Genomic DNA, 69677 nt, shown 5'->3' on the forward strand with positions numbered 1-69677 from the left:
GCTGCTCTCTAGGGGACCACATGTCGGGTACACCTAGATGGCACAACTGTGATTGCCCATTCTTTGCATTCACGGCTAAGGAGCGGTCTTTGGAGTGCTGGAGTTGTAACCCACACACCGCCTGGGTGCGGTGCTCTGTCCTATCTAGTGGCACCGAGACCACGTAGAGATTAATGAGTCAGCTACAGCCTTAGTGAAGATCCATGTGACCTTTAGCTCATGGAGTAGCGGCTCCTACACTAAGCTTCAGAGATCCCAGGTTCAATCCTAGTGGGGTCTGTCAGACCGATAGCTGGGGCATATAAGACAACTTGTCCCCCAAACGACTCCTTGTTCTGGGAAGTTGCATGGAAATGCAGATGTCACAATGTCTCGCAGACACAAGGTGGATGCTCCAGCAGTGGTGCGTGGTTGTGGAGTGATTCTCAAAGAGGGTGAGGCTGTTGGGTGGCTGGAGCCTGACAGGCATTAGGAACAGCCCTGGAGGACCAGGAAGACTGACAGTCTGTCTTATAACCGCTAACTCCATGGATTAGGAATGGGAAACCCGCAATACCCTCAGTTAGTATCAGAACCCTGAATTTAGCCCTATTGTCATGTCTGGGGGTACTTACAAATAAAAGGATGCCTGTTAATTATCCAACCAAGTAGCTGGAGCACAGAAGACGGAATAGGAGAGTGAGTTGCTGGTCATTTGATTTTTACAGGTTCTTTTATTTAACTGAAAAATTCCCAGGTTTTAGAAAAGCAATTATTTGTTTTTTACTGATTTCCCCCACACACACACACCCCTCAACTTTGGACCACACAAGGACATGAAAACACTCAGGATGTTAAATTAATCCAATCCATTACATTGGGTAGACCCCGTTTTGGTAGGGTTGCCAGGGCTGGCTTAGACTTGCTGAGGCCCAGGGCCGAAGCTGAAACCCGAATCCCACCACTTGGGGCCGAAGCCTGAGGGCTTCTGCTCTGGGTGGCGGGGCTTAGGTTACAGGCCCCCTGCCTGGATCTGAAGGTGGGCTTCACTTTTGCCCCTCCCCCCCACGGGGCGGTGGGGCTTGGGTTTTGGCCCCCCATCCTAGGCTGCGGGGCTTGGGTGGGCTCAGGCTTCCATCCCCTCTTCGGACCGCTGGGGTCATGTAGTAATTTTTGTCGTCAGACGGGGGTCGCGGAGCGATGAAGTTTGAAAATCCCTGGGCTAGACTAATTGATTATTAACTTAACTACATCTAAGTGTGACCGTTACTCTATTAAAGTAAGGCAGGGTAGTAGAAGATACACACATGCGAGCATAAAGAACAGGAGTACTTGTGGCACCTTAGAGACTAACAAATGTATTAGAGCATAAGCTTTCGTGGACTACAGCCCACTTCTTCCGATGCATATCTATTCAGTACTCTGACTTTTCTCTATTTGCGGGTTTTTTCTGTCCTCCCGTCCCTCCTATTAACCCCAGTATTTACCCAGAAAACGTTGACATTATTTTCTTGCACTGATTCTCACCCATTTTTAAAGATTTATAATAAGCCCAATAATTTCCTGGGAAACGTTCAACAAAATAACAACCGACAATGAAGGGCCTGGCTTATTGGTAATTTCCATTTGCCAGTTCCTTGCCTTCCCCAACAGTACTGGAGTCATGAACAGGCAGCGTTCTGACACCACCTGCTGGTAGCCAGGCAGCAATGATCCCATAAGCCTCCACCAGATCACCCTCCCTCAGTTAGAACAACTTCGGAGCTCCAGAAGAAGGCTAGCAAGAGAAATTTTATTAAGCAGCTCATGACACAGAGTGGAGGAGAGCAGGATAAAGAATGGGAGACTAGGACCAACAGATTTGTCAGTAAGTAACATTCCCTTGTCCCTCTCTTTTCCCATCCTACAACCTCAGCTTCTTGGATAGACTGCTGATGTAGCTAGCAGTATCTGCTGATGGGCAATGCTATGTTACTGGCCACTAGCGGGGTTCTACAGTTAGGGTGACCAAATGTCCCGATTTTATAGGGACAGTCCCAATTTTTGGGTCTTTTTCTTAGATAGGCTCCTATTACCCCCCACCCCCTGTCCTGATTTTTCACACTTGCTGTCTGGTCACCCTATCTACAGCCAAAGGGGCAACCTGAGAAGCAGAAAGGCCCTAGCAGACAATGTCATATGACTTGCGTGGTTTAATTACGTATCTTTAATTACGCCTGTGGCGCTCCCCGCAGAAAAAAAAAAATTTGGGGACTGGACTCGATGACCTCTCGAGGTCCCTTCCAGTCCTAGAATCTAGAATCTATGAATCTTGTCATATTTGGTGCTTTTCTTAAAGCCTCAGCTCCCGGAGTCCTGGGATGAGGTGAGACGCTCAGGCATTTTCTTTTTTAAAGAAGAAGACAATAGGCCTTGTTTTCAAGCTTTTCTTGGATGCTGCATCAACGACAGCACTGGCAGACAAATTCAAAGAACCCCATATTGAAATCTCATGATTTTTCAGCCAATCCCGTGATTTTGGGGGGGAGGGGGCAACTCACAATTTCTGAACGTTTGGGGTTGACGATACTAGGAGGGGGGGTGACGACCATGTCACCACCACCTTACAGACCTTGGGCATGAAGAGGTGACTTCTGTAGCAAGCGACAAGATCAGAAGAAGGCAACTGGCCTGCTCTGCTCATGTGCTGTGCTAATGCAGACAAAGACTCAGCTAGCCAAGGTGACTTTAGCAGTAGCTTTGCCCTTGTGGGATCCCTCAAAAAAGACAGTTGCTTTGACTTCCTATGGTCTTGAGAAAGACAAAACTTGAGAACTTGCCTTGCTGCCATCTTGTCCTAGGAGGGATACCAGGTAACACTTTAGAGAGAGAGGAAGAACAATGGGTTAATTCAGATGGAATTTGGGATTCAAAGATTCAAGGGTGATGAGCACCAAGATATGTACCATAGATAGATGGTTGTGTTGGGGGGGGGGGATAAATAGATGGATAACAAAACTGAAGAGGAAGCTGCGGGGTGTGGGGGTTGGGAAACGGCACTCTGGCCCAACTAGGTGCTAATCAGCCTTTACCAACTCTCTGCTAAGTGTCATGGATGCAATGTTGTCAGCCCAAGTCTGCAGCCAGCTTGAGATAATAGCACTGAGAGGTGTGAACTGTCCCAGTCATCTCAGTGGGGTGTTAACTCCGAAATGACTCTGTTTTCCTATTAGCGTTATTAACCATTTAACGGCTGATAATTTTAGCAAAATTATCCAGCTAGGCCTTGGCTACACAGTCGCGCCGCCAGCGCTGTATGTTCTCCACCTCTCCGAGGGGAGTAGCTTGCAGTGCTGCGAGCGAGCGTGCAGCGCTGCAGGCTCTGATTACACTGGTGCTTTACAGCGCTGCACTCACTGCGCTCAGGGGGGGGGGGGGGCGTTTTCACACCCCTGAGTGCAGCAAGTTGCAGTGCTGTACAGCACCAATGTAGCCAAGGCCCTAATGTGCTTAGCCCATCATCCCAGATGGACTCTCATGCTTCCCCAGCTGTCAAAGACCCCAACATCCCCCATATCCAGCATCGAAAACCTCTAGCTTCGCCCCTTCCCCCTCCCTCCACAAGTACTTCTACCATGCATCTATGGCCTGTCAATACAAAAACCTCTGGCAGATCAAAAATGAAGATGTGCAGAGAGCATAAAATAAATTGAATTGAATAGCAAAGTACTCCCGCGGCTGCTGCCTCGATTGCATTATTCAGGTCCATGTTTAACTCCATAAAAGCCCCCATTTTTTTCATTGAATTAAGGCTGCCACAGGATTTCCTGTCTGTCTCATCAGGGGCGCTGCCGAATCCAGGGACGCTGCTGAAGAATTTAGGCACATCTTTCCCTGAAATGTGGCTGAGTGATTCATAGATGGTGACAACCACTATGATCATCTAGTCTGACCTGCTGCACAACAAGAAGGTAGCTAGGTTCCCTACGGTGCCATCATAGTTTTCTTAAGTTATTTCATCAGCTTGTAGGGCCTGATCCAAAGTGTCCCTGAGGATCAGACCCTTAGTGCTTAAGGTCTAGCGCTGGATCTTCATGGATGACCTAGGTGCCCTCACATGGGAACTACAGGGACTAGAAAACCATAGAGCCAGTTAGTCCATGTCTGTAAAATAAAAAGCACAGTCATAAATCCCCAAATCCCTTTTCGGGACAAATAAAGAAATCGGCTTTATTTCGAGCAGATCCGTAGTTCTCTGCTGCGCTGTCAGTTTCGCAATAGAGCAGCAAAACCCTGGAGGGCGTGTGTCATGGTCCCAGGCTTCAAACTCACAGGCCACGCAGCTTCTGTGATGGCCTCCACACACACACACACACACACACACACACAAAGGATCAGACAGACCAAACCGGGATTGGACACTGGATTGTTGAAATGCTGCAAGTAAGAGGTTCTCTCTCCTGAGGTGTGAATCCTGGCTTGGCAGAGCTGAGAGATGCGTCTAAGCAACCACACTTTTAGGTGCTTATTCATCTCCAACATATCCCACTAACCCTCTTCTTTACTTCTTCCCAAGCTGACATGGGTTACACAGATGGAAGCAGAATAACCCTGGCAGAGGCAGGCTTATTGTGAAGCAATTAATCCCTTTAAAAAAACCCTCTCTCAAGCATCAGATCACAGCATCCCTAGAAGTCAAAAGGTCTGTGCTGTGCAGACCCAGCAGTAATTGGTATAAGGCAGAGGCTTTCTTTCCAGCGGTGACAGAAGAAAGTGCGTCTCTAGCAGCCTTTTCATGCCTCTGCTATAGAGGGACGATGCAATTATCTCTGCAGACGCATTACGATACGGCAAAAAATAGAACCCGCAATGGAAACGGCTTGTCCCCGCTTGTATTCAGCGATCGATGGAAAATTCCCTGTTCGTTACGGGGTTTTAGTTAGTGAGTTTATTCATTGACTCTTGGAACATCTAGGTGTGCTAAGCACCGGACGCCTGCCCAAAGGGTGTTTTATTGACTCAGCGCCCCTGGCCTGGGGGAGTCCTCTCCCCACACATGGTAAAAGAAAGCGAGGGGTTTCTTCAGAAGCAGCTTGCGATTCTGCATTCAGGTAGCTCTTGTTATTATTATAATTTGTATTAAAGGGAGTATTATTAGCCCCCTTTGATCAATGAGGTACTGAGGCACAGAGAGAGAAAGTGACAGGGCCAAGGCCTTAAAGGGGATCAGTAGCAGAGCCGGGCATAGCACTCAGCTCTCCTTCGCTACATCCATCCTTCCTCTCATCAGCTGATTGGCTTGGTGCTCCAAACGCTGCTTGCAGTTTGCAATGAACTAGACCCAGGAGATCGGGAGCTGGGGTCGAAAGCTTTGAAAATCAGGGCCTAAAACAGGGGTCGGCAACCTGTCAGAAGTGGTGTGCCGAGTCTTCATTTATTCACCCTAATTTAAGGTTTCACATGCCGGTAATACATTTTAATGTATTTAGAAGGTCTCTTTCTATAAGTCTATAATATAGATCTAAACTATTGTTGTATGTCAAGTAAATAAGGTTTTTAAAATGTTTAAGAAGCTTCATTTAAAATTAAAGTAAAATGCAGAGCCCCCCAGACCGGTGGCCAGGACCCGGGCAGTGTGAGTGCCACTGAAAATCAGCTCGCATGCTGCCTTCGGCCTAAAAGTTCATCTGGACGCGGCGACAGATGAGGGGGCGTGGAGGGAAGGGGATTCAGACGTACTCACGTTGCTTTGGAAGCAGACCCCCAATTTCCCTGATCAACAGCCACCCGGCACGACCCGCTTTGAGGAGCGTTGGGCAGGGCAAGGGCCACCGGGCCTTTCCTGCCTCTGTTCATTTGACCTAGGCTCCTTTTGTGGGGTCGTTCTGCTTAGAAAAGAGCCTCAAGGCGGGCACCCCTGCTGGGGTTTCATTCCCATTTGAATGGGAGCGTTCCTTAGCTCCTGATGAATGGCAGCTCCCAGCGGGCGCCGGGCGCAACACAATGAGAGGGAGAGAGACCCGGTCTGAGAAGCACCTTGTGTCCAAGCCCCACCTTTGGGCTACACCCAGGTGGCAGATCTTGAACCCGGATCCCGGTAGTTCTCCCCTCTCGTCCCCCACAAGAAGGCAGCAGAAATAAAAATAAAGGAGCTGTAACATGCTGGAGGAGGAAGAAAGTAATTGGACGACAAGGCTGAGTGGGGGAACATCCTGACTTCCCCCCCAGCCAGGGGCTGTACCAGCGACTGGCAAAGAACAGCTGAAGGGAACCGGTGAAACCCGGCTACATTCCACTGGAGTCACCTCCCACTGGCTTTGGACCAGGCCCTTGATTTCCAACGATACAGCCGGTGTCTTTCTCTGGAACAGGGAAGTGCCACCCTGGGGGAGGTGCGGGCACCCTCTTGAGAGGCTCCACCTTGATCCAAGTGCCCTCGGAGATCAACAGGATGGGCACAGTACAGGCAGCGGCAGTGCAATCTTCCCCTTCCGGCCCATGGAGCCCCCCCACTCCTGGGGCAAGAGGGGGGATTGCTGCCATGGAGTGCCAGTAGCAATGTGGGGCACGGGCAGGTGGATGCAGCTGTAATACTGGGGCTTTGTGCTTGGCAGCAGAGGCATCTCCCAAGGGGAGGAGTAGAAGCCACATGAACTGAGTCATTTACATCTAAACCGGATCTAGAGGCTGGATAATATATAGCAGGGACCAATCCTGCCTGCAAGCTCTGTGGGGCAGGAATTGTCTTTTTGTTTGTACAGCGCCTGGCGCAATGGGGTCCCGCTCCAGGCCCGGAGTTGCCGGGGCTACCACAATACAAACTTTAACAAATGCACGTGACGTGACCAAGCTCCCATGTCCCTGCAGATGGCGCTGCGCTAACTCCTTCCACCTTAGATCCAAACACTCCGACGTTGTCCATGGGGGTGCGTGGCTGAGAATCTGAGCCCGGGTAGGGGTCTGAAATCCACAGCACCTCCCCGTTCTCTGTCCTTGGCTGAGCTCAAATCCTGGATCCAGCTGCAGATGTCACAGCTGAGTTCTCTCTCATGGTCTAGGCACCCCCAGTTCCAGTAAGAATCCAGAATCCAACCCTGGATTCCAGCTTGGGTGGGGGCTCCCTCTTAATTTCAGCGATGCCCAGGATCAAGGAGGCGAGGACAGGTGCTGGGCTCAATCTGCCGGAAGCCCATTTAGAAATCAGGAGCTGGGGAGTGTGTAGGGGGGCGGGAGGGGAGCGGAATTCTGGGGGGGTGTTACAAACAAAGTGTCTGCTTGGCTAGGCGCTCTGGAGGACCCAGCACATGAAACCCGTGTGTTGCGTGTACCCCTCGGTGCCTGATCTGCAGAGCATACGAGTCTCTTACAGCCCCCGCTGGGGCAGCTTGGCTCATTAGTTCAAGCCGTAGCTGCTCATGCCTTTAGTTCTGGAGGACCCCAGTTCAATCCCGGGTGGGGCAGCCTTGAGGGATGCGCCTCCCAACCCCCTGTTGGCAATGAGGCCAAGGAGAGAACGGGCCATAGGGACCAACCCCTCGGGACTTATGCTGCCATTAGGTAACTTCCGTGTCTGGACCGGCTGGAGAATCAGGGGATAGTATGTGAAAGTCGCCCCACTGGGGCACAGGAGCCAGGGGTGGACCCGGCATGGCCTGCTTTCACCTGAGCGGCTGTTTGCAACGAGCAGCCGCTGTCCTACACCAGAGCAGAGGCAGATGGCTCCGTTCATCTCTTCCCCCAGGGCGCATGCTGCGCCGGGGTCTGTCAAGCAGAGGCAAGATCACGCTCAGGCCGTTTGATCATTTCCACATTTAATTAGAAACGTATTCAAACCAGCGAACCCCTCGCTGCGTGTCAGATGCTTCCCCGAATGCCGGCGCGGTGGAGAGACAATCGCTGTCTAGCGTTTAAAAGGCTGCAGCCGTTCAGTGGAATTCTCACCTTGGGTCCCAGCTGACGGATGTTCGGCGCCGGGTAACCTGTAAAATCCCACTACAAAGTGACACGGACCCGTGGGCCTGAGAAGAGCAAGACCCACCTTGCTGGAGAAGGTACCTTTCCATTGTCCTCTCTTGTAATGCCGGCTGGGGTGGGACTGGAGGAGATGGGAGCTTCCAAAGAGCAGGGACCCCTGCTGGAAGATGACTCTGGCATCTCCTGCAGTGATGCGTCTTGGGATTAGCTGGCCTTGAAGGAGCTGTGAGCTTTGCATAGCAGGTGCTTTGTGAGTCTCCAAAGCTTAAGCTCTGGGGAAGGTCCCATCTTCCACCATCCAAAGGAAGCAGGCACCTGGCTACCCCAGACAGAGCGGAGGGGCAGTGCCGTGACCCGGGCTAGGTACTAGGAGCCTGGCTGAGGCTCTGAAGCGGGGCAGAAGCCAAGTGGACACCAAGTCACCTCCTGGGTAGCTGTGCAGGAGGAGAGATGCGTCCCAGCGGTCGGACGGCCACACCCTCGCTTGTGTCACTCTTTGTCCTCTCTCCCAAGGTCCAAACGTCTGTCCTCACGTCCTGATTCAATAAGCAGAGTGCTCTGACGTCGTTTCCCTAATGATGGGCCATCTCAGCCAGATAACGTAATTACAAGATTGTCCCGTCAGGGCTGCAAAGTGGAGTCTAAGCAGCTGTTACTGCAAGGGGTTGGCTTGGGAGGTTTTGGGAGATGGGGAAGAGGCTCCTATTCTCCTTGCAGATGGGAATGGGGCCTTGTGCTTCTGACCCCTCCCGACACACCCAATTCTACCTCCAAAGGGGGTTCCCTACCCCTCTGATGATCTCTAGCAGCGACTAACAGCTGAGTTGAATGCTATTTAGCACTCAGAAGGCCACACCAGCTTTAGCTAACTCCCCCCCACAGCACCCCCTGCGAGGTAGGTCGGTCAATATCATCCTCCCCATTTTACAGATGGAGAAACTGAGGCACAGAGCGGCAAAGCAACTTGCCCAAGGTCACCCAGCCAGTCAGCAGCAGAGGTGGAGGCAAAGAGCTCAGGTGTCCCGGCACCCAGCACCGCGCTTAGGCCACTAGACCACAGTCCGCGCCCAGGCGGGGTTACAAGCAGCTCTCCGAGCACGGCTCCCTGCTCACAATTCGTTTGCTTTAATTAACTACTAGTCTAAGAAGTCGGGGGTAGGTTTGATCTGCTGTAGGTGTGCTCCTGGTGGGACGTACGCGGCAAAGAGCTGAGCTCCCTTTGTGTCCTCCGGGCTCCTTGGTGGGGATGGTGGGGAGAGCCGTGCTAACGTCCCAGTTGGAGTTTTGTCGGCACGTGTAGGATAAATACATCGCCTCCATCCCAGGATAGGAGGAAGAGTGAAAAGGTCGGCGTGGGTTGTGGCAGCAGCCTGCAGCTAAGAGGGAAAGAGGGGATGTAGCAACAGTCTGTAGGAGAGAGAGAGAGAAAGAGAGAGACGGAAGATGGCACAGGGCTAGAGGAGAGAGAGGGGGAATGTGACAGCACTCCACTGGTGGAGGTGGGAGAGAGAACACGAATGGGCAGGGGTCCACCGAAGAGACACGGGCACAGGTGGCTGCCTGTAGGCGAGTGACAGCCATCCATAGGCAAGAGGGAAGGTGGCGCGAGTCCAGCGGAGGGGGAGAGAAGGGGGGAGCGTGGCCGCAAGTGGAAGGGAGAGGGAAAGAGGAAGCTGTTTGGGGAGGGGAGGGAAAACAGTCCCCTGGGGAAAGAGAAAGGGTGACTGTGGCACTGGGTGGAGGAGGAGGAGGAGCAGAGGGGAATGTGGGTGCTGCTTAGGGAAGGGGGGGCTTTCTGTCTGTGGCATCCACTTGTCTTTTTCACCTGGCTCCCCTCTCCTCCTTGGGCAGGCACTCTGGGCACAGAGCCAGGTCCCCGGTGGGCTTTGGGCCAGAGAGAAAGGAGATCGCTGTCAGGGATCACAGCGTCAGGGGCCCCACATGCTCAGGGGGCGTCTCACTCCCAGCGACCCCCGTTAGCCCAGCCCAAGAGGCAGTGGATACCGCTGGGTCACCCGCACAGAGGAGAGAGGGGGCGGGCCAATTCCCCACTGCCCCGCTGCTCTGACGGGGGCGAGGGCAGGAGGGAATCAGGCCCCCTGGTCTCCTGCCTGCCCCCTGTAGGCCCCTGCCGGGGGGGACGCACCCAGCCGTCACTGCTTCCTCTTCACCACCTGCCTCAGGTGCAGCTCGCTCTCCGCCGCCACAATGGGCTGCTCGTTCTGCAGGTGGTAGTTGATCAGGTGGCTGATGCTCTCGAACAGGACGTCCTTGGTCCTCACCTGGAGCAACAGAACGGGGAAGGGGGTGGGTGCCAGGCGGGGGCCGGGGAGTGGGCAGGTAGTGCTCCACCCAGAGAGGAGGCTGGTGGGGTGCCCGTCAAGGACATTCGGGCTGAGTTTGGGGAGCCCAGCCGGGTCCTTACCACGCCCTCGGGATCCACCAGCAGCAGGTGCTTGGGCTGCCCGCCGTCCATGCCCGTCAGGACGTACTGCCCGGGGTTGGTGATGCTGTCCCTCACCAGGAAGTCCCCGTCCATCTGCAGCAGCTTCTCGGCGTCTCGCCGGCTCATCTTCCCGTGGTACCAGGGCTCCCGCTTCAGCTGCTCTTCCGTGGGGGCGACGGGAGCCTTCCGGGTGGGCGGGCTGGGCCACTGGTCCTCAAGGGGAGGGCTGCCCCCGCCAGCCACCGTGGACTCGTGCAGCTTTAGGGCGTCTTCGAAAGGCCCTGCAAGAAGCCAAGAATATAAAGCAAGGAGGGGACAGGCCCTGGCAGCTACCCTAGCCAGGATACATCACAGGGCGCCCAGTCCCCAGACCCACTGCCAGCTGGATCTGGGAAGAATTCCCACATTGCTGGACCTGGACTGGCTCTGTTAAAGGCCTTGAGCCAAAGGCCAAAGGCAAGTCCCACTCTTCTGTTCTAGTGAGGTGCTTACTCCGTGCCCCTCACCGCAGCCTCTGAGCACCTTCCGGTGGTGCACTAGGCGACACGGGTAACGTCTGCCACATGTGCCATGGTCTCTCCTCCTTCTCCAAGGAGACCATGTGCAGTGGAGTGGTTTGATGGGCTTTCCTGGGACAGAGAAGGAGTCTCCCCTCCTTGCGTCTGAGGAACTGGGCTCTGTAGCACGGCTAAACCCCTGGAAATCACCACCTAGGCCCAACCAAAGCGACGAGGTGAAATGCCACAAGGGGACGAACCGCCCAGCGCAACGGGCCCCGATTCAGCAGGGGTCTGAAGCCCAGGCCTGACTGTGGGTACGTCTACACTGCAAAAAAATACCAACCCAACCCGCAGTCACGAGTCTCAACAGACTACGGCTCACGGGGCTCAAAATAGCCACGTAGACCTTCGGGCTGCGGCTGAAACCCGGAGCGGGGGGTGGGTCTCAGAGGCCGGGCTCGAGCCGTGGCTACATTGCTATTTCTAGCCCCGTCGGGCGAGCCCGAATCCGCTGACCCGGACTCAGAGTCTCACTGCCACGGTTTTGCAGTGTAGACGTACCCTGTAAGGACAGGAGGACTGCAGGGAGGGGCTGCCCCGGAGTGGAAGGACAGCCCAGGGGTTCCGTGTGAACCTAGCACTCTGGAGATCTAGGTCTGAGTCCCTGCTTTCCCTCCGGGGCCGGTGGTTCTCCAGCTCTAGACTTCAGTTCTCATTTGTAACAGGGGTTAATAGCCCTGCCCTGCCTCTGATGGGGGGTTAGGAGGCTAAAGCTGATGAGATGCTCAGACCCTCCAGAGATGAGGGCTCCGGGCAGGTCTAAAGTAGCCAGCCAGTCACCTGTTGGTTAGGCACGTGCATTACTGAAGTTGGATGCTAATGATACCCCCAAGCACCCTGTGAAAGGCAGAAGCCTGGCGCGGCTGAGTGTCTGTTCCTTTGCCCCTGTGTTTCCTGGGCATGCCAGCCGAGGGGGCGCTGGCTAAACAAATCCCCGGCCTCCCTCCCATGCTCGCCCACATCCAGCAGAGCACCAGGACATGGCGGAGGGCGAGTCGCTTTTTGCATCTCGCATTCAGCGCTGCCGCAGCCCCGGCAATTCAGTCCACGGCTGCTCAGCGGTGTCACCCTCAGAAAAGATTCGGAGCCCTTCCTCCTTCCCTGCCTGGTGCTTGGGGTGGGTGGGTTGGTTCGCGTCTTTCGGCTCCTGGCTGGAAACGGGAGCCGCTCACTGACAGGGTTGGAGCGACGAGCGCTGGCCAAGCCCCAGGGGCAGCGCAGGGTCTGTAGCTCCTTGGGACGATGGGACTTCTCAGTGGGATGCACTCAGGGCCGGCTCCCGTTTGGACCCCAAGTCTGCAGGCTGCTGCCTCTCCCCTCAGCATAAGGGCAGGCGGCCTGGCAGGGAAGGGGCAGGGGTCCTGGGCTCTATTTTCTCAATCAGCCTCCTCACCTGTGAAATGGGGTCACACAGGCGTCCCTGCTCCTTACAGGGCTTTTGAGGGGCAATTCGTTCCGGTCTGTTGAGGGATCTGAGCTCAGGAGAGAGCAGGGTACAGCAACAAATCCCTAGCTCTCTAGGCTGTCGCTCTGTTGCAGATTGAGGCCGCAAGGCTAAAACAGGAGTAGAACGGGGCTTCTGATTCAAAAACGAGGGCGCCTACCGCTGGAGTCCCATGAGCAGTACAGAGTCTAGGACTCATAGCTGAGCAATACCGACTACAGCCAGGAGAGGGCAGTGTTAAACACGTGCCAGATGGCGACAGCGCTATTGACAGGAGAGCCATTTGGTGAAGGCCTCAGGCATCTCTTTGACATCGCAAGGAGCTGCCTGGCCTAACTCTCTGACCCCACACCAGCTTGTGGGGCTGCATGACCCCGAGAAGCAGTCATCTCCCCCAGGCTGGATGGCCCCGGGGGTCTTTGCATGCTACCTTTTCACAAGGCAACCAGGCTGGCGCTGCAGCTCCCCTCACGCAGGGAGAGGAAAGTTCATCACAGAGCTGCGAGCGGAATCTCTCCGCTCCCCAGCAGGACACGTGTGACAAGGGCTCCAGCCCGGTGCCCGGACGGCAAGGGCTGAGCGCGAGGCTGCTGCATGGAGCACCTGACACCAGGGGACAAAACGCCCCTCCCGGTAAGGCCCATCCCCTCTCAAATGCAGAGGGGACACAGAGACCGCTGGTGTATGCTCCTAGCAGACAGGTCTGGCTGCAGGAGCATGCAAACTAAGCAAGCTCAGGTCTGGCCACCTTAATGGGAGACCTCCTGAGAACCTGATTCCTCTCCTGCCCCGGAGTGGGAGGAAAGCAGGGCCTGGGATCATGGCTTTCAGCAATCCTGATGGCTTCCTGCACCTTCCCCCCACCCTTCACGCTGAGCAAGGCTGCTGTCTTACTCATGTCAAAGAGATCCTTGGGGGGGCTCGCCTCGTGCTCCCAGCCGTCCAGGCACTGCGTGTTGACGTACATGTGCTCCTCGTAGTCGCGGCATCCGAGGGGCTGGCCGTCTGCCTGGAGGTAGCCATCGCAGGACTGGCCTGGAAGACACACCCGTGCCCTGCAGTGAGCGCCGGCAGGCTCTGCAAAGGAACCGCAGGAGCCGGGCCTGTCACCCCAGGATCCATGAACCGCCGGCTGAGGGAGGCTGCCTGAGGCCCCACCTCCTCTTCCTCGACTGCCTGCCCAAAGTCCCCCCTCACTGCGGCTTCCAGCCTCCACCCCAGGCTAGCCCCCCGGAGCGCCGGGAAGGTGGGCAGCACAGCCCCGAGGCCAGCACTGGAGGACTGGAGCTGCACACAGAGCAGAAAGTAGGAGGGGAGAGCTGGGCCTGGCTGTTTGGGGAGACCCAGCCTCCCTCAGCCCATGATACCCACCGCCCATGCTAGGATCGCTCCCTGTGATCTATCCTCTGGTGTCTTGTCCAGTTGTACCAATGGGGGCCCCCACCGCTTCCCTGGGGAGGTGATTTCCACCTCACACACTCTTCCCTGCTCGGAAGTTCTCCTTGCTCTGTGCAGCCTGAACTTCCCTCTGCTGAGTTTCACCCCATTGCTCCTCCCTTTAGGATTGTCCTCTCCTTGGCCACGCACTCCTACACCAATCTCACCTTCCCCTGGGTCCTTTCACCTCCCCGTATTTGGCCCTTTCACCCTGACCCGCTAGGGAAGGAGCAGGCGACCAAGCTTCCTACATCGTCTCTGGTGGGAGCAGCTGCTGAACCATCCAGGGGAGACTTGGGGACAAGCTCATGGGTGACCAGAAAGTCCATGTGGTGGTGGTGTGGAAGGATCAGCCTACGTGCCAGGCAGTGTGACTCATGCCAAAGGATCGGGTTTGCAAAAGGGGCGTCGCTCCAAGCAGCTGCTCCATGCATCGTTCTCAGCTAGTTTTCTCATAACCGGGCAGCTAGGGACAGGGATGCCCATCTCCGAGGGTCCCACCACAGACATTTGCGAGTCCTTGGGCCATGCATTCCCGTGCCCACAGGGACATGAGTCCATGGGTTAAATGACGCCTTCGAGCTGCAGCACGTACCGGGAGCGTCGCTGTCCCAGTGGGAGCCTGGGTGGCTGTTCTGGTCTCTTCTGGCAGGAAATCCAACCTGTGAAGCAGAAGAATCAGACCTCGGTCCATGCACCACACATGATGCAGGAGGTATGTTTCCCCTCCACACGTGGGCATGTGATATGGAGACCCAGGCAGTGGACAGGGAGATGCATTAGGTGGAGGTGTGAGGACAGCTGATACCCCACCTTTGCTCGCTGCCTCCTCAGGGCCTCCATCCCTGGCTGGCAAATGGAGAACGTTGCTAGGCCCAGAAACACAGCCTGGAGGTCACAGCTCATGGAAGCGTGCAGCAGGTCCCCCCATGGAGCCCCTGCAGTGGCCGTGCAGTCTACAAGCACGTGGGTCAGAGAGCCACTAATCCCTTTGTGCTAAACCCAGCTCTAGCCACGCTTCCACATTTCACCCCCGCACGCTTCAGCTCCCTCCTCTGTGTAACGGGGTGACCCAGCCTGTGAGAGATGGAGGGGTTTAGTGACTGCCAATGCAGGGGCCATGGGATTGGTGCGCCTCCGTCCCTCCTGTTGCACATCATTGTTTAGTCTCCTGACGGCTGTAGCACGTTCACCTGGGGGTTTGCAGCCTGTGATGTGCAGAGGATCGAATGGTCCCGTCTGGCCTTAAACGTAATGAACTGATGACTTAATGGCTGGATCTTTTGGTAAAATCCCACGCAGCCTTCAGAGGCTGGGACGGACTTTACTGCTGGACAACAGAACCCCCAAGCCCCAGAGGAGGCCGTAGACCTGTATGGGGCTCTCCCTGATGGACCAACCTCCATCCCTGACCCCAGAGGCTATTCCAAAGAAGCTCCAGGCCTGGCCCCGCACCAGGCACTCACTGCAGGAGTCCTCTATGCGGACAAGAACCAGTTTGGTTTCCAGCTGTCAGCATCAGGGGGAAAAGGCTCGATTCAACACAGGAGGTTGTGGGTGCAGCCTTGAGGTGGGGAGGTTGTAGGGCTGGGGGGGAATTGGGGAAGCTGTACCGCCAAGCATGCTGACTGCAGGATTCACCTGGCTGAAGTGACCGGCGCAGGAGGGCTGGGAGTGCACGTGGCCCAGCAACGTCCCGTGCCTGAGCCGAGAGTCGACGAGTCCCCCCAGGGGAGGCTCCTTCCCCGGGATGCTGTTGTAGTAGTCGTGGTCGGCCGTCTCCTCTTCGTCGCCCCACGCGGATTCCTCGGTCCCCATTACCCTGCGCGACAGAGGATACGGGAGTTAGGGAATGCGGTTAGACTCCAGAACCATGGCGACTCTACACTCAGAGCTCTGGCCTTGCACCCCAGGCCATTGGAGCACCCAGACCCAGAGTATCCCCAGACCTAGCACCCAGGGCATCTCATGATGGAGCACCCAGGGCATGGTAGCACCTAGCACTGAGAGCATAACTGCGACAGAACCCACAGCCAGGGCACCTCAGCCCCCAGAGCCACAGGCTTATGGAGCCTGCTGCAGGACCCTGTATCTGGTGATGCAGAGAATGGCAACACCCCAATGCACCGAGCAGAGGACGGTCCCGGTCTTCCACCAACAGGCCTTCTGAGGGCTTGAAGCATCTCAGGTCCTCCTCAGGTGGTGACTGCAAAGCAGTTCCGTGAAGGCTTGGCAGCGTGAACGCCACCTTGTCCCCGAGTCTGGAGAGCACCTGGTGGGGACAGTAGGAAGTGGCTGGGATGCCAGCGTAAGGGATGGATGAACACGGGGGTAGATGCCTACAAGGCCTCATTCACCTGGACCAGCTTTGGGAATTGCTGCCCAGGATAAGGTAAGAAGGTGCAGACCTGCATAAAAGCAGGCCCAGTCTGGCCAGGGTGACCCCCGCAGCACCAAAAGGCCCCGTGTCTCTCCCCGCCCCTACCTGTCCGGCGGCACCACCACCTTGGGGGGGCTGTGCAGATACTGCTTGAAGCGCAGCTCGAAGGCCTGTCCCACCGTGCTGATGATGCTCTGAGCCAGCCCGTCACAGCATTCCAGGATGTGGCAGGCTGCCCGGCAAGGAGAGAGACACAGACACATCAGGCTGGGCATCCGGCCTGTGCACAAGGCCCCCGGGGGACATATGGCAGCGCTTGCGAATGGGAGTCTAGCCCCCCAGGGGCCATGTCCCAGCCAGGAGCCAGCCTGGGGCAGTGGGAGATAGATGGCCTTTCAGGCTGGGGTTCAGAGTCACAGAACCAGGGTGGTCCAGAGCTGGGGTTCATTTTTTCTGCACATGGTGGAATCTGGTCTAGCGAATCCAGCTTGGACCCAGCTCAGCTTTTTACCCGCCGGGCGCCGCCACCACCCTCCTCATCCTCTTCAGTGGCAGGACGGAGCCAATCGGACAAGCCGACCCCAGCTTACGTATTATTAGCCCCCACACCCACGGATCCCTCCTGGAACATCCGTGAGCTGCTCTTCCCCGTCCCTTCCTGCCATGGGGGTAACAGGCCCCTTTAAGGTGAAATGGGGCCAGTCTTGCCTGGGCCATAATTAACTGCCCCCTAGCCTAAGGAGGTGGGACTAATGGGGTCAAGTGTTTGCATGGTGAACACCTGGGCCTCATCAGAAGGCTTGAGAGAGAAGGGGTGGCCCAGCCGGCAGGAGAACTTCATGGAGGAGCTCTCGGAAGCAGGGCTGTCCCTGGGAGAAGCTGTGGCAAATCCAGGGAAAAGAGCCTCCAGCGTGGAAAAATCCCTGCAAGGCCACGTGCTGGCATGAGGGGGCACTCCGGCGGTGAGTTCCCCTGTTACACTCTGCACAATAAATGCACAAGAGGTGGGTGGCTGGGGGAGAACCCTTCTCCATACTTTTGGCCAGTATGGGTCTCCTGTTTAGCCTTGATCCTTCCTTGCTTACCACCCCTCTTTGTTACCCCCCTGTGTCCCCTCACCTCTGCCCCGCTCACCTCTTTGGTTAATGGGATCCTTTGCCACATAGGCCACGTAGTCTGTCATGTCCTGGAGAGAAAGGGAGAGTCAGGGAAGGAAGGGGTTTGTGGCTATCGTTCCTGGGGCCTGGGATCTGGCCTGTGGGTTAAGGGTCGGAAGGGCTTGAGGCAGGGCTATGAACCTGGGTATGAAGGGGCATGAGCCCGAGTCCCCCGGCTGGCAGATCCCTTCCCCAGGTAACATGGGTGTAGGTCCCTGCTCTTAGACACTCCCTCCTCGGCTGGTGAGGGCCTGGGCGTGCTGCAGAGACAGCGAGGGTTCCCCGGTGCCGGGACTCACCCCATTGCCCCAGGGCAATCTGCCCTCTGTCGTGCCCAGCGGGCAGCCTGTGTTGTAACAAACCAGCTCCCTGGGGCTGACTGAGGGAGGACTGCCCTCTAGTGGCGGCAGCCCAAAGAAGAAATAAAGGACATACTACCCCTGGCAGCTGCAGGAGCTCACGTAGGGGGTGGCTGGGCTTTGGGGGTGAAAGAAGCAGGGGTCCAGGCCCCAATCCGTGTGTGTGTGGTGGGGCGGGGCGGGGCAGGGGGGGACGCAAATTGCCTGTTGCCTGCAGGGATGGACTCTCATTACAGGGTCAGGCTCTGTGAAGGGGGTTTGTTCTGGCAGACAAGTGCACTCGGGACATGGGGGCCAGGAAGCGGCTTGTGTCCCTCTGCAGCGCCCCCCTCTGGTCAGTCCAGGCATGGCAGGTCAGTGCTTTGTGGACGGGGTAGACGCTACTCTGTGGGGGAGCCTTGGACGAACCAACCGGCCAGAGAGGCGTTTCTCTGTCTGTCTCTGGCCTTTCCCTGCTTCTTTGTTCTCTCCTCAGAGCTTAGGAGCTGTTGCGAGACCCCGCTGGAGAGGGAAAGAGGCCAGGCAGGACCCCTGAGCTCTCGGGGTGGAAACAAGTTGAGGGGGAGGGGAGTTGCCTTCTCCCCCCCAGCCTAGGGTTACCACCTTTGAAATGCAAAAAAACTGGCAACCTCCCACCCACAAAGCAGGCCTGCCACAACCCCAACCACAAGGCAACTCTGCAGCACACGCCCTCCCCCCCCACACTTCAACAGCCACTTATAGTATCTAGAATGAAGACACCTATAGACAAGATTGATAAACATCACGGGTCTCCTTACTGCCACGTGGCTCAAACCCTCTCTCACACCCCCGTGCGGAGCGTGTGGCGTGTCGGTGGGCGGACGGCTGCTGTATTTGCAACAATTTTGCTCTGTTGTCGCTTAAACCATGGAAGTGGGAACACGGCTGCATCTTTTGCTGGACACGGACACTTTTAACATGAGCTGTCCCAGCGTTGTGCGAGAATACTGCATAGCTTCAGACCCATGGTTTAAAAAAAAAAAAAAAAAAACCACACGCACAAAAACCCTGGCAGTTTAAATTATTTTTCTGCCAAGCCATAAAAAAAAAAACCTCAACCAGGCCAGTCAAATACCAGCCAGGTAGGGACCTTCCCCCACCCTGCTGTCAGTGCCCAGGACTGAGGTTGCAGCAGGCAGAAGCTAGTCCACTGGCAGTGTGATTGTTGCTGCCCGTTGATCACCACCAGAGGCCAAAGAAACTGAGGCAGGGGGGAGAGAAGAGAGGGATGGAAAGGGGGTGATGTGGAGAGGGAGGAGGAGATGCAGAAGGGAGAGGGGCCATGGGGAGCTAGCGACTCCTCTATCTCCGCGCGCCGGGGGCGGCCCTTACCGTGTCTCCCCCCGAGGCGAAGGAGATGGACTGCATGTGGTGGTTGGCAATGATCTGCAGGGGACAGAGGCAGGCATTAAAGATCTTCGCAAGAGGTCGCTGGGAGGCTCTGGAATCGCTCAGCGCAGCGGCTCCATAAAACGAGGGGAGGGTGGGGATCAACCCGTCGCCAGCCCCCCGCCAAAAGTCAATGCTCTGGGAACAGTCCTGGCTTTCCTCTGCTGCTGGGGTGGAGCGGGAGCTAGGCCAGCTGTATCCACCCCACCTGGCCTAGGGTGTGTAGGCTGCGGCTCGTCGAATGGACACTCCAACCAACCTGTGGTTGGTTCAGAAATGCCAGTTTCCCCTCCCTGCTCGGATTGCACCCGGGAATTCCCCTGCTCCCAGATTGTTGCCACCCTGTGTAGCCTGACCAACTTGCCTGACTGTTTAAAGGGGACAAAACAACATGGGGGACTGCAAGAGCAAAGGATGGCCTAGTGGTTGGAGCACAGGACTGGCAGCTGGGCCCACCTGAGTTCTAATCCCTGCCCTGACACTAGTTTCCCCATCTTGTGTAACCCTGAGTTGTTCTATCCTTGTGCTCTGAGGATAAGCAAGGGTGCTGCTCTCCCACCCTCTAGAGCTAGATATGCTGATCCCCTAATTGGGTAGGGCCCCGATCCAGGGGCTGGGCTCACCCCTGAAAAGGGACAGGTGTTGGGGTGCCTCTCTGTCACCCAAGTGGATCCTTTGCATTCGGGGGAATGACGCTGGATTTACAGCAGTGAAGCTGAGAGCAGAATTTAGCCCCGGGCCCCAGAAGCAGTGGCACAATTTAGAGCAGTCTCAAGGCTGCTCTAACCTGTGCTAGGGGCCGCATGAGTCCCCACAACCACTGGATAGGGGAGGTGCAAGCGACCTCCCCTCTGTCCCTGCCCCAACTGGTCCCAGATCTCCATACCCCAGGGGAGTGATCGGAGCACTTGGGTGGGCACTAACCTGCCGGGTGGTGGGGATCATGAGGTTGAGCCCGTCGATGGAGATGTTGACAGTGATGCTCATCCCAGCGAAGCGCAGGTTGTTCTTGCCCAGGATGGAGAAGAGGGCTTTGTTGGGTGCCTGGGGAAGAAGAAAAGGATCCGGGGTAACGCTGGGTGCTGCGCTCAGCTAACCAGATGGGGCGATGGGGGGGGGGGACAGTGCAGGAAGCTTCTGCAACAGTCAGCGAAGTGTCCAGCTTCCTGTCTGCAGACAACCGCTCTGTGCAGGTCAACAGTGCTGGGAAGGGGATCCCAGGGGAGAGGGATCCGAGGATCCTGGGGGAGAGATCCCAGAACCTGAACCCGCCTTAATAACCCTTAGCCACGTCCGCTCAGGGTCTGCAAAGCTAAGTCAGCATCATCAGCCCTGTTTTACAGATGGGGAAATTAAGGCACGGTTACCCACCTTCTTCTTCCAGGCCCCTTTGACCCCAGGCACCGCCTCGTACAGTCTGTTGATGGCTTCCCTGCAAGCAAAGAATCAAGCCGGCTGCGGTTAATCCTCCAGCCCCAGTGGCGAGACCGGGTCAGTGGGACCTAACCCCACCCCCGCTGCTAAAATGCTGCCTCCTGCGTTGTCTGGGGGGGCCGCACCCTTGCAATGACAGTTGGGGCAGGGGCAGCTGGTCCGCGTCACTTGTGGCTGGGAAAGAGGTGGGAGGGCGGGATTGTTGTGGGGACCCTGCACTGACATCCAGCAGCCCTTTCTCTCTGGCTCTCTCCGTGCTAAGGGCTTTAATAATTAAACACCAAACCCTTGGTGCTCAGGCTCCACCCTCTGAGTGTCAATCGGCCAGTGCTCCCCTCCCCAAGAGACACCCCCACCAGTGTCCCAGGGCCAGTGACCGGCTCTAGGAGGAGGGGGTAGTGGGGGATCAAGGTGGTGTATTTGTGCCACTGGGGCCACCGTCGCAATGGGGCACTGCCTGGCCCAGCAACGCAAAGGCACAAAGCCACGTGAAAACCATCCGTCCGTGCCCCGGCTCTATGCACCCACCGGCAGCCGCTACGCTAGGCGGCCTGGTTGAGAAGCCTCAAGCTCAGCGGCGCGTTGCATGGCACTGAGTAGCCCCCTGGCCACGGCCCAGAGCTGGGGGCACTTCCCAAGGCGTCCTTTGTTAGCAAGCTGAGTGAGAGTCCCCCAGACCAGAGCCTTTCCTCCAGGATCCCAGACCATGGGGATGCTGCGCTCGGGCAACTTTTAAGGGGCCCAGTTCAGCCTCATTGTTTGGGCGCCTGCAGCGTTTGTCCCGCTTGCTGGCCCCCTGGCCCTGGTGTAGGGTAAATATGGCGCTCTGCCGACATGCAGAAGCTACGTGGAGCTGGAGGGGCCCTGAGTCCCAGCTAACAACTCAGCCGGCTCCCCAAGCCCATGGAATCAATGCGCCCGAGAGAGACGTCTCCCAAGGACCTCATCCCCATCCCCAGGACTCGGACGGGGACTGCACGACTCCGCCTCCACGCGTGTCCCCCTGCGCCTTCGCCCTCCTGCTCGCTTCTCCCTACGCGTGCTGCTGCTGCTCCCACGTCGCTGCGGGGACAGGCCCATCAATAAGCCATGGCTGGCAATCGGCTCTGGAAGCTCCTTCCCTCTCCCCGGCCTCCTATCGATCCGCATCAGCAGGCAGGAGACTCTGCAGTTCTACCCCCGCCACCCCCAGCTTCTCTTGCTACCTGTCTGGTTTGCAGCAGAACCTGCCTCCCACGTACCTGCCCCGCGTGCTCCGGGACGGCCGGGGGCTTTATTTGGAAGGCACATGGGGATTTCTCAGCTGGGGTGTTTGGGGCAGCTGAGGGGCGGGGAAGGGGAGCCAGCCCTGAAGACTGGAGGCCTGCCATCTCCCCCAGACCAGGACAACAGTCAGCTTCCATGCCCGCCCCGCCATGCTGTCTGGCACCCATAGCCCACCCCTGCCCTGTGTTTGCCCTGAGCCATTTGGTCCTTGACCTCTCTGCTGAGACTCCCCATCAGGGGACCCCACAGTGTGGAGGGGTCGTGCCCACCTGTCCGGATCTGTGAGCATCACAGAACACTAGTGAGCTGCCTGGTCTGAGGGAGGCTGTACATAGCCTGCTTCTAAACACGGACCAGCTGGAGGGCAGAGAGAGCCAGGTCAGACGGGGGGGGTCCCTTAGGGCCCGTGTTGTGTGCTAGGGCACGGCGTGGGTACCGAGCGTCAGACAGGCTGTCCTTTAGGGCCCATGTTGTGCATTATGGCACAGTGTGGGCACAAGGGGTTAGACAGGGGGTTCCTTAGGGCGCACACTGTGCTATGGAGTGGTGTGGGTGCCATGGGTCAGACAGGGGGTTCTCTTAGGGCCCGTGATCTGGGCTATGGGATGGTGTGTGTGCCATGGGTCAGACAGGGGGTTCTCTTAGGGCCCGTGATCTGGGCTATGGGATGGTGTGGGTGCCATGGGTCAGACAGGGGGTTCTCTTAGGGCCCGTGATCTGGGCTATGGGATGGTGTGGGTGCCATGGGTCAGACAGGGGGTTCTCTTAGGGCCCGTGATCTGGGCTATGGGATGGTGTGGGTGCCATGGGTCAGACAGGGCGTTCTCTTAGGGCCCGTGATCTGGGCTATGGGATGGTGTGGGTGCCAGCAGTCAGACAGGGGGTTCTCTTAGGGCCCGTGATCTGTGCTATGGGATGGTGTGTGTGCCATGGGTCAGACAGGGGGTTCCTTAGGGCCCGTGATCTGTGCTATGGGATGGTGTGAGTGCCAGCAGTCAGACAGGGGGTTCTCTTAGGGCCCGTGATCTGTGCTATGGGATGGTGTGGGTGCCATGGGTCAGACAGGGGGTTCTCTTAGGGCCCATGATCTGGGCTATGGGATGGTGTGGGTGCCAACAGTCAGACAGGGGGTTCCTTAGGGCCCACACTGAGCTATGGGGTGGTGTGGGTGTCATGGGTCAGACAGGGGTTTCTCTTAGGCCCGTGATCTGGGCTATGGGATGGTGTGGGTGCCATGGGTCAGACAGGGGGTTCTCTTAGGGCCCGTGATCTGGGCTATGGGATGGTGTGGGTGCCATGGATCAGACAGGGGGTTCTCTTAGGGCCCGTGACCTGGGCTATGGGATGGTGTGGGTGCCAGCAGTCAGACAGGCCGTTGGCTGGACTGCAAGCTCTGTGCTGAACCTGAGGTGGTAGGTGGAGATGAACCCGTCCCACAGGCTCTTTCAGCCTTGAATCTCTGGAAAGCTGGTGCGTTCATCTGGAAATCAGGGGGAACACCAGAAAGTCCAGGGCAGGGAGCCCGGAGGTGCTTACCTGGTAACCTGCGTCCGGGTGTTAAAGTCAAGAGATCGCATGGAGCGCAGCACTTCAATGCAGCCCATGTACTGGAAGAGAAAGGGGTTGAAATCAGCCAAGCTGCAGTGCCCTGCTCAGATCCCCAGGTTAGGGGGGAAATGGGAGCTAGCTCACCCCGAACAGCTTCCGGAATTCACCAGCCCCTCTCTCTTCTCGGAGCCCTGGGGGCCTGCGGCTCAGCACGGGTCACTAGCGGGAGGGTTGTTGGCATAGCGAGTTCAGAATGACCCTGCCGCGGTAGGGCATGGAGAGGTCAGTCTCTCTGCTTCCCCTCACCTAACTGCAGCAGGGGCAGCAGAGAGAAGCTCCCAGGCCCTGAGGTGAGGAATGGAGCAGGGGCACAGGAGTACTCCCTAAGGCTAAGGGGACGTCTACACTGCAGTGAAGGACCCGTGGCACCGGGTTGGGCAGTGTAGACGTACCCTTGGGTCGGGCAGACAATCGGGCTTGGGCTGGAGCCCGGGCTCTGGAATCCAGCGCGAGGTGCAGAGAGAGGGCATCTCCGAGGCTTTGTGTCTCTGAGCACATTTCATGTACGGACTCCCACCCTTTTGCCCAGCTGGGGGGCACGTCAGAACTCTCTGGGGAGGCCAGAAAAGCAGCCCCTGGGCGGACCATAGCCCGGTGCCCGCCGGTGGGCAGTGGGAGAGGCTGTTGCAGCTGGGGCCAGCCTGGAAGGAAGGAGGTGGGATGCTGAGTCTGGCTACTGCAAAGGTCCCTTTGTTTTGTGCTTTCCTGAACTTTGTCTATAGGACTCTGTTACCCTGAGCTGTCCAGTGACGTGGCTGGGAGGGGCAGGTCAGACCGGCAGTGCAGGGGTGTGGGGGGTAAACTGAACCAGAGCATGTGAGAGGCTAATCCTGCCCCACCTCAGCAGGCCGAGTTCATAACTCACTCTCCCAATCGACCGGGCCCCTCGAATGGTTTGAGGATGTCGGTGCCAGGGAGACAGGGGCCAGGCGGACACCTCTGTCGGGACAGAGCAGACAGCGTCCGGGCAAACTGCCCACGCACCACCCACTTGGAAGGCCTCAGCCCCGAGCTGGAAGGGAGCCTGCCTCTAAGAGCAAGCTCTGTCTCCGTTGCGGTCAGGCCTTAGCTACTCCGCTGAAGCGGCTAGCAAGGGGGCCAATTAGTGCCAGTTGCCATGGGGCTCTGTGCAGCATAGACCTGATAGACAGCGGACTGATACCCACGAAATTCCTCCCTAGCTGGGAACGTCGCTCTGCCCCCCTGCCAGCCCCCACCACTCTTCAATGGCGCATTAGCTGCCTTTCCAGCAGGCGCTGCCAGCGAGGTCAGTTTAATGGGGCTTGGCAGGGCTCCAGGAGAAAACGCTGGAGGCAAAATATATGGCGGCTGATTAGCGCCACGGCAAGCTTAGGGCCGGAAAGAAATTCACTCGGCTCATCCCGCCAGGTGCTTGCCTCCTGCAGCTTGTCCCTTGCTAGCGGTGACTAAAATGGACATCCTCTGCTGCGTGGGCGATGGAGGAGCTGAGTCGAAGAGGTTCTGAGCAACGCCAGCACTCCTTGGTCTCAGGACCTTTATCCTGGCCTCTCTCTGATGGGTAGACACCTGGACCAGAGCCTTAGCTGGCGTAAACTGGGAGAGCTGCCTTGACCTGTGCTGATTTGCCCCTTAGAGCGGGTGTGTGTGTGTGTCTGTCTGTCTTTGCCAGCTCTAGTTACTTTCTTTTCAAGGCCCAAGCAGCAGCTTGCTCCCCATCAAAGTGCTGCTTTATGGGGAGGTTGGAGAAGGGGGGGAGACAGGACAGTGCCCTACTGATGGTCCTGCCTTGTGCTGTGCCGCTACTCTAAGCTCTGGGGGGTGGGACCGATGCAGGAGGATACACCAATGTTTTTGTGCTGGGGATAATAGGACTTTGCCCTTGGATGGCTCCCTCCAGCACAGGACACGCCCCCCCCCCAAAGACTTTTCAAATAAGTCTGAGTCTCCCAAGGCCCCTGCAAATAAGTGTCTTTATCCCCATTTTGCAGAAGAAGGAAGCTGAGGCAACGAGACAGTGTCATAAGTGACTTGCCCTCGGGTGCCTGGCAAGGCAGTGGCAGAGCTAGGGGGAGGTGTTCCGGCCTGTTATACAGGAGTCAGGCGCGATTATCATAATGATCCCTTCTGGCATTAAATTCTGTGACTCTCCTGATTCCAAGGCCTGTGCTTTACCCACTGGACCATGCCCCCTTCTTCCCGCCCCTGAGCTTTGCCTCCCGCCCTGTGCTCTCCCCCACTGGCATTTCAGCTGCTGCGGAGACGGAAACGTGCTGCCAACCTACAGCCTCCCCTTCCCTTTTAGCGCAGGCTTTCAGCCTATGCAGCCTCAAGCCTTCACTTTAGTCGGAGCTCGTGGTATCCCCTTTCGACTTCTTTGCTCCCTGTTCTACGCTGCAGTGTAGTGGCTAAATTCCACCCCAGCGATGGCTGCATTTCAGTGGTGGGCAAAGAGAGCTATACAGCAAGTGCTTTGGGATCCTTTGGTAAGGAAAGGCACTGTTATCAATGCTTCTCTTCTCTCTCTGTCCCCAACTCCACGCCCCTCTCTCTGCCTTCTGCCAACCTCCTCCTATGGCTCCTGTAGAAACTGCCCGCCCTGAAGGAGTTCACCTCTGCGCATTTCCCTTTAAATCATGTTAGCTCTCAACCACTGTCCCACACATCAAACATCTGATGATCTATGATGGGGCAGAGAGAGGAGAGAGACAGAGGCTAACCGGAGACATGCTGCCCTGCTCCTCCATCTCGCCTGCAGTTGTAAATTACCACAAGTTAATTGAGAATAAGACAAGGAGCCAAATGCCATCAGCAAATGCAATTACAAGTGTCTCACCCTTTCAGTCCCAAAAGCACCAACCCTGGAGCTCAGAGCACTGTGGTTGAGACTGACCTTCATAGCATCTGGCACCCCCTGAATCTCAGAGGGCTTTCACAAATGAACCGTCACAACTCCTTTGGGAAGTAGGTACTTATTATTATCCCCATTTGGCAGATGGGGAAACGGAGGCACGGGGGATGTGATTTTTTTTTCCCCAACGTCAGGCAGCAAATCAGTGGCAGAGATCTGAATGGAACCCCACAGTCCTGGCTCCAAGTCTGGTGCTGTAACTACTAGACCCCATTCCCCTCCCAAAACTGGGGCTAGAACCCAGGAGTCCTGCCTCCCAGCTTCATGCTCTAACCCCTAGACCATCTGGAGAGGTGGGCCACATCAAACCCACTCCACAAAATCACTCCCTGGGCTAGGGGTGTGGAACTCTGGAGATAGGACTAAACCAAAGCCCTGGATCCAAACTTCACAGCTGACCCTATTTCTATGATGGGCCTAGATTCATCCCCTGTGAAGCCTGGGGGATTTGAACTCAGATCCCCATCTCAGGGCTGGAGCAGAGGCCCCCATTGTGAAGAAGTTTGTTAAACTTCCCCCTCCTCCATTGTCTCTTGCTAGCCAGCTATCTCTGGGGTAGGGGGAGAGACTGCGCTGGTGGGTCTAGGCCAGCTGCAGGGCCAGTCAGTATCCCCAGAGGCACTGGGAAACAGGAGGGTCTTCTGAACCTTCCCCATCCTGTTTAGGACACTCAGCTGCCACAAGGCCTTGCCAGGAAGACCCCTCCAGTGCCGTGGCAGCAGACTCTCCCCTGCTGGAGACCGGCCTTTCCAGCCCCTGGCTTTCTGGTGTATGAATGCGTCTACACGATCTGGCTATTCAAGCCCCAATCCTGCCCGCTTAGCTGTGTGGATGGACCGGAGATCAGGACCTTGGGCCCAGGTTCTCAGAGGTATTTAGGCACCTAACGCCCATGGGGTTTGTCTGCAGTGCAGCTGGGCGCGAGCCTCCCAGCGCGGGTGGACAGATGCACACGAGTTCTGCTTGAGCTACCGCGCTCAAAATAGCAGGGTGGAAGTTGTGGTTCAGGCGGAGACTTGGGCTGGCCACGGACGCCCCAAACCCTGCTGGGGAGGCTGGCTCGTGCTTTCCAGGGAGTGGGGAGGCAAATCTCTCTCCTTTCTCAACTAACCCCTAGGGCCTGATTCTGCCCGACCTCATGTCAGCAGTTACACCCGTGCAAAGCAGCGGGGAGACCTGGCTACCACCTCCGCCAGCACAGATGGGCCCAAGGGGCCTCCTTTGGCCTGCAGGCTGGGTAGGTTTCCTCTGGTGGCTCTCAGGGCCTAGGAGCAATGAAATCAGTGGAGTCGTGTTGGGTCCAGACCACAGCAGCAGGCCCAGCGGTGTTTGCATGGGAGACGACGACTAGGACGCTCCCCCACACATCCCCCCGCAGCAAAACCATTTCCACGGTCAGGCGTAGGCCCCAGTTTTAAGAATGGGAGTCACGGGGGGGGTGTCTTGCTGGTGTGTCCACCCCACGGTGGCTTCCTCCGGGGGGATGGGGTTGTGAGTATGTTAGAGTGCAGGGTGCACCAGGCCCAACCGAGCCGTTTGGAAACCAGCCCATCACCATAGTAACTGACCCCCTCCCTATCTTTGATGCCTTTATCCTCACAACCCACTGCGAGGCGGGGCAGGGCTATTATCCCCAATGTATAGACAGGGAAACTGAGGCAAAGCTCAACTAAGTGACTCACCCAAGGAGTCTGGAGCACAGAAGGGAATTTAACCCAATTTTCCCAAGTCCTAGCCTAGCACCCTAACCACTGGGCCCTCCTTCCTCGGCCCAGCTGTACACGGATACTTAGGGGATGCTTAAGGGGTGGCTTAAGCAGGGCTGAGTCTGCCCTCACTGACACTGCCACAAGTCAGGAGGAACTCCACTGAAGTCCATGACCGTGGTGTCAAACGGGGGTGAAGGAGAGCAGTAGGAGGCCGTGGGTCTTTGGTGATGGTCTTAGGGTTGACACACAGGGCTGGGAGTCAGGAGAGCTGGATTCTGCTCCTCGCTTCACCACAGAGTTACTGTGCGACCGTCCCTGCTTTGTGCCTCAGTTTCCCCATTTCTGGCACAATACCCCCCCGCCACCGCAGGGCTCAGTTCATCAATAAGTGGCCGGAGATCCTGGCCCAGTGAAGGACGAGGGCTCAGTGCTGTTGGCAGCCGAGTACGGTTTCAGGCTGGCTAAGCAGCAGTGCGCTCGTTTTAAACCATGTGCAATCGCCCGGGCAAGGCCAGGTTGCCCCAAAGGGCCCAAGTCGTAATTACGTCCCAGCTACCGTGGTGTCATGGCGACGGCCTTTGACGATGTAACACCAACCCCTCCCAGGGCAGGGTGACGGGCTGGGCTTTGAGGCCTTGAACAGGGGGAACTTGGGTGAGGAAGCCTTGAAACCTCTGGGGAACGGGGGGAGGGAAATCATCCCAAACTTCCTTCTACCTATGGCTGGGGGCACCTTTCCCCTTCCCAGCTGCCAGCCCCTAATGACAGAGGGATCTGAGTGCCGTGGCAGCAGATTCCCAATTCAATGCCAGCTGCAGAGATGCAGTCAGCATGGGACAGTGGTGGGCACCGAGGGGAAGGGGGGCCGGAGAAACGGGCTTACCCTGACGATGTAGGAGACCCCCGGTCCCAGGACCCGTTCGTCCGGATGGAGCCAGCCCTGCGCCGGTTTATTGATGAAGCTACCTTTCCGGTTCCATTCCTCTCCGGCCAGTTTGACCCCCTCGACCCGAGCCGCCTTCCTCCCTCCCCCTCCTCGGAACCGGTTCATCACCTGCAGAGAACAAGGAGAGTGGCAGACAGGCTCACAGGCACTCAGGACAGCAGCCAGGCCGGAGGAGGTCCCTCCTGCCTCTCCGGGGCCCCCGGGCTTAGCCGGGGACGACAGGTCCTTGCTGGCGCTGGAAGGGCTGCGGCTCAGGAAGCCGGAGGGGCTGGAGAACTTCCACTGGGGAATCTTGGGGATCAGCATGCAGAAGGTGGTCACGGCCTCCTGCTCCTCCGGCAAGTGGGCTTCGCCCAGCGGGGGGCACGGGTGGGCCAGGGAGGCGGGCGGCGAGGGGGCCGGGGTGGCCGCCGCGACCTTGCTGCTCATGGCTGGGTCCTCCGAGGGCGTCACTGAGCCATTGCGAAAGCGCCCATACTTGGGCTCCGTTAGCATGCCCTGCCGCTGCGTGTCTGGCTAAGTGCTTTTAGAGTGCTCGCCGGGCGCGCTCTGTGCTCCTCTCTCCAGCTCGCTGGCTCGCCTGCCCCCCTCCGGCCCCCACCCCTCACTCCTCTCTAGGGAGGCTCCACTCACACAATGATGTCATGGTGTTATTGCTCATCTGCCAGCAGCCTGGCTGCTGCAGACCTGGCCTGCGCTGCTCCACCATCACATAAACAGCACTGGACAGAGGCAGAGAGAGGAGCCGGGCCGTGGCTAGCCAGGGGCTCGCTCACCCCAATGCAAGGTGCAAGGAAGGGAAGCCTGGATCAACACAGCACCTCTTGGGATGGATTTGCCTAGCACAGCAAGCCCTGGGGTTAAAGGCCAGCGGGGGGGGCGGGATGGCTGATTTTCCACCTTCCCACTTTCCCCTCCACAAAGCCAGCTGGGAGTGGGCCTAAAGGGCCGTGGGGACTAGGAAAATAGCCTGATCGCTTTCACATGCACCCGCTGCTGCTCTCCTGCTCCTTGTCTCTGCCAAACAATGGTGCCAGGCTCCAGCCACCCGAGATGGGGGGGAAGGAATATGGGACCCTTACACGGGGATTATAGATCCGTGGATTATAAAATGTATTATGGGACCATTATGATCGTCGACTCTAATCTGACCTCCTGCAGGTCACTGGGCAGAGGAGTTCACTTGGTGATTCGTGCATCAAGCCCAACAACTTGTGGGTGAGCTAGAGAGCACATCACCAACCGATGGGGAGTTGGATAGGGGCTGGCTCACCAACCATCCCGGACTTGTTTAGGGACTGGAAAACCAACCAGAGACTCAGATAGGGACCACCATCCAGTCCGGACCGGAATGGGGACTGGTTAATCAACCAAGGAGAGAAGTGAATAGAGATTGCGTCATCCTGAATCGCCCTGTCACGTTCCTGATGCTTCCTTTCTACTGATGTCATTTTGTAGCAATTGACTAGATAATGGGTGGGCCAGATTCTGCCCTCGGTTACATCCTGTGCAACCGAAACGCAGTGGCTGCATGAGTCACATCCCCTTATAGAAGCTAGTCCACATAGAGGATAAGAGTCCTCTACTGCTGCCAGCTAATGGATTATTTCTTTGGCTCAAGTGGCAGAGGCCTGGATTCTGGCCTCACAGACGACCTGTAGCTGGACAGGTCCCACCTGCCAGGGCCTATGTGCACCACGCAGCATTGTCAGTGGGGCAGCCCTAGAGAATTCAGCCCCACACATCTCCCTTTAAAATGACACTTCCCCACGGGGGCCTTAAACCATCTGGATTGATTCACACTAGAACGAAGATGGCCACCTCCTCTGTGGGGCATCCTGTAGACGTGCCCTTTGTACACTGCTCCGGTCCAGCCATTGCAGGGTTAATGGGCTGTCAGTAGCAGGCATACAGGCTAAGGTGGAGTCAGGGACGGCTGCCGCCTTCCTACTGGGAGCTATTAAAAGTGAGGCAGGAATCTTCACTCACGCTAGTCTGCAGCTTAGGCCGCATAATTAGCTAGAGTGGAGCCAGGGCCGCTTCTGGAGCCCGGCTGCTTGGCTCACTAAGCTCCTTGGAATTTGTTCTCTCTGCCTTTACATCCAAGTCGGCGTTTGTTCCAGGGAGTGGAGTGAGAGCTCCGCGATGCCCTGCTGCACAACGTGCGCTGCCTTATTTCTTTGCTTCGGAAACCAGGGCTCTTGTTGGCTCTGCTTTATCCTGCACCTGGAGAAGAGCCCATCGCCTGCATGTTTATTTGTCGCGAGGCTTTGTGCAGTAAGGAGCGGAGTAACTCTCTCTCCTCTTTGCCAGCGAAGGGGAAACTCTCACCACTCAAAAGAATACATTTAACCTCCCCCACCCTCCCAAATCAAATTTGGGCCTGTTGCTCAGAGGTTCAGAGAACCCACAACTCCATTCAATGTCCAGGGGGACACTGAACGTTCTCAGCCCTTCTAAAAACCAGCCCAAAAGATCCTACCTGTGTTCTTAGTAGCATCTGAGATTTAAAACACTAAGGGCCTTATCCTCTGCTTGTGGCTGTGAACACAGCTCCATTGATCACACCCGAAGGGGTTCTGGCTATGATTTTAACTGCTTCCCGGCACTGGAGTCTTTGCGCCTCTTAAATACACCGATGAATTTAGCATTTTATAGATGAGGAGCCAAGATACAGAGAGATGAAGCGATTTGCCCAAGGGCATGCAGGGTTTCTGTGGCAGAGCTGGGAATTGACCCTAGAGTTCCCGAGCATCTTAATCACAAGTCCATCCTGCTAAATGTTCTTGTCAGCCTTTGCACTTTGCAGGGTTTGGGGAGTGAAAACAGACTAGTCAGTTTCATTCCTAGTGGCTGTCACCCTCCAGCGATGGTGCACTGATGCCCGGAGCTGCCCTGTTTGCCTTGCAGGGGGACGTTTCCCTCTTTATCAAAGCTGTTTCCAGCTGGATCTCGTCTCTTTAAAGTCATGCACACATTCCCATGGCTCTGGCGCTTTGTAAAGTGGTACGTGTCACAGAACCTATGTTTTGGTTCCAATTTGACCATATGGTGCCCGCCCCTTGAACAAATTGAAATTTAATTACTTTCCTGATCCACATAGAATCTTCCTCTGCAAAGGATGATGAAAGGAAGGTAGGTAACCTGATATTTTAGCTAACCCCCCCCCCCAAAGAACCCGCATAAGGAGTGGGGGCCTCGTACAGATGACAGCCACTAATGACACATGAATTAAAAATCAAAGCCTTCCCCACGGGGCTCTTGTTTTCCAACTCCAGAATGCTTGTGTGACCGTCTCTTTGTTTTCTCCTTACTGTCTCTTTCTCTCTCTCTCTTTTACTGGCAGGTGATGGGGCGAAAGCCAGTAATTGCTCTGAGTACGATCAATAAAGCAAGGTAATAGAATTACATGCGCGGTTGCCATATTAAGAAGGGCCTCTCTCTCTTTGGGTCTAGTTGTTTTCTTTTCTTAAACAGCCTTAAGAACCTGGAAGGGAGAAGGGGCTCTGACGTTCTTTAAAACTGCTCCAGAAGATGTTCAGACCCTGGGTTCCAATGTGCTTTGAAGGATAGAGCTTGGTTGGGGGGGGAGGGGGAAGTTGTGATGTGCTCCCTGCTAGATGCAATTTCAGATCTGTTCAGACATTTGCTATCATGCTGTCTGTAGGCATTGGACTAGGCTTTCTTCATCATCTATTAGCTAAGCAAGATTAGGTCTGGGCAGGACTTGGATTGAAGACCTCCACTTAAAGCCCAGGGTTCCTGGGGAGGCACTACCTCATTTGGAGCTGGTTCTTCTATTTAACTTCCTCTCTTATGTTGGGCAGTGCTGCCATGGTGTCATTTAATAGCTGCTGCGTTCCACCCCAGAGGCAGCTGCATTTCAGGGCTGCGTGAAGCAATTCTCAGACAATTTGTTGCAGGCTTTGGGCAGAGGCAGCGGTGCCGAGAGGCCTAGAGATCTGTGATTAGCGAGGACAGGGCACGCAGGGGCCTTTGCCAAATAGGGGCCTGATTCTCCACTTTCCTACAGCTCTCGATCCCAGTTCACGGTGGGAACGAAATGGTCCCGATCAGAATGGTAGCATGGGATTGTCCAGGAGTCTCCAGGAATTACAGATGAATCTTGAGTGAAAGATGATGTCCTGAGAGGAAACCTCCAGGAATACATCCAACCCAAATTGGCAACTCTAGGCACACGTGTAAATGCCAACATGAGGGTCAAGGCAATGGGGCAATTGCCCAAGGTCTCCAGAGGTGCCTGTATGCGGCGAGCCAGGCATCATGGGGCCTAGTTCCTTGTGCTTTCTTTACCACCCGTAGGCTGGATGAATTATCTGACCACTCCTCCAGCAGAGCTCCATCAGCCCTGCAGGACAATCCATGGCTCTCCCCGAGCCAGTGCTCTCTGCCTTCGCCACTCCAACACCTCCTGGGCCAGGCAGGGACTAGAATAGAAGCTCTTTTTCCTGGAGTAATCCCCGGAGATGCAGGCTGCTCTCCTCGGCAGAACTCCCTGGTGGCTGAGAGATTATTTCCATCTCCTCTGCAATCAGCCTTGGGCCCTGGAGACTTATCGAGCAGCTGGGGCTTTCCCAGCCTCCGCTTCTTTAGGTCTGATCTCGGCCTCCTGTGGTCTCCTAGAGATCACTACACCATTCACACCAGCAGAGTCCATGCAGTACCCGCGGCTCTGATCCCCCGATCCAGCCCTGCGCCAGCCCTGGGACAGGTGGAAGCTGCTACTCCCTCCCCTATTCTGCCACTGCTGGGCGCCGAGGTGCCGGCTAGAGCAGTTCTGGAGATGCTCTAACTTGTACCTTCTGCTGCTGGTGCCCCTCTGGGGCGGTGGTTGCAGGCTGACACTGCCTTTGTCTCTTGCTGGCTGCCCCACCCAAGAGCACCGCCTGGGCCAGAATTTCCTTGAGCAAGGGGTTGTTCTGCACTGCTGGAAATTCACCATGGGGGATGCGGTCCCTTTGCACCAGCGGCATAGGGATTAATTCCTCCTTTCCACCCCTCTTCTCCCTGCTTAGCCTCTAGCATTGCACCCTTGCTTAGTCCTTAGCTGAGAGCTGATGTCTTGCCTGCATGGCATCGTAACCCCTCTGCCTGCCCAAGGCCAGTGCACTGTTGCAAGCACTCGACTCCTCGGTGCTGAGCTCCAAACCTCCTGCCCCTGGGCTGGACCTCCAGCCTGGGCCCCAGGTCACTGTGCCAGTCCCCTGCCCCTGGGCTGGACCTCCAGCCTGGGCCCCAGGTCACTGTGCCAGTCCCCTGCCCCTGGGGTGGAGCTCAGACCAGCTCTGCTTTGGAAGGGAACTCCAATCCCGGATGTAGAATTCCAGCCTTTGGCTTGAAGGCCCGTTCCCGGGTCCTCAGTGCAGAACTCTGCTCTCCATCCCTGGCTGTTGTGGAGACAATCCAAAGGCCAAGGGGAAAGGTAAGATGGGATGGGGAGGGGACCGTCAGAGGAGGCTATTGTTAGAAGCCGAACATGAAAACAAAAGTCTGGCTGCCTCACCGCCGGCGGCAAACAATTTATCCATCAAAGAGCCATCCAAAGAGGAACACCGGGTCCCTCTGATCTGGCTGCACGTCGTGGCAGCTGGGCTGTGTCTGCAGGGGGCTCCCGGAATGAAAGCTAAACCGCCCCGCACGCTGGGCAGAAGGAAGTGATTTGCGGGCGGCGGCGTTTCAAAGGGGAGCCGGGAGGCAGCCCCAGCCAATCCAAGGGAAATGCAATTGACATTTTCTTACACGCTCAGATGCAAGGAGGAGAGAAGAAAAATCGCAGCCGAATGGCTTCACGCACAGCCCTGGGTTTGACGGAAATTGTTGGACAGAGAAGCCCTGGGGACCAGTGCAGCTGGAACAGCCACCTCCCTGGGACAGATGACGGAGAGCAGCAATTATAGCAATGTGGCTCTGCCCCCAGCCCCGATCCCAAGGGCAATGTGTCCACTCAGCAGCCCCAGGGATCCGGCAGATGCCAATTCTCACCCAGCCAGACTGAGGAGGAAGGATGGTCCAGTGGAGAGCTGGGTTTAATTCCTGGCTTATGAACGACTCTAGTCTCACCTTGGGTGACTCACTTAAGCCTGAACGGCACGTAGTTTTTGAACCAGTATTAATATGTCCATTCAGGGTGTGACATTTCACCGATACTCTTATATCGCTACAGCCCCACAGTGAAAAAGTATAAAGGTGCCTTACACCACTAGGGCTTACTCCCCTTCCCACAGAGGAATAGCTATACTGGTGTGAAACACCTTTAGCCTGGTATCGGTGCGTCCATACTAGCAGGGTTGGCACCACTTTAATTACCCCAGCAGCGTTCAAGCAGTAAAACTTTTGTGTGCAGACGAGGCCTTAATCTACTCTCTGCCTTGGTCCGGCTCGATCCGTCAGGGCACGTCTGGGGCCCTGGTCACTGGAGTGTTTGAGCTGCCTGTGAGCTTTGTCCTTGCAGTGCCCCGTAAGGTAGGGAATTGTTATCGCCCTGGTACAGCCCGGGAAACGCTAGGCTGACTGGCTCTAGGCTGAGTGTGCTTCAGGGTTGCTGTCAGAACGTGTATCGCCCAGGGCTGACGGGTGCCGAGAAATCCGCAGGGGTCGTGCCAGTCTCTTCTCTTAGCTTCTTATCCCTGGCTCCTTCCTGGCATGGGAGCACAAGGGTGAGGTATTCACCCAGATTGTACCAAGTTAAGGACGCTGTGTAATGGACGCGTTCTGCTCCAAGGGACAGCCCTGGGCCAGAGCAGGGGGACTGGGCAATCCCGTAGCATTGTCTGAGCGTAGCTGAGAGCAGGACTTACCCCAGGAGTCTGATCTTGACAGTGGCCCTTTGTCCTGCCCCGTTGCTTGGCTTCATCTGTGCACCAAGCCCTGAATCAGCTGCTCCCACCTGGGGGCTTCGTCTTTGATTCTTCCTGCACTGGCAGCGGGTTTGGCCTGGCCCAGCTGGTTGCCGTGCCTGTCGTCGGGCAGTGTGAACGCACTGAGCCATATTCACACTTACGCTCACCTGTATGTGCATTGCACACAACCGGTCCGGGGCCCAATGGGGCGTGATGTGAGGCAAAGTGAAGCAGGGCCTGGCAGTACCAACAGCCAACAGCCACCAACATTTCCCCATGCACTATACCCAGATGCACACAAGTACATGAGTTACACACACACACACACACACGCACACACACGCACACGCACAAACACCTTTGCCACACAACTATTAATGGAGATATCCTATCTCCTAGAACTGGAAGGAACCTTGAAAGGTCATCGAGTCCAGCCCCCTGCCTTCACTAGCAGGACCAAGTACTGATTTTGCCCCAGATCCCTAAGTGGCCCCCTCAAGGATTGAACTCACAACCCTGGGTTTAGCAGGCCAATGCTCAAACCACTGAGCTATCCCTCCCCCCATGTTTTGACAGGTAATGGCACACTGTCCTTCACACCCCCCAGAAAGGTATTTTACACACATACCTTACACACATGCACAACACACACACTAGGTTCTGATGAGGTTTACAAACCCCACACCAGAAGTGTCCCTCCCTGACCCCCCTGTGCACTCCCAGAAGTGCCCATCCCTGACCCCCCTGTACGCTCCCAGAAATGCCCCTCCCTGATCGCCTGTTAATGCTTCTCCTTGACCTTCTCTGCGGGCCCAGTCTGAAGTTGGCCCAGTTGGCTGAGGTGCATGGCCCCTGTAGGAACCCCAGGAGACGGAAGAACATGATCTGACCATCCCCTGTGACGGCTTCATGGCTGTCAGTGCTGCTGGGGCCTGCTTCAATTCGCCTCACGTCAGACCCCGTTGGTAGGGTTGCCAGGTGTCCAGATTTTCACTGGAACGCCCAGTTGAAAAGGGACTCTGGTGGCTCCGGTCAGCACTGCCGAATGGGCCATTAAAAGTTCCAGGAAAGGGGGTGAGGTGGGGCAAGAGGCCAAGCGGAGGATGTGGCCAGGGGGATTGGTTTTACATCTGCAGAGACACAACACTGTTGTTTTCACACGGACGAGGCTGATCGAGGTCAACCCCAGGTGTGGGGTGGATTGACCTGGACTAGCTACAGTGAGGCGAAAACTATCTGCATAGAAAGCCGCCTCAGTGTAAACACCCACCTCTTTCTGCAGCACAGATAAAGCCGAAGGAAGGAAGGGGGGAGCCTGGTGTGCTGTCGGGGGGTGGGGACAGACAGCTCATGGGGAAAGGTCATAGGCGTCACCTCTGTTCTCAAAGGGGCTTAAACATTTCCCTCATTTTGGTCTCTGTGCGGGCGGGGGAGGAGTATGGGGCCTGTGGGTATGGCTGTGTCAGCGGGAGTGTATGGTGGGTATGTCTGTTGTTGTGTCAGTGTGAGGATGTATTTCCGTGAGAGAGAGAGTGTGTATATGTGTGTGTGGATGTTGTGCAGTGTCACTTCGGGGAGCTATGTGAATGGATAAGGGGCTGGGAGACACATTCTGCTGTATTAATATGTTCTTGCATCTCTATGGGCCCTTTGAGCCACTTCACGTGCTACCAAAATGCAGCCAGCTCTAGGGTGGAACACAGCCGCCGCTCAACAGCGCACATTGCTCCAGAACAGTCTATCTAATCTTTGGTTTCAGAGTAGCAGCCGTGTTAGTCTGTATCCGCAAACAGAACAGGAGTACTTGTGGCACCTTAGAGACTAACAAATTTGTTAGTCTCTAAGGTACCACAAGTACTCCTGTTCTTTATCTAATCTTTGATCTTTCTAGAGAACCAGCCAGGGTAGAATCAGGTGTTAAAATACAACAGAAGAATAGCAGAAGTGACTTCTGATCTCATAGTCCTAGTGGCTGAGTATTTATATACAGGTTTGTTGTTTGTTCTGTCTCCCTGCCTTTTAGCATTTAGACCTGGAGGTGAAGAGTCCCAAACGCCTCAGTGGGTGGGAGGGGTGTCAGATGAGCACGGTGCAATTCTACCCTAACTGGAACTGGCCCTAAGCACATCTCTCTCTACGGCCTTGCTGGAGCTGGGGGTCACTACCTAGCTGCATGGCAGAACCCCACTCTCCCTTATGAAATCAACACAACCCACTCCGTAGTAGAGATCTCCCAGTTGAGGAGTGAGTGGGCCTGACGCTGCTTGAAGTAGAGAGCCTCCAACCCCGATAACTACACACACACAAAATTCATATAGGACTTACCTGTTGCCAGCAACCGATCTCCCTCTGACGGCACCCACTTCACTCTCAGAGGAAGGGCTGCTGAAAGCCCGTGCTGGTAAGTTCTCAGTCAGCCCCTCTGACTTGAGTTCAGCTGCAGTTTGTCCGCTGCTCTCACCACTTCCTCTGGGCTCTCTGCAGAGAGTGGCTCCCCTACCTGCTGCCTGCTTGTTGTTTCCCTCTGTGGGCCAGCAAATGCAGGCGGGAGGTTAATGTTTATTGATCAAGGGGAAAATAAACATGCGAGAGGGCAGAGAGAGGTGGTATCTATTTATTTATTTCAAGTCACCCTAGGTGAAAGCGGGCCTCCCCTCACCAGGCAGAGGCCCAGTGGAAACTCAGCAGATGTAACTTATTAGAAAGAAATCAGCAAATGATTAATTGGCCAGGGCTGGTAGTAAAATCCAGGCCACGTAACGGCATGACTGCATCAGGCTCCCAGCATCCTCAACCACCCTAGGGAAAGGGTAGGCGATACTGTGGGGGAAGGCCTCGATAGAGCCACTCTCTCTGGAGAGGTTTTGGAGCTGAAGGGAAAAGAAGGAGCCGCTCCATCCCCATCCTCAGGATGCTGGCTTCTTAGACGCCTGGTTTCAGCTGTCATTACTGTGTGGAAGTGCCGTTCCCAGCTTGTTCTCACACCCTGCACACGCAGCGTGTGGAGTACAACCTCTTCCCTTCCTCAGGTCGGGCTTTATTAATACACTACCAAAATTAACCTGGCATAAAGTTCAGCTCAGATCTTCTCCCCAGACCTGGCTGCTCCTCCCGCTGCACTGCTCAGCCCACACCCTAGATCCTCTCTCCCCAGAGCGCCACTCCCACCTCCCGTTTCCAGGTGGGGGAACAAACCGCCTGCCTCAGCCAATCAGCACAGCCCACTTCACCCTTTCCCAGTAGGATCAACGCCAGCTATGGGATAGGGCATTTTCAAGCAAAGCCTGCCTGTCTCTTACATTCATAGATCTGAAACCTGGGCCAGGTTCACTGAGGTTGGTAGACCTGGGGCTAGTCCACGCCTGGTTTTACACAGGTGACACATGGTCCAAAGCAGGGGAGAATCAGACCCAGGCTTTGGGTTTGACTCTTCACGCAGAGAATGTGAGACATCTCTAGAATGTGGCATTATTATTGTTATTAATCTACCAGTACCACCTCATGGTTTGCACATACAAACAAGTAACCCTGAATACCCACTTAGTGTACGGCACTTGGACACCGAACACTTTTACAGCTATTTTATAGGAAGATTATCCCTCCCGGATCAGGTCTCTAGGACTTTCCCATACAGAAGACTCCCCAAGTAGGACTAGCTCCACTTGGCACAGCTGCATTGATGTGTTAGCAGGTCCACCAGCCTTGGCAGTGTCCTTGGAACTAGGTCAATTGATCCCAGCAGAGGCTCTGGGTACTCGTGCCCAGGAGACGCTCACCCTTGTCTCGCAGCACAAAGGCAGACATCGGTGGGAGGATACAGGGTGTATCCCCTGCAGCAACCAACCGGGCATAAGGAGATGTCTCTGTTCTGCTACATGGGGGTTAAAATGGCGAGGAGCATCAGTGGTGTCAGGGAATAACCCAGTGCAAGGCAGCCTGATCACTCAGACCTTGAGGATAAAGGCGACTTGGGGTACTGCTTTGCACAGCAGATACCCAGCCCGTCTCTGAAGGTAGGTGGAAGATCTTTCACGCGTGCGGTGGGAGCCCATCCATCCCCTCCTGCGCAGAAGGAACTGGAACCGTTTGCCACATGGGATCTGCTGGTAAGTGTGACAAAGTTCCTCCTCTACCTTGGTGGGTCCTGCGCTTATTAGCAGATTTTGCTAGCCTCAGAGATCTTCCTGTGTTGGATCAGGAGTTGGGAGGTTTGGGGGGAACCCAGGTCCACCCTCTACTCCAGGTTCCAGCCCAGGGCCCTGTGGACTGCAGCTGTCTAGAGTGCCTTCTGGAACAGCTACATGACAGCTACAATTCCCTGGGCTACTTCCCCATGGCCTCCTCCAAACACTTTCTTTATTCTCACCACAGGACCTTGCTCCTGATGTCTGTTAACACTTGTGCTCCTCAGTCCTCCAGCAGCACTCGCTCTCAGCTCCTTGCACCTCTTGCTCCCAGCTCCTCACACACGCACCACAAACTGAAGTGAGCTCCTTTTGAAACCCAGGTGCCTGATTAGCCTGCCTTAATTGATTCTAGCAGCTTCTTGATTGGCTGCAGGTGTTCTAATCAGCCTGTCTGCCTTAATTGTTTCCAGAAAGCTCCTGATTGTTCTGGAACCTTCCCTGTTACCTTACCCAAGGAAAGAGGACCTACTTAACCTGGGGCTAATATATCTTCCTTCTATCACTCTCCTGTAGCCATCTTGCCTGACCCTGTCACATAAGTTATAACCCCCATCACACCTGCCTCCCGAATTCATACAGCCCCGCCTCCTAGCACAGGACAGAACTGGTGTCTGGGGCCAGGGACCAAGTTCTCTAGGGACACTATCAAGATGGCTAGTCATGTTGTCTTCCCCTCCTCCCCTTCCCATCCAGCGAGGTGGATCCTCTACCGATTTACATCCATATAACTCAGGCTATAACCCTTGACACCGGGGAAAGGTCTGTACTGCGGTCCTTCACGGGGTGTCAGTGGCTGAGTAGGAAGGAACAGGGAAGGAGGCGCCTACGCCAGTGGTGTTGACACTTGACAGCTCTGTGTGAGGGCTAGCAGGGTGGTGTGGTTTAGTGCAGAAAGGTCAAGAAACCTAGGGCGTGGGAGGGGAGGCAGAATTTCAACATCTTGGCTTTCGTAGGTTAGTACATTTATTCTGAACCTGAAGAACCTCTGTCACCCTTGGAAACTTTTTCGTACGTTATAAATTATGCTCGTGAATAGCTCAGGCCCAAACGTTGTTAAAAATACACAGGGGAAAGGTGGGGTTAAAAACCTATTACAACAGAAATAAATCCATTCATCAGGGCCCAGAGGGTGGATTGCAAAGGTCCCCCCTGCAGGGCTGTAAACCCAAACGCAAAGGCCTGGTACTGCCTGAGAACCTGAAAGGGAACTGACTAGATACTGCAAGTGAAACTAACCAGCCTACTTTCACTGCCTTAGGCGGGAAAAGAGCAAAAAGCAACAGCAGTAATAGGGAAAAGTAAATGTGACAATCGAACCCGGAGGAATGCCAGGGAGGGGGTTAGAAAGCAGCACCTCTTTCCTTTCCCCCTCTCCCTCTCCCCTGCCTGCCCTGAAAATATCTTGAGAGAGATAAGGTGGGGGAGGTAATATCATTTATTGGACCATCTTCTGTTGGTGAGAGAGACAAGCTTACGAGACACCCAGAGCTCTGCGTCAGGTCTACACTGCATACAAACACAGTCTTTGAAATCCTTCTTTGTTGACCTGTTTAGTAAAGAAACTTTGGGTCTCCAAGTGGGAAGATCAGAACCCAGTTCGTGGAGGCTGTTAGAGAATCAAAGCATCACTGAGGCGGAAAACTTAGGGTTGCCAAATTTGGTTGGTTGTATTCCTGGAGATTTCATCACATGAGGACATAATCGTTAATTCAAGATTAATCTTAAATTCCTGGAGATTCCAGGCCAATCCTGGAAGGTTGGCAACCCTAGGAAAACTCCTCCCGCTGCAGAGCAGTGCAGGGTTGTTCCCTACAGCTCCACAGGGTTTGGACTGGCCCAGTTTCAAATGTCTCAAGTGCTGGCGCATCCGCTTTGGAAGCTGTCCCAGGACTGCGTGGCATGAATGGGCTGGGGGCAAAGCGAAGAGCTTCCAGTCTGAGTCACTGGAGATCCAGTAGATCGAGGCAGGGAAGGTAAATCAAGGCCAGTGATCTGACGCCAGAGAACTGCTACCCCACTGGGAAACATCCACAATGAGAGGCGTGACAAATTCGGAGTGCCGGACACCCAGGGAGTAGGCTGGGGCTCTTGTCCTGTGGGCGGTCACCTTTTCAGGGCTGTGCGTCCCAGGCCCCGGTGTCCGGAAGGCGGCCCCAGGCGCACTGCATCGCCCCCGAATGGAGAAGGCAGGTGCCCGGTGCAAGTAGGTGTTGGGATCTGTCCTGTTGTAATGGCCGGGGCCGGGCGTTTGGGACAAGTCCTCAGAAAAGCCACCATGTTTGTTCCGCCCTGAGATGGTGACACTAGGGCTGGATGGTTTGCTGGGGACCCCGGAGCCCAGCAGCGAGGGGAGAGTGTAGCTGTTCGGGGCAGGGATGGGATCCACCCGCCGGTACTTGGTACGAGATCCCATGGTGAAAGACGGCGGCCTGCGCTGGGTGACAGGTGGGGCTTTCTCTGGACTGTACCTGCCTGGCCCAGGGGTCTGTGGCTGCGCTGAAGGAGACACAGCGTTAAACGCTAAAGCTGGGCGCAATCAGGAAGGGGAGCTCGTGCCCAGCGCCGCGTCATGTCACCCCGATAACACTGGATGTGGCTTGCTGCCGGTGTGGAGTCTAGGATTTCCCAGGCCAGAGCGTGCTAGTCGTCTGGTCTCCTGCCTCCACTGGGGGCCAGTTCCTGTTGCACCAGGAGATGCCTTTCAGCTCTGCATAGCCACTTCTGATCCAGCCCTGATGGGGCAGGAATGCCCGCTCCTACCAGGGCAGGCAACTGAATGAACTGGCCGTCACAGGCCATCCTCTGCTGCACCCAAAACCTGACCCATGGTGTCTGCTGCACCAAGCCGACCTGAGTTGGCACTGATTCACCCCTGGAAACAGCCTCAGCCCAGGGCTGGATGGGCCATTCTCACCCTTAGGGGGCTCCCGCCAGGCCGGAGCGAGGAACAATGGCGGAGGAGTGGCTTGCCCTGAGGATAAAGAGAGGCCCGGGGCTGCCGAACCAGCACTACATTCAATTTAAAAGCAACCCAAAGAGCTGCTGACGCGACCAAACCAGCCACCCGTGTGCTCCCCACCAACTCCTAGCCCAATGGAGGCTTTTGATGCTCTTCCACTCACCCAGGGTCTTTGCTCTCGCCAGCATGGAATAGGACGGGCCTCCGCTCCTGCCAAAGCGAGTGAGTTGCGGGTCCACGTAATAGCAGGGACCTGGGCTTGAGTCTTTAAAGTACACTGACAACAAAAGGGAAAAGCATAGAGCAATGGGGCGGCTGGGAAGATCGGCCAGTGCTTTCTCCTATGGAGTGGGCCAAATTCATGCCTGATGTAACTTCAGTGGGATTGTACCAGGGATGAATTTGGTCATGGGCCTGTCGGTCACATCTTAATTGGATTGCGCGTCCAAACTGGGCCATATTCTGATCTGTTACACTGTTATAATCCCGCTGATTCCCATGGAGTCATTCTGGATTTACGCTGGCCTGAGATCAGACTCCGGCCCCTGCTGGGGAATGACGCTGGAGGAAATAAAGGTCTTTGATTCCCACTCACGTACACCGGTGTAAATCAAGACCTCCACTCTAGTCAATGGAATTGCATCCGTATAAAAGCCACAGCTATGAGTTCAGATCCAGGCCTTTGATCGTTTGTAAGCAACATCAAGAGCTTGACAGGGCCGCAGGGGAGGGCAGGTGACTAGCCCTGGTTCTGCCGCTCCTGATCTTAGGAAAATCAGTTTCCTCAGCTGTACAATGGGAACAAAGTTACTCCCCGTTCATTGAGATCCACAGCTGAAGAGTGCCTGTCACAACTAGCAGTCACAGCTCTGCTGGGTACGGGCAGTCATAACCTCCACTAATCGGGCACGCTTCTGTCATTTTTAGTAGCGACAACTTTTCAAAATGCCAGGCCAGTGGGACTCACTGCTTTGAGGCTAAGGTCAGGACAGCGTGACAGCTGCATTCAGAGATGAGTGACGGAAGCCCCTGATGGTCGTGGGCCTGCATTTCAATGACCCCGCGGAAGCGGCACGCTCTGACAGAACGGGGAGGGGATGCAGTTTGGCCAGGAGGGGTATGGCGCGGGGACGAAAGGTGTATTGGTTTTAATTATAAATCCTATTGAGCTTGAGAATAATATGCTTTTGGCCTCTCAGCTCTGGCTCCCTGCTTCACCCTGTGCATTCCTGTTTTGGAAATAAAGAGCGGTCAGGTGGCTGTGCTCTCCACCTGGACAGCTGAGAAAATGCAGCTTCAAAGTTGCCCTGTTCCGGCACGCTCACGGTAACAGCAAAACTGTACACGATGGCAAAGCACGAAAGATCCGTGTGCAAGAAGTTCTCCTAGACACACACAGAGAACACAAACCCACATATGGGCAACACACACACACACAGAACACACACACACTCCCATGGGTGATACACACACACACAGAACACACACACACAGAACACACACACGGGTAATACACACACATGGGTAATACACACACACAGAGAACACACACATGGGTAATACACACACACACAGAGAACACACACATGGGTGATACACACACAGAACACACGCACGGGTGATACACACACACACGGGTGATACACACACAGAGAAAACACACATACACAGATGGGTGATAAACACACACAGGCAGGACACAAACCCACACATGGGTGATATAAACAGACAGACAAACCCACACTTGGAGGGTACACACACACACACACACACACACACACACTGGGGTACACACACAGAGATGGGATCCAAACACATATGGGCCATATATACACATGGAGAGGAGGTATACACACATGGGTGGGGTATACACACACATACTGATCTTGGTCTCAGTGCCTGAGCGGATGCTTGGAGGAAGGGCTGGGAGGTGGGTGAAGTGACACTGGATACGGAGCTGAGGGAATTGTGTGTGGGGGTGGGGGGGGGCACTGGGAAGAATCTGAGACTGACGTCGTTCAGACCCAGGCTGTTTTAGAGAGAGTGGTTCACAAAGACTTACTGCCATTGTTGAGTCTCCTGTGAAAGGAATACGCTGGGCTGGTTAACTTGGTGTAGTCGTGGTTGACAAATCCGACAGTAGGAGGCAGACGGTACTGTCCCGGCCCGGGGCCTGGCACAAACCAACAAAATGCACGAGTTAATAATGTGTCAGAAAACCAGACTGCCATCAGCAATGTCGCCTAGTGGTTAGAGCAGAAGCAGCCAGGACTGCGGTGTTCTGTCCCTCGCTCTGGAAAGGAGTGTTAGCTAGTGATCTGAACCCAGGACTGAGTGCTAGGGTGCCTGGGTTCTGTGCCCAACTCTTGGAAAGAGTCCGAGCTGGTGATTCGAAGAAAAAAGCTAGGAATTCCTGCGTACTACCCCAGACTCAGCCATTGACTCCAAGGAGGACCTTGGGCAAGTTGCTCAAGCATTCTGTGCCTCAGTTTCCCCACCTCTAACGCAGACACTGTGAGAGTTCTCTATCCTCCAAGGGGGACTTGACAATGAAATGATTTCGTATTTGCGAAGCACTCTGAGATGCTCAGATTCAAAGGCACCGGAGAAACATTATTATATTGCTTCAGCCCGGTGGAGTTTTCATATAGGAAGCTGCCGATTGCTGTCCGCACAGAACCCCTGGTGCTGTCACATCAGAAGAGAGATTGATGACGCGATTCTCTGAGACAGGGACTGTCTTTTTCTGTATCTGTACAGCACCTAGCACCATCGGGTCCTGGCCCATGACGGGCACTCCTACGTACCACAATAATACAAATAATTCATACTAATCTATTAATTTGCATATGTTGTTAGAGCAATCGCCTTCCATTTGAAGCTGTTTCAGCATCAGGGTTTGGGGGGGTCTGTATTTTACGTGCAGGGCACACAGCTGAAGTTCCAATTTGGTGCAGCCTTTGAGCAGGGGATGTACCACCACGAAGGGCATGTCTAGTCTCCAATCACAGAGTGTGATTGCAGCTCACACAGCCATAGCTGGGAGGAGGAATAGCTCAGTGGTTTGAGCATTGGCCTGCTAAACCCAGGGTTGTGAGTTCAATCCTTGAGGGGGCCACTTAGGGATCTGGGGCAAAAATCAGTACTTGGTCCTGCCTAGTAAAGGCAGGGGGCTGGACTCGATGACCTTTCAAGGTCCCTTCCAGTTCTAGGAGATAGGATACCTCCATTAATTTAAAATTTATTTATTTAAATTTACCTGAGCTTGCTTTGATCTAGCTAACTCAGGTACTGGAACAGTGGGGCCGTATTAGCATGGACTTCTACAAGCCCACCTGGAACCTTAGATAATTACTTGCAGGGACTAGCAAGCTAGCTCAGGGTGACTTGCCCTCTAAGAGGTAGTGGGCACGTGTGACTCATTACCTGCTGCCCAAATTGGTCTTATGGAAGGCGCCTTATAAAGGGGGGGAAACAGGAAGAGGAAACGGGGGTGAAAATATCAGGGAAATGGGGTAGTATTAGAAAGGTGTTGTACCATTGCCTGCTGGGTAGAATGAGAGAATATAAACCACTAAGTAGTTAGATTTAGATATAGATTTTTCAGCCAACTCTGCTTTGCCATAGAAAGAAAGAGCAGGCAAGAGCTAGGGTGGAGCTGAAAAGCTTGGAGCCTCTCCTGGGAAAAGAGGGAGGGTGGAGTGGAGACAATAGGGAAGGGATAGCTCAGTGGTTTGAGCATTGGCCTGCTAAACCCAGGGTTGTGAGTTCAGCCCTTGAGGGGGCCATTTAGGGATCTGGGGAAAAATCAGTACTTGGTCCTGCTAGTGAAGGCAGGGGGCTGGACTCGATGACCTTTCAAGGTTCCTTCCAGTTCTAGGAGATGGGATATCTCAAAAAGTGGTGGTGGGGAAGTGGGGAGGGAAAGACTCCAGCTGGGGAATGGCCGAGGGTGGAGTGGGGGAAGGCCTGCAGGACTGTGTGTTGTTGTGAATTGTAAATTAGACCCAAAAGGGGAATGCTTTAACAACTCTAGACTGGAGGAGGTGACTTAAGGAGCCCCTGAAGAAGGTAAACTGAGGGCAGAGCTCACAGCACCATGCTTTGCCAGAAGGGGGCGCTACAGGGCAGGCATGCCCACTGATACATGTGCTGAAACTCACTGCTGCCAGCTACATTAAAGCTAGCTCAGGTACATCGAGAGGAGAGGCAGCCATGCCCTGGGATTGCAGTATAGCCATGCCCTAGGAAACGGAGTTTCTCTGCTGTCCCAGGATGCAGTGCTGGGGTACCAATTTGAGAAGGGAGCAGATAGAATTCCAGCAGCGGATACACACGCGCTTACAGAAGCAACGGTGGAACTAAAGCATCTTTCATAAGCCATTCATCGAAACGCCTGCAGCTCCTACTTGAAGAGGAGTGAAGTGACAGCACTAAGGAAAGGGCTGCCTGAATCCAGAGCACTGTAATGAACAGAAATGTTACAGAACCAAGACCAGCTACCTCCCACCAGCTCCCGTTTCCAGCAGTGATTTCTAACGATTTAGCGCTTATGGGACACTTGACATCTTGACAGCAGCTCTGAACAGACATTTCAGCTTCACCACATCCCCTCTGTCCCTGCTGTGAGGTAGGTCAATTTTACAATCCCTCTTTTCACAAATGGGGAAACTGACGCACCAAGCAGGTCAGGAATTTGCCGCAGGCCAGCTGTGCTGTGGTGGGGTTGGGCTGGGCCGGGTTTTATTTTGGGGCCATCTCAGAAATAAACATATCCAGACCTTTCAGGATCTTTAAAACAGAAACAAACAAACAAAAAAACCACTCTCTCCAATCTGATTCTCTAAAGGAACAATTTCCAGGTAGGTTTCATAAAGTTCGTTTGCTGCCCGCCCAAAGTCAGGAGATTCATTGCTATCGTCCGTTAATTTAATGATGTATATTGCAGTCATAACAATAATAATCCCTCACTTTTATATAGCCCTTTTCATCAGCAGATCTCAAAATGCTTGGCAAAGGAAGTCAGAATCATTATCCCTGTTTTACAGATGGGGAAACTGAGGCACGGTAGCACCTCTAGGTCAGCTTCCCATTTTGCTAAGGGCCGTACAAATGTACAGGAAATGACAGTCCCTCTGAAGTTATTTATTCATTTATTTACAGTAGCACCTAAAGATCGAGGCCCCCGGTGCTAGGCACTGTACAGACACATCACAAAAAGACAGACCTGCTCCTCATTGCTTACACTCTCGCCCCACGCCAAAGGGAACCGGGGGCTTCACAGCAAGCATACCGGTCTCATGAGCAGCGATGGTAGGTGCCTTTCTCCACCCCACCTCTGCCATCCCGGACACGGCGCGGATGCACAAACAGAACCAATCCTTTATCGGGCCGGGCTCTCTTCCCTGTCTCTTGCTCTCCCCCAGCTCCAAAGCTACGGCTGATCCTGAGCACGAATGCTAACAGGCGGGGATTTCTGTCTGCTCTGGTAAAACCGCCCTGCAGGGATGCAGGAGAGAAAAGGCCCTGGCAGCGGGGTGTTCCCCGAGGAGCCCAGCCCCAGACGCTTGCTGGATCCCTGCTGCGGGGAAGTGTTAGTCCATCAGCACTGGTGACAGCTACTGGTCACTTGACACAGAGCGCTCGCTGAAAGCAGACACCCATGGAGGAGGGACCGGGGGTGACATTGTAAACTTATCCCCCACACACACTCGACCAGTGATGCAAGATTGAGGCCCACTTAGCAACCCTGCAGGCCGATGGCGAGACAGCCGCTTTGCCCTGCTCGCTGGAGCATGATGCCTTTTGTTCCCCAGCTGCTCTCCGAGGGGGTCAGGAGGGCGCATTAGATTCTGATGAGCGCAGCCAACATGGGGAAGCGTTGCCTGGTGCGCTGAGAAATCCACACCGTGCTTGGCGGGGTTAAGTTGCTGCCATCCGCTTGATGCTTCTGGGACTTGTCAGGTGTCCGAGAGGCTGGTGCTTGAGGCAGAGGTTGGCCCTTTTCCTTCCTACGGTGTGGGGTGGGTGCTGGATCGCTGGCCTGCATGGATTGTGGAGGATCAGCGGCCAAGGACTCCCTTGGACATGGCAAGTGGAGAGCCCCAGCTCCTGACCTGTGTCGTGACGGCTCAGAGGAGCAGAGTGCAGAACCAGCGAAGGAGACGGGAGAGTTAATGCGGGTGCAAGAATACCCCCATTCCTGGGCGCTTGTGATTTTTGCTGTCACTGGCAGCTGAAACGACGGCAATGAAACACCCTGCGAAGGAAAAGACCTGGGGCCAAATTCCCCATGGCCCTCTCCTGTGCGTGGTCATTTACATCAGGGTAAAATGGCTCATAGATTCATAGACTCTAGGACTGGAAGGGACCTCGAGAGGTCATCGAGTCCAGTCCCCTGCCCGCACGGCAGGACCAAATATTGTCTAGACCATCCCGGATGGACATTTATCTAACCTACTCTTAAATATCTCCAGAGATGGAGATTCCACAACCTCCCTAGGCAATTTATTCCAGTGTTTAACCACCCTGACAGTTAGGAACTTTTTCCTAATGTCCAACCTAGACCTCCCTTGCTGCAGTTTAAGCCCATTGCTTCTTGTTCTATCCTTAGAGGCTAAGGTGAACAAGTTTTCTCCCCCCTCCTTATGACCCCCCGTTTTAGATACCTGAAAACTGCTATCATGTCCCCTCTCAGTCTTCTCTTTTCCAAACTAAACAAATCCAATTCTTTCAGCCTTCCTTCATAGGTCATGTTCTCAAGACCTTTAATCATTCCTGTTGCTCTTCTCTGGACCCTCTCCAATTTCTCCACCTCTGTCAAATGCTGATTTGGTTTGTGCCAATGACGCAGTGGTGCAAACGACAGCAAAGAGAATCGGCATCCAGACCCGGAGAGGGAGAGGGGGGCTGGCGGAGAGCAGAGCACAACAAAGGGTACCTCTAGACTGCGATGAAAGCCCTGCAGTGAGGCCGCAGCTGGCCTGGATCAGCTGACACGGGCACATGGAGCTTGGACTGCGAGGCTATAAAATTACCACGTAGACGTTCAGGCTGGGGCTGGAGCCTGAGTTCCGAGACCCCGCGAGGCTGGAGGGTCCCAACTTGAGCCAGCTGTTCGACATGCCAGGGTGGTTCATTATTTTAGAAGCTCGGAAACATCTCCAAGTTGAGTGTCACGTGGATTGTGAGGTGCTCAGATCCCACAGGGCATAAGTAGTTGGGACAGATCCAGCAGTGTCCTGGCCGAACCTTGTGGAATCATGTTAAACCTCATGGAATGAAGGTTAAGGATTTGGGGAGTCCGTTGTTGTGAAAACGCAAATGTTCATGGGCTAGCGTGGGGTTGTATGGAACCTCGTTAGGCGAGAGGACACGATTAATGAAATCTCTGGAAGATATTAGGGACTTCAGAGGACTTGGGCGGCGGGGGGCAATATGAGCAAAGTGTATTTTCTAGGAAATACTTGGGGTGGGTGAGTGAAGGAAATGCAAATGACCCACCTCAAATCCAGCCTTTTGAAGCAGAGACTCATTGTTGCCTCTTCATGGGCAGTTCAAAGACCTCTAAAGGGTGAACGAAACTTTTCCAGGCTGTGATGGTTCTCAGCTGAGGGTGTGATGAACTTGAAACCAGGTGAAAATCCCTGCCAGTGCCCATGTTGGAGGGGCGGGATCTCGGACCAGCTTAGTAGCATGTGTTGTAGGAGCAGCAGTGATCTGCATGCTCTGTATAACCTGTATGTTCAAAAGGTCTGTTACACCTTCCCCCTGCTTTCATCTCCTCTCCCACTTTGAATACCTGTGAAGTGGCTTTCCCCCTCCCCTCCCCTCCTGGAATGCTTGTGGGATGAATGGGCTGCTTGAACAGCTGGAAGATCAGAAGAGCTCCCAGGTAGACAAAGTGTCTGGCATAGGCGCTGACTCCGTGGGTGCTCTGGGGCCTCTTTCCTAAGCGCGCCCCATGCCTGCTTTCCCCCCTGGCTCCCAGCACTTGCGCCGCAAAACAACTGTGGTGGGAGGGAGGGAGAGGAGGGGGAATGCGGCGCTCGGGGGAAGAGGTGGGGCCAGGGCGGGGATTTGGGGAGAGGTCCAATAGGGGCAGGGAGGGGGCGGAGTTGGGGCAGGGACTTTGGGGAAGGGGTTGGAATGGGGACAGGGCAGGGGTGGAGTCAGGGCAGGGACTGGGGGGCGCGAGCACCCACCGGCATTGGGAAAAGTTGGCGCCTATGGTGTCTGGGACTCTAATTACGCAGCGCTCACACACCCAATGCATGGACACTGCATGGACACTGTCCAAGGTGGAATGTGACCAACCAGACGCGGCCAAGTCATCTCTAGTTTGACTATTAGCGGTAAATATGCCCAATGGTCTGTGATGGGATGTTAGATGGGTGGGATCTGAGTTACGACAGAGAATTCTTTCCTGAGTGCTGGCTGGTGAGTCTTACCCACATGCTCGGGGTTTAGCTGATCGCCATATTTGGGGTCGGGAAGGAATTTTCCTCCAGAGCAAACTGGCAGAGGCCCTGGGGGTTTTTCGCCTTCCTCCGCAGCGTGGGGCACGGGTCACTTGCTGGAGGATTCTCTGCACCTTGAAGTCTTTAAACCATGATTTGAGGACTTCAGTGGCTCAGACATAGGTTAGGGGTTTGTTACGGGAGTGGGTGGGTGAGATTCTGTGGCCTGCATTGTGCAGGTGGTCAGACCAGACGATCATAATGGTCCCTTCTGACCTTAAAGTCTATTACTCTAGTCGCAGGCCATGAGGAGCAGGACCTTAAAAGGGGAAGAGGCCATGTGCTCGGCAGTGCACTCACAAGATTGTACCTCCCATGAAGACCCTTCTCCCGGACTGCCTGGACAGTGGCTCGCCGCGTTGCATTCCATCGTGCCTCAGGAAGACTTACCTTCATCGCCCCGTCCATCGCTGCGCTGTGGGACACTTACCTTGAAGGATCCTGACATCTCCAGTGCCGTGCCTGTCCTGGGAGTGTGAGTGTGTGAGTGTGACCCCCCTTCCCCCTTCTTTTGAGCTTAGCTATCAGTATAATAAACATGCTGCTTTCTGCCAAACTCTGGTGGGTCATTAGTCCTCCCTAAGCTTACTAGCTGGCCCAATTTCGGGTAACATTACGCGGATAGGTTCTTCTATTGTTTTTAATAAGTTTTCTCTGTAGTCCCTTGAGAATAAAATATGACTGCTTATTAACAACTGTGTGATAACTTAGATACTGTTGGCAATTGCTGGGTTGTTAGTCTCTGAAGAGAAAGCAAGAGAAGCCTGCTTCAGTAGCCTGTCTTTTGCTGAGAAGAACACCGTGAAGGCAGGGACCTGTTCAGGCTGGAGATATCCTGGGCAGAAGGGAGGGAGACACGTGTCTCCCCGGCCATGACAGCCCAAAGCCAGAGAGGGAGAGTCCTTGCTGGACCAAGGAGGAATACAGGAGCAGCTGCCCTGAACTGTGCCAGTGGTACTATAAGTAAGTACCATAGATAGATAGGTGCTATTGCTGGGATGTTCTGACTGGCTTCTGAAGGCAGCGCAGTGCCAATGGTGAAGCCCTGCACAGCTGTGGAATAGTTGCAAATGCTTCCGTCTTGCAGTGGGTCTGCGTTCACTGTGGAGAGCGCGGAGATCTGCGGTGGAAGAACAGGAGTTTAAAAGCAGCTCTCGCTTTACCCTGACCACAAAAATACCAAATAACCATAGCAACAACATCCCACTTTTAGCAGGCCCATCACGGGGGCGAGCACCATGGGTTTCCCCAATGAATGGGTTTTCCCATCTGCGCGGGGGGGGGGAGGGGGAGGAGACAAAGGAGCTGCAGCTGGAGTACTTGCCTGCCTGCACCATTAGCACCCCGCGTTGCCAGGGCTTGGACTCTGTGGTGGGGAGACAAGATGCAAAGCCGCAGGTATGCATGACTCACCACTTGGAGCAGGTTCCCAGCGGCAGGCTTAATTGTCACCTGCTAATTTTAATGCAGCACATTCAGTCACTCCAGGCAGACAGCCGGTGGGAATGTAGCTCCGATGCTGCTGTGACCCTGTGACCCATCCCCACAAATATAGCTTTCCCGACCAACAGCCAACAAAACAACCCCACTCCCCTGGAGTGTCTGTGCAGAAAGGCAGCTGTAGCTTGGAAGAACATCACTATCCTGCAGGAAATCTGCCCTTTTCCCCCCTACTGAAGTAAAGGCTGGGCCCAATCCTCAGCTGATCCTAGTGGCCTACTTCATCTCCTCATTATTTTGCACAACAATTAAACTATTTCTATAAGGACATATTGAATTTCCTATTGGACTTTGTGACGGGTTGGCTCACAGAAACCCCCTTGGGAGCTGCCGCCCGATGTGCCAAGACTACCCCTGCTTCTGTTTTCCCTGCCAGCTCAGGACTCCAGCACCCTGTCTTGCTGAGCCAGACACTCCCGTCTGGCTCCAGACACAGACCCACGGTCTGAATCACTTGTCCCAAAGCTGCAAGTTTACCTGAAAACAGCTCACAGAAGTGTGCTTGTCTTTAGCACTCAGATGCCCAACTCCCAATGGGGTCTAAACCCAAATAATCCGTTTTACCCTGCATCAAGCTTATGCAGGGCAAACTCATAAATTGTTCGCCCTCTATAACACTGATAGAGAGATATGCACAGTTGTTTGCTCCCTCAGGTATTAATACATACTCTGAGTAAATTACTAAATAAAAAGTGATTTTATTAAATACAGACTGTAGGATTTAAGTGGTTCCAAGTAGTAACAGACAGAACAAAGTAAGTCACCAAGCAAAATAAATTAAATGCGCAAGTCTATGTCTAATCAAACTGAATACAGATAATCTCACCCTCAGAGATGCTTCGGTAAGTTTTTTCTCAGACTGGACACCTTCCAGGCCTGGGCACAATTCTTTCCCCTGGTACAGCTCTTGTTGCAGCTCAGGTGATAGCTAGGGGATTCTTCATGATGGCTCCTCCCTCCCTTGTTCTCTTCCACCCCTTTATATATCTTTTGCATAAGGCGGGAATCCTTTGTCCCTCTGGGTTTCCACCCCCCCACTGGAAAAGCACCAGGTTAAAGATGGATTCCAGTTCAGGTGACATGATCACATGTCACTGCAAGACTTCATTACTCACTTGCCAGCACACATATATACAGGAAGACTCACAGGTAAATACAGCCATCTGCAGACAATGGGAGTCATCAAGATTCCAAACCATCCTTAATGGCCCACACTTTATATAATTACAATAGGCCCTCAGAGTTATGTTTTATATTTCTAGTTTTAGATACAAGAGTGGTACATTTCTACAAATAGGATGATCACACTCAGTAGATTATGAGCTTTGTAATGATACCTTACAAGAGACCTTTTGCATGAAGCATATCCCAGTTACATTATATTCACTTATATTTTTATAAAACCATATAGACTGCACAACATCACAGACTTCATTTCCACATTTTCTTAAGTCCAACCTCAATGCAGTCCTTGAACCATAGGAGTAGGCAGTTTTGTTTGGATTAATTTAGTCTCTGTCTGGTTTCCTTGCACCGTTTATAACATTCATTATTGAAAATAACTTGACCTACTTTTCATGGTTAATTCCTAAGCGGGCAAAAGTTATAGACTTAATTGTTACAACACTACGAGGCACCTGCCCTCCTTTTATCTGATGGCACCTTTTAGGTAAGGATTTGGAGGCTTAATGCTGGTGTCCAGGCCAAATTCCAGCATTGGGTAATTTCATCCTGCCTCCTTACGCGTCCCCTGTGGTTTCGACATACAAGGTATTCTTTATTTCCCCTATCTAAAACTGCTTCTGTGGGCCTGAATTGCTGCCACGGAACAGCTCCCCCGGTAGCTTGTGCTAATGGGTGGCATCCTTCCGCATGATAAATGGACAGGATTATTAATGTTTCCTGTATTGGAGTGCGGGGCTACATTATATGGAGAAATGGGTCCAGAACTCAGACACAAAGGGACACCTTCTGCCACCTCTTACTCCGATGTAACCCCACTGAAGTCAAGGAGGAAGACGACCCCACGTAACGAAAGAGCTGAGCAGACCCTGTTTCCGCACAAGAAACCAAGCTGAGTGCATGCAGTTAAAACTGCCAAGGGCCAGATGGTCAAAATGATGATGATGTCTATGACAGTAGCACCAAAAGACCCTCCCTGAGCTCGAGGCCCCATTCTGCCAGGTGCTGCGTAGACACAGAACGAGCGAGAGTTCCTGCTTGGAAGAGTCTGCAGTTTTAAGAGACAAAGGGAAAACAGTTGCAGAGAGGTGGAGTGACTTGTTTGCAGAGCTCAGGAAAGATCCTAGGTTTCCTCGTTCCCAGGGCACTGCCCTACCCAGTAGACTGTGCTACCTTGCTACCAACAGTACAAATGCTCCAGGCCAGATTTTCAAGTGCTCAGCGCCCACAGCCAGAACTGCAGAAGAGCTCAGCTCCCGAGATAAGAGCTGGGTTTTCAAAACGGCTCAGCCTCCAGCCGGTTTTTGAACATGTGGCCCACTCCTTACGGCACTGAGATGGGAGCAGAGCCCGGCTGAAAATGCGGCCTCCGGTGCGGGCGCTGGCCGAGCACTTCTGTTTTCTCTACAAATCCAGACCAAAGGTCTCCCCCTAGAGGTAGAAGGCAGGGCTGCTTGGTGAAGGCGGTGCTGTTCTGTCACCAGCTTTCACATCTCCTAAAAACCAGCAAGCTGCTGGGTGTGAGAAGGAGCTAACAAATAAATGAGAGTTCCTTAAACACAACATTTTCTCATCAGGATGCCAAACAGCTTCTGTTTTTAAGTCATCAGATACTTTCTCTTCCTACCCTTGGTCTGTCTTGTGTATTTAGATGGTAATCTCTTCTGGGCAGGGCCTGTCTCTCACTCTGGGCTTCGCTACACGGGCAATTTACAGACTGTAACTGTCTCGTTCAGGGGTGTGAAAAAACACCCCCCTGAGCACAGCAAGTTTCAGCGCTGTAAAGCACGAGTGTAGACAGTGCCCCAGCGCTGGGAGCTGCACTCCCAGCGTTGGGAGCTATGCCCCTCCCAGGGCTGCGCCACGACCACACAAGCCATCTTAAAGCGCTGCCGCGACCGCACTTTAGCATTGCCAGTGTAGACTAGTCCTATGTGTCTGTGCAGCGTCTCCCACAATGAGGCCCTGGTCCCAGTTAGGTCTCTAGTTCCCACCAATTTGCATGCAGATGCCAAGTGCTGATATTTGGGAAACCTGCAGCAGGATTCCGAAAGGCAAATTTTTCCTGCTCAAAGCGCAGTGCTACCGTGACAAGTGACCCTGGTGCAATCTTCTGCAACAGACCTGCCTGCTGCGTGTGTCTATTCACAGTCCTCTCTGCCTTTTTACTGAATGCAGAAGTAGCATCACACTAGACCAAGAATGACAAATGGACACAGGGGATCAAACCACACCCATTGTACAGCTCTGTCTCTGGGTGGAGCTTACCTACCTCTAACAGAGACTGGAAGGGCCTGTCGCATTTACACTTTGGCAACACTTGAAGAGCTCGTCATGCCATAAACCCTCATTGAATTGAACCAAATACTGATTTTTGCTCCTCCCTGCCCTGCCAGAACCAACTCGCGTGAAAGGGGTTGTGCATCTTCAACAGAAGTGTTCTCGGCATTCTATCTGAGCAAAGGTACTGATGACTGCGGGGTTGCATACGGTCACTGAGGGTCTGATTTGGCCTGCAGAACCAGGTGATGATGCAAGAGGAGGAAAGACCCCAGCTGGACTCACAGATCCCAGGTTGAGTTGGGGCTGACAGTGAGAAACACCATCTTGTTCCTTGCAATACTGAGCTCGTTTGAAACAAGAATCATTGCAAGACAATTATCAAGGAATCCCAGGATGCACAAAGTTCAGCCTAAAGTTGGCTGTTTCCTCCTGGAACTTTCTATCCCTGCCACTAATTCCCTTTGTCTTTGATTATTAATTATTATTAATTATTTGTATTGGTAGCACCCATGGCACCCAACTGAGATCAAGTGCCCATTATACTAAGCACTCTACATACACATAGTATGAGACAATGCATACCGTGAAGAGCTGACACTGTAAACAGGAAGAAAGACAAAGGGCAGGAAGGGAAACAGAGACCTGAGAGGTGAAGTGACTTACCACATATTACACAGCAATTCAGTAGTCAAGCAAGGAATTGAACCCAGATCCTTGCAGTCCACTTTAATGCCCTAGTCACTAGCCTTCACTACCTCAGAGGCATGCCAGCCCCTTTATACTCCTGGGTTGGAGCTAATAGGACCCACCTGTTCTGCCTGCCAAGGTGAGTCAGCAAAAATTCTCTGCATCTCTATCTAGGGTCTAGATCCTGATGCTCAGTTTACAATACCCTGCATTTGTAGTCTAAATTGACCTTTAACCTCTGCAAACCTTTCTCAATGGGTGAGACCTTTCACAGGAAGAGAGAAGCTTTCCGACCCAGCACTTTATTGCTTATTTCAGCGCAACAGAGAACAAAGCGCCAAAGCTGAAAAGCTGCCCTGCTTGCTGGGTTTCCTTTTCAGCCTTCACGGTTCACAGTATGAGTAGCCTTGGCAGGATTCCATTTTTATTTCTTATAATATTATTGATGGACAATATCGATGTTTATTTTTAAACCTTTTATTTTTATCAATTTCAATGGTCATAGTTGCAGGAAACTATGGGGGGAGGGATCAGACAATGATTCAATGACCGCAGATGCTGAGATTCAAAGTTAACGCCTCAGAACCATTAAAACCCAAATTTCTCAACATCACAAGTCAAAATGTACAAAGCAAATGTCCTTAAATCAAACTCTCATAAGTTCTCAGGCAGTAGTTTTCTTACCCCTGCCACTCTGTACATTTTCATTACCATCAATGGAAATATTTTTTGTCGTTTGCATCGGTTTCAGTCGGAAGCTAGGTGATTTTCACAGAAAGTGCAACTACACTCTGGACTATACAGAGCTGAAGGCCCTGCTTTTTCAGTTAAGTGGTGACCCAATGACCACATTCAAAGAGCGAGGATAATGTGCCAACAACCGATGTCTGCACGCTGTACCTGCATCATCTTACGCTCCTACGAAGGTTGTGGCCAGGCCAGCTCCAGCTTTTTTGCCGCCTCAAGTGGCGAAGGCAAAAAAATAAAAAAATAAAACGCCACGATCAGCGGCACTTCAGCGGAAGCTCTACTGCGCTGCTTCATTCTTAGGCAGCAATTCGGCGGCGGGTCCTTTCCCCCGAGAAGGAGTGAGGGACCCGCTGCTGAATTGCTGCCGAAGACCCGGACATGCCACCCCTTTCCATTGGCCGCCCCAAGCACCTGCTTCCTTTGCTGGTACCTGGAGCCGGCCCTGGGTGGTGGTGTCTCTGATGCTTATCCGTCTAAAAGGCGAAAGGATTAAAGTATCTGAGGACAATTTCTTTCCAAGAAAGTAACAATTCAAACATTAACAACAAGGAGTCTGGTGGCACCTTAAAGACTAACAGATTTATTTGGGCATAAGCTTTCGTGGGTACAATTGTTTATCTTCTTTCGCTTGGAATGTTAGCCACCCTATTTTAGATTCTGCCAGGTACCGTGGTGATGGGGGCCTTAGCAATGTGAGTATAATGATCGTTGTAAAGGGCTAGATTGTGACACCTTTAACTGATCACAGTAACAAGTCACCTACACAGGGAACAACTATTTAATAATGGGCTCCTCGGTCTAGTAGACAAAGATCCAATGGCTAGAAGTTGAGACTAGACAAATTCTCACTGGAAACAAGGTGTAAATTTTTAACCAGGAGGGAAATTAACCATTGGAATAATTTATTAAGGTTATGGTGGGTTCTCCTTCACTGGCAATTTTTAACAAGTATAGATTTTGTGTTTGTTTGTTTTTTAGTATATGCTCTAGGACAGGGGTCGACAACCTTTCAGAAGTGGTGTGCCGAGTCTTCATTTATTCACTCTGATTTAAGGTTTCGTGTGCCAGTAATACATTTTAACGTTTTTAGAAGGTCTCGTTCTATAAGTCTATAATATAGAACTAAACTATTGTTGTATGTAAAGTAAATAAGGTTTTTAAAATGTTTAAGAAGCTTCATTTAAAATTAAATTAAAATGCAGAGTCCCCCGGACCGGTGGCCAGGACCCGGGCAATTTGAGTGCCACTGAAAATCAGCTCGCGTGCCGCCTTCGGCGCGCGTGCCATAGGTTGCCTACCCCTGCTCTAGGAGTTATTTTGGGGGATGTTCTATGCCTGTGTTATACAGGAGGTCAGACTAGATGATCACAATGGTTCCTTCTGGCCTTGGAATCTCTGACTCTGATGACCACTTTCTCACGAGTCCTGCTGAAGTTACATGGAGGTTGAGAAGGTTTCCTTGTGGTGCTTCATGCTAAGTAAGCCAGGGCTTGGCATGCAGATTTAACTGCTCTCCCTACTTGAGGATCTTAATCCTCTACCCTCTCCAGCTTTTCTGCACTACATTCCCTTCTTTTTTTTTGTCAAACCAATCTGATAGCTTTCTTTGATAGGATAACGAGCCTTGTGGATAAGGGTGAAGCGGTGGATGTGGTATACCTAGACTTTAGTAAGGCATTTGATACGGTCTCGCATGATATTCTTATCGATAAACTAGGCAAATACAAATTAGATGGGGCTACTATAAGGTGGGTGCATAACTGGCTGGATAATCGTACTCAGAGAGTTGTTATTAATGGTTCCCAATCCTGCTGGAAAGGCGTAACGAGTGGGGTACCGCAGGGGTCTGTTTTGGGACCGGCTCTGTTCAATATCTTCATCAACGACTTAGATATTGGCATAGAAAGTACGCTTATTAAGTTTGCGGATGATACCAAACTGGGAGGGATTGCAACTACTTTGGAGGACAGGGTCATAATTCAAAATGATCTGGACAAATTGGAGAAATGGTCTGAGTTAAACAGGATGAAGTTTAACAAAGACAAATGCAAAGTGCTCCACTTAGGAAGGAAAAATCAATTTCACACATACAGAATGGGAAAAGACTGTCTAGGAAGGAGTACGGCAGAAAGGGATCTAGGGGTTATAGTGGACCACAAGCTAAATATGAGTCAACAGTGTGATGCTGTTGCAAAAAAAGCAAACATGATTCTGGGATGCATTAACAGGTGTGTTGTGAGCAAGACACGAGAAGTCATTCTTCCGCTCTACTCTGCTCTGGTTAGGCCTCAGCTGGAGTATTGTGTCCAGTTCTGGGCGCCGCATTTTAAAAAAGATGTGGAGAAACTGGAAAGGGTCCAAAGAAGAGCAACAAGAATGATTAAAGGTCTTGAGAACATGACCTATGAAGGAAGGCTGAAAGAATTGGGTTTGTTTAGTTTGGAAAAGAGAAGACTGAGAGGGGACATGATAGCAGTTTTCAGGTATATAAAAGGGTGTCATAAGGAGGAGGGAGAGAACTTGTTCACCTTAGCCTCTAAGGATAGAACCAGAAACAATGGGTTTAAACTGCAGCAAGGGAGGTCTAGATTGGACATTAGGAAAAAGTTCCTAACTGTCAGGGTGGTTAAACACTGGAACAAATTGCCTAGGGAGGTTGTGGAATCTCCGTCTCTGGAGATATTTAAGAGTAGGTTAGATAAATGTCTATTAGGGATGGTCTAGGCAGTATTTGGTCCTGCCATGCGGGCAGGGGACTGGACTCGATGACCTCTTGAGGTCCCTTCCAGTCCTAGAATCTATGAATCTATGAATCTATGAATCTTTTGTGACATGCATATCTCCCTTTTGTCCCGCTGGCATATTGCCCATTCTCTTAGTATCACGAGGCTTGTTGATGATTTGTTTGTTTGGGCTGAAGGGCAGGGAGGACGTGCTGTTGATTATTACTTGTGATCATTTCTAGCACAATGCTTGTGCTTTACAAAAGGCAGAGTGCTGCACATTTCCCTGTCTCAAGGAGCTTATGTAACCCACTGTAGGACAGTGGGGGTCTTTGTCCCACTCCACCAGCTGGTGTAGAAGTTAAAAGCCCATTACAGCTGACAGCTATTACAGTTACTTCTTTAGCTCCAGTTTATGCTTTTTAGTGCTGAAAATCACAAGTGAAACACCCTGCTGGCAGCTCAAACAGGTCACTATACTCCCAGGCTGAGGGCAACAGGTTCAGGTAGGGGAAGGCCTGGAGAACCAGTAAGAACTGAGGAAGCATTTGGGGGAGCAGGTTGAGAGAGACAGGGCTTGGTGGGCAACAACTGGGAGACTTTGCCATGTACATAAGTGGCCTCAAACAAGACAAGGGATTCTGTACAGCCCACACACATCGCCTTGCAGATGAATCCAAGCCATTTCTTGATAGAACAAAATCTCATGGAAGGGGGCTTCACGCAGTGACACTGTAGTGCAAAGGGAAGAGAGGAGAACTGAACTAGCCAAAGCCAGAAGAGATCTGGTGGAGCTTTGGTGGCAGAAAGAGGAGGTAGCTGTCTGGAAGAAGCCATCTCAGCTACTCTGAGGGAGCTCTAGAGGAGAAAAACCACAGCTCAGCAGCTCCCTAACTCCTGCTCAGATGGGGGATTCACAGTGGTACCCACCAGAACCCAGATGCTAAAACTAAACTGCATTCAGTGGAGCAGACTACAGCGGAGAGGTCTGCTCCTGGTATGCAATGCTTCATCTTGACTCAAGTGGGCTGGAGGTGCAGCCTATGAGGATGGTGGCCTCCCCACCGTGCACTGCTCCATCTTGTTCTTCATGTATGGCACATGGGGATTAGGGCTCCCAGCATGCACTGCTCCATCATGAGCTCCATGTACAGCTCCCAGCATGCACTGCTCCGTCAGACTCTCCATGTATGGCACATGGGGATTAGGGCTCCCAGCATGCACTGCTCCATCATGAGCTCCATGTACGGCTCCCAGCATGCACTGCTCCATCAGACTCTCCATGTATGGCACATGGGGATTAGGCTCCCAGCATGCACTGCTCCATCATGAGCTCCATGTACAGTTCCCAGCATGCACTGCTCCATCAGACTCTCCATGTATGGCACATGGGGATTAGGGCTCCCAGCATGCACCTCTCACTCAGTCCAATCCACTTGTGCAGCCCATTTACCTCTCCCTCCCGCATCAGTTCAGTGGCACCATCATGTCCCCCCACCAACCAGGTCACTGGCACAGCACAATTCCCTCATTTAGGTCAGTGGCACAATTGATCAGTGGTACAGCTTGTACACCCCCCGTTGGTGGTACAGTCTTCCCATCATTGACAGTGGTATAGGTCAGTGGTACAATCCTTCCCATCTCCACCACCCCTAGATTAGTGGAACAGCCCGATAAAGCTGTTCAATCTGAGCGACCGTTTGTGACCGTTATCCAATAGTTCCACCTTTTCCCCGCCTATCTACAATGTAGTCCAATCGGAGGGCCAGACTCCTTGATGCACCGGTGTGGATGAGCCAATCCCATGGAAGGAGAGAGAGAAAACGAGGCTGTACTGGGGCGCCCGCCGCTGAGTCTTTTCCCCCGAACAGGGCAGAGCGAAAGATCGCGCGGAGCTCCGCGATAGGGACGTCAGAAATGATTGACGGCCACGACAGCCAATAGCATGTTGTATTGGGGGGGGGTGGCGCGTGAACCTGGGAGAGGCTTTGAGTCTAGAGAGGGCGGGGCCTGTGGCCTGGTGGGCGTGGCACAGGGTGGACTAGACGGATCCGGAAGGCAGCGGGGGGCGTGGTCTCGGCCGCGATGGGGTGAGGAAGGGGCGGGAAGAGCCTGTTCTGGCTGCGCGCGCAGCGGGCGGAAGCGGCTGAGGAGGCGCGCGCTGGCTGGCAGGCGGGCGGCGCCGCGGGGAGGGTGGGGTTGCCCTGAGGAGCGGGCCGCCGCCGGCGGGATGGTGTCGGCGCCTCCGGCGTGAGGCGGTCCCGGTGGCCCTGAGTCCTTCCCCCCCTCCCCCCCGGGCTCAGTCGGGCCCGGCCCCCGGGGGGAGGATGGGGCCGCAGCGGAACCCGGGCAGCAGCAGCAGGGCCCCGGCCTCACCATGACCGGCGAGAAGAAGAAAAAGAAGCGGCTCAACCGCAGCGTCCTGCTGGCCAAGAAAATCATCATCCGGGACGGAGCCAGCGTGAGTCCGCCGGGGGGCGCCGGGGGGCGGGGGCCCAGGGGGGTGGGGGAAGGGCGGGGGCGCCGGCGGGGGTGGGGGCCCAGGGGGGTGGGGGAAGGGCGGGGGCCGAGGGGGGTGGGGGCCCAGGGGGGTGGGGGAAGGGCGGGGGCGCCGGGGGGGGTGGGGGAAGGGCGGGGGCCCAGGGGGGTGGGGGAAGGGCGGGGGCGCCGGGGGGGGGGGAAGGGCAGGAAGTTGGAGGGGTCTGGCAGTGGGGGCTTGGCTCCAGCCGGTTTCCCGGCCCATCACACACCTGCTGGGCATTGGCTTCGCTGGCTGGTGCAGTATCTCCCCCGCCCTGGCCCTCCCTGAGGGATCCCTGGGAGGTGGGTGAACCGTAGGCAGCACCGGCCTGGGGTGGGCAGCACCAGCCTGGGGTGGGAATCCCAGATGGCAGGTAGAGCCCTTGTCCTGTTGGCCCCACGCTGGGGCCATCTTCAAAGTGGGGAAAACGCAGCAGCGATCTAATCCGGAGCCATTCTATGTCGATCTTGAAGCTTGGATCTCACCCGTGTAGTGGTTCCAGTGGAACGAAACCAGCTGAGCCAACCTGTCCAGTGGATTGTGTCTCCGAGTAGCAGCCGTGCTCGTCTGTCTCCGCAAAAAGAACAGGAGTCCGTGTGGCACCTTAGAGACTAACACATTGATTTGAGCGTAAGCTAACGTGGGCTACAGCCCACTTCATCGGATGCATAGCATGGAACATATAGTAAGGAGATATTTATACATACAGAGAACATGAAAAGGTGGAAGTACCCATACCAAGTGTAAGAGGCTAATTAATTAAGAAAAAAGAACAGGAGGACTTGTGGCACCTTAGAGACTAACAAATTTATTAGAGCATAAGCTTTCGTGGACTACAGCCCACTTCTTCGGATGCATAAATTTGTTAGTCTCTAAGGTGCCACAAGTACTCCTGTTCTTTTTGCGGATACAGACTAACAGGGCTGCTACTCTGAAACCAATTAATTAAGAGACGCTATTATCAGCAGGGGAGGAAAAACTTTTCAAGTGGTAATCAAGATGGCCCATTTCGGACAGTTGACAGGAAGGTGTGAGGATACTTTAAGGCGGGGAAATAGATTCAATTAGTGTAATGACCGATTGTGTGTGTATTTGGGGCTTGCATGCTTCATTGTGTTGGCTGACACTTAGGTTTGGATTTTGGGCCTTCCATTGAGACATGGTTTTGAAGTAGGGCGAGACCAGCACTGCAACATCACCAGATGCTACCAGTATATGCCTATAATGCAGATTATTACTCTCTGCTGTAGTTAAATTTTAGCACCGTGCTTTGTATTTTAGACTATTCGTGTACTAGATACACCAGAGTATAAGATACTGAGTGGTGAGCTTTTTCCCATCGTGTTGGCCTTCATGGAAGCCAAGATATTCAGTTGTGGCCTCCTCCCACCATGCTAGTTCTCATGGGACCCAAGCAGTCATATCTGTAAAGTAAATGCCTGTTTCTGAGGCTAATATAGCACCCATAAAACTTTCCATATGGCAGTTATAGCACTGCACTGGGGGACAGTCTACTTGGGTACAGCGATCTCTCAATATATTTTGAAGCAGATGGACCATCTTCCTATTTCATCAGACTTGCTAAACTGGTTTGGACTAGTCAAAACGGAAAATACTTATTTAGGTTGGAAACAACTCAAACCTGAACTTTACCTGTATTCTTTCTTATAAAGTAAGAGATTACTCTAAACCAGTTTGACTTGTGACACTTAACACTGAAACAAACTTGGAGCCATGGGGCTCATAGGGTTACTAATAGATTGGTTTTGCTAAATCCCTCCCATTAACAAATATAAAATGTCTGAACATCTGTTTGATTAGTGGAGTGTTCTCTAGGCAAACTACAAACAGTGGGAATTGAACACTTGCAGTAAACAACAGGAGGAACAAGATGAGGGGGGGAGGGCGGCACTAAGCAAGGTTAAAAGCCAGTAAAATGTTAATTATTGTGCTATTTCCAGGGGTGGCTACAAGCACAACCAGAGTGAGTCATTCAGAACAGTAAAACATGCGTGTGAGGTCAGTCCTGGAAGTAAATTTCACCTGGTGCTTAGTGACCAATGTCCCTCTACAGTGTAACCTTTAGTCCTTTATTGAGAGTTTGGGAAGCTGGTTTAGGCATTGAAAGATGAACCATATAAATAGGTGGAAGATGCAAAAAGCTGTAAAACAGGAATGAAGGTTTTCTGTTTGTGTAACTGTACTCCAAATGCTAACAAGTTGTTGTGGAATTGTTCAGATTCCAGACACAGTTCAAATACTCTGACTAACTGTTAGCAGGCATGGTGGGTGAAATCATTTTCCAAATATACAAAAACCTGTAGGAGAACACTTCAACCTCCCTGGCCACACAATAGCAGATGTAAAGGTAGCCATCTTACAGCAAAAAAACTTCAGGACCAGACTGCAAAGAGAAACTGCTGAGCTCCAGTTCATTTGCAAATTTGACACATCAGATCAGGATTAAACCAAGACTGTGAATGGCTATCCAACTACAGAAGCAGTTTCTCCTCCCTTGGTGTTCACACCTCAACTGTTAGCAGAGCACCTCACCCTCCCTGATTGAACTAACCTCGTTATCTCCATACTGATTTATACCCGCCTCTGGAGATTTCCATTACTTGCATCTGAAGAAGTGAGGTTCTTACCCACGAAAGCTTATGCTCCCAATACTTCTGTTAGTCTTAAAGGTGCCACAGGACCCTCTGTTGCTTTTTACAGATTCAGACTAACACGACTACCCCTCTGATATTTTCCAAATATTATTCTTCCTGACATTGTTCCATCCACACATAGCATAATGGCAACCCATGTTAATGAACCACATTAAATTGGTTTAAAAGGTTATTTATGCCATTGTCTGGCCTAATGTAATACACTGATTTACTACATATGATCATGTCTCCTATTGACTGGCTCCACTAACTATAATAGCCTGCTACTTACAGCTAGAGAACTTATGGCTTTAGCCCAGATGTTGGGGTTTATGCTTTTGGTGCTGAATGTCCTGAGTTCAGTGCCCACTAGCAACAGATTTGGCCACAATTCGTTCCATTAGTATGGTTCTAAAATAAAATCTCTATTAATGCTAGACCGGAAAAAGGGATTTGCAACAACCAATAGCTAATTGTGGTTAATGCTCATTTCTCCAACATGGTAATTGCACAGTCCAGACAAATAAACAGTGACAAGTTTTTAAAATGCTTGTACACAAATGCTAGAAGTCTAAATAATAAGATGGGTGAACTAGAGTGCCTTGTGTTAAAGGAGGATATTGGTGTAATAGGCATCATAGAAACCTGGTGGAGTGAGGACAATCAATGAGACACAATCATTCTGGGGTACAAAATATATCGGAAGGACAGAACAGGTCGGGGGCGGTGGGGAGTGGCACTATATGTGAAAGAAAATGTAGAATCAAATGAAGTAAAAATCTTAAGTGAATCCACATGTTCCATGGAATCTCCATGGATAGTAATTTCATGCTCTAATAAGAATATACCATTAGGGATCGGTTATTGACCACCTGACCGGGACAGTGATAGTGATGATGAAATGCCAAGGGAGATTAGAGAGGCTATCAAAATTAAGAACTCCATAATCATGAGGGATTTCAGTTATCCCCATATTGACTGGGAACATGTCACCTCAGGACGAAATGCAGAGACAAAATTTCTCTATACTTTAAATGACTGCTTCTTGGAGCAGCTGGTACGGGAACCCACAAGGGGAGAGGCAGTTCTCTATTTAGTCCTGAGTGGAGCGCAGGATCTGGTCCAAGAGGCAACTATAACAAGACCGCTTGGAAATAGTGACCATAATATAATAACTTTTACATTCCTGTGGTGGGAAGAACATCTCAACAGCCCAACACTGTGGCATTTAATTTCAGAAAGGGGGACTATGCAAAAATGAGGGGGTTAGTTAAACAGAAATTAAAAGGGACAGTGACTAGAGTGAAATCACTGCAAGCTGCATGGACACTTTTCAAAGTGTCACCATAATAGAGGCCCAATTTAAATGTATACCCCAAATTAAGAAACACAGTAAAAGAACTAAAAAAGAGCCACCGTTGCTTAACAACCATGTAAAAGAAGCAGCGAGAGAGATAAAGGCACCTTTTAAAAAGTGGAAATCAGATCCTAGTGAGGTAATTAGAAAGGAGCATAAACACTGCCAAATTAAGTGTAAAAATGTAATAAGAAAAGCCAAAAAGGAGTTTGAAGACCAGCTAGCCAAAAACTCTAAAGGTAATAACAAAATGTTTAAGTACATCAGAAGCATGAAGCCTGCTAAACAACCAGTGGGGCCCCTGGATGATCGAGATATAAAAGGAGCACTTAAACATGATAAAGTAATTGCAGAGAAACTAAATGAATTCTTTGCTTCAGTCTTCACGGCTGAGGATGTTAGGGAGATTCCCAAACCTGAGCCGGCTTTTGTAGGTGACAAATCTGAGGAACTGTCACAGATTGAGGTGTCACTAGAGGAGGTTTTGGAATTAATTGATAAACTTAACAGTAACAAGTCACCGGGACCAGATGGCATTCACCCAAGAGTTCTGAAAGAACTCAAATGTGAAATTGCGGAACTACTAACTATGGTTTGTAACCTGTCCTTTAAATCAGCTTCTGTACCCAATAACTGGAAGATAGCTCGTGTAATGCCAATATTTAAAAAGGGCTGTAGAGGTGATTACGGCAATTACAGATCGGTAAGTCTAATGTCCGTACTGGGTAAATTAGTTGAAACAATAGTAAAGAATAAAATTGTCAGACACCTAGAAGAACATAAATTGTTAGGCAAAAGTCAACGTGGTTTCTGTAAAGGGAAATTGTCTTACTAATCTATTAGAGTTCTCTGAAGGCGTCAACAAACATGTGCACAAGGGGGATCCAGTGGAAATAGTGTATTTAGATTTCCAGAAAGCCTTTGACAAGGTCCCTCACCAAAGGCTCTTATGTAAATTAAGCTCTCATGGGATAAGAAGGAAGATCCTTTCATGGATTGAGAACTAGTTAAAAGACAGGGAACAAAGGGTAGGAATAAATGGTGAATTTTCAGAATGGAGAGGGGTAACTAATGGTGTTCCCCAAGGGTCAGTCCTAGGACCAATCCTATTCAATTTATTCATAAATGATCTGGAGAAAGAGGTAAAAAGTGAGGTGGCAAAGTTTGCAGATGATACTAAACTGCTCAAGATAGTTAAAACCAAAACAGACTGTGAAGAACGTCAAAAAGATCTCTCAAAACTAAGTGATTGGGCAACAAAATGGCAAATTAAATGTAATGTGGTTAAATGTAAAGTAATGCACATTGGGGAAAAATAACCCCAACTATACATACAATACGAAGGGGCTAATTTAGCTACAACTAATCAGGAAAAAGATCTTGGAGTCATCGTGGATAGTTCTCTGAAAACGTCCACGCAGTGTGGAGCGGCAGTCAAAAAAGCAAACAGGATGTTAGGAATCATTAAAAAGGGGATAGAGAATAAGACGGAGAATATATTATTGCCCTCATATAAATACATGGTACCCCCACATCTTGAATACTGCGTACAGATGTCTCCTCATCTCAAAAAAGATATACTGGCATTAGAAAAGGTTCAGAGAAGGGCAACTAAAATGATTAGGGGTTTGGAATGGTTCCCATATGAGGAAAGATTAGAGGTGAGGACTTTACAGCTTGGAAAATAGGAGACTAAGGGAGGCTATAATAGAGGTATATAAAACCATGAGTGATGTGGAGAAAGTGAATAAGGAAAAGTTATTTACTTGTTCCCATAATATAAGCACTAGTGGCCACCAAATGAAATTAATGGGCAGCAGGTTTAAAACAAATAAAGGGAAGTTCTTCTTCACACAGCGCACAGTCAACTTGTGGAACTCTTTGCCTGAGGAGGTTGTGAAGGCTAGGCCTATAACTTGGTTTAAAAGAGAACTGGATAAATTCATGGAGGTTAAATCCATTAAAGGCTATTAGCCAGGATGGGTAAGGAATGGTGTCCCTAGTTTGTCAAGGGGTGGTGATGGACAGCGGGAGCGAGATCGCTTGATCATTACCTGTTAGGTTCACTCCCTCTGGGGCACCTGGCATTGGCCACTGTCAGTAGGCAGGATACTAGGCTGGATGGACCTTTGGTCTGACCCAGTAAGCCCGTTCTTATGTTCATGCTGTATTATAAACTGGGCCCTACGAAAGTTCTTGTTGCCAGTTCTGCTGTGATCCAGGCTGCTTAAATTGTTCTGTACTCTCTGAAGGGGCCTACCTGTTGCCCAGAGTTCATAACCTCTGCTGCTCTGTTGAGGCAGCATATAGCTTTTCTAGCATGAGTTGGGAGAATACATGTATTTTTGTTTTGTCCAAGTGACAAAAAGTTCTAATTGCAGAGTTTTGGTTGAAAGGGTGTAATGGAAGGATGTGATACTTCCCCTCACAGAAAGAAGTTATCTCTCTTCCTACCAAGACAGTGTAATGGGATGGAGGAATTAAATATCCATGCAACTTGCACTTTTCTCCAGCATT

The 69677-nt window shown here is 53.0% G+C and overlaps 3 protein-coding genes across 7 annotated transcripts in view; 1 reads left to right on the plus strand and 2 right to left on the minus strand.

Moving 5' to 3' along the window:
- Positions 1-7748: 7748 nt before the first annotated feature.
- Positions 7749-38393, minus strand: SHC2 (SHC adaptor protein 2). Of its 4 annotated transcripts, none has more exons than XM_054013864.1 (13): positions 38164-38393; positions 28916-29086; positions 23362-23432; positions 20497-20557; positions 20050-20169; positions 19069-19122; positions 17334-17385; positions 16305-16431; positions 15461-15641; positions 14415-14481; positions 13277-13459; positions 10358-10659; positions 7749-10214 (listed from the first exon to the last, which is right to left on the minus strand). In XM_054013864.1, the coding sequence occupies exons 2-13, from the start codon at positions 29081-29083 to the stop codon at positions 10086-10088; spliced, it is 1515 nt and encodes a 504-aa protein (XP_053869839.1). In that variant the 5' UTR covers positions 29084-29086; positions 38164-38393; the 3' UTR covers positions 7749-10085. The 4 variants fall into 4 exon arrangements, with proteins under 4 accessions (XP_053869839.1, XP_053869836.1, XP_053869837.1 ...); XM_054013861.1 differs by lacking the exon at positions 38164-38393 and having other exon boundaries at positions 7749-9308; positions 10079-10214; positions 13277-13417; positions 28916-29488; XM_054013862.1 differs by lacking the exon at positions 38164-38393 and having other exon boundaries at positions 7749-9339; positions 10079-10214; positions 13277-13417; positions 28916-29488.
- Positions 38394-41519: 3126 nt separating this feature from the next.
- ODF3L2 (outer dense fiber of sperm tails 3 like 2) lies at positions 41520-48275 on the minus strand. The gene is made up of 4 exons (XM_054013935.1): positions 48230-48275; positions 45047-45157; positions 43148-43261; positions 41520-42521 (listed from the first exon to the last, which is right to left on the minus strand). Exons 1-4 carry the CDS (start codon positions 48273-48275, stop codon positions 42004-42006), a joined length of 789 nt encoding a protein of 262 aa, XP_053869910.1. The 3' UTR covers positions 41520-42003.
- A 14567-nt stretch (positions 48276-62842) lies between these two features.
- LOC128828800 (hippocampus abundant transcript 1 protein-like) overlaps positions 62843-69677 on the plus strand; it is a 20889-nt gene continuing 14054 nt past the window's right edge. The window contains exons 1-2 of one of the 2 annotated variants that reach the window (XM_054013753.1): positions 63013-63089; positions 63623-63779. Coding sequence is in view for 1 of the 2 variants with exons in the window: in XM_054013752.1 (XP_053869727.1) it covers positions 63006-63089 (84 nt within the window). In the remaining variant the exon portion in view is untranslated. Of the gene's footprint in view, positions 63090-63622; positions 63780-69677 lie in introns of both variants that reach the window. The other variant, XM_054013752.1, reaches the window with a different exon arrangement.

This window comes from Malaclemys terrapin, chromosome 24 (assembly GCF_027887155.1).
Source record: "Malaclemys terrapin pileata isolate rMalTer1 chromosome 24, rMalTer1.hap1, whole genome shotgun sequence".
NCBI lineage: Eukaryota > Metazoa > Chordata > Testudines > Emydidae > Malaclemys > Malaclemys terrapin.

Excerpts from the sequence above, each read along its gene's own strand:
- SHC2 (XM_054013861.1), bottom strand. The coding sequence starts at position 29,473 with ATGCTAACGGAGCCCAAGTATGGGCGCTTTCGCAATGGCTCAGTGACG. Across the intron at positions 19,123-20,049 it reads TGATCCCCACCACCCGGCAG|ATCATTGCCAACCACCACAT; the intron begins GTTAGTGCCCAC and ends TGTCCCCTGCAG. Across the intron at positions 17,386-19,068 it reads TCGCCTCGGGGGGAGACACG|GACATGACAGACTACGTGGC; the intron begins GTAAGGGCCGCC and ends CTTTCTCTCCAG.
- ODF3L2 (XM_054013935.1), bottom strand. The coding sequence starts at position 48,275 with ATGCTTGCTGTGAAGCCCCCGGTTCCCTTTGGCGTGGGGCGAGAGT. Across the intron at positions 43,262-45,046 it reads CAGGAGACTCAACAATGGCA|TGTACTTTAAAGACTCAAGC; the intron begins GTAAGTCTTTGT and ends TTTTGTTGTCAG. Across the intron at positions 42,522-43,147 it reads GGCGAGAGCAAAGACCCTGG|CGCAGCCACAGACCCCTGGG; the intron begins GTGAGTGGAAGA and ends TGTCTCCTTCAG.